The following is a 72,089-nucleotide window of genomic DNA, read 5'->3' on the forward strand; positions in this document are numbered from 1 at the left end:
ATATGAGTTTTGTCTATATTTCAGAAACGAAAACAATTTTGGTCACAACGTTAGCATTCAATAAATATTTGTTGAATAATTTAATGATTCTAAATGTGGGCAATGAGTAAGATGGTACAAAACAGGGATGAAAAATGTGACCTCTGCCCATAGGATGCATGTGAGCTCATACAGTAGAGAACATGTATCATAATGTACATAACAGCCTTGTTCACAAATGAAGTCCTGGATATAACCCAATGCCCACCAACTAAAGAGTGAATCAATAAAATGTAGTATAATCACAAAATTGTTTATTATAAACTGACTGAAGTACAGCAATATAGATCAAACTCAGAAATGATATGTCTCAAAACATTACATACGTCACGAAAGCTCTTTTAAAGTGAAAAGCATCCAAATAAAAATATATACATTCTAGGAATACACGATAGAAATAAGACTATAAAAAGAAAAGTGGATCCAGAATGATGGTTGCTGTGGGAAAATAAGGGAGAGAAAATAAAATGGATGGTTCACATTTTTAGGTTTATTGTCAAGTTCTGTGTGTTTGGGGTGTTATTTTGGGGTATTTATAACATTAAAAATAACATTATCTCTGCGTAACACTGTTGAGATTCATAAAACAAACACTAAACGAACTCCCATAACTACAATATGAAGAAGCAAGAACAGAGCAGAAAGGAGCACCTGTGAACTTGCTCTCCCCTGGGAGTGGCTGGAGGCGGGGGATTTGAGGGAAGGACAATGAATACTCTGTGCTCTGGAGTCTGGTCATTTGGGTTCAAACTCCTGATACACAATTACCTATCTATGTGACTTAACACATTCCTTAAAAAGGTTTTGTGCCTCAGTTTCCTCAACTGTAAATGGGAGCGAAAATAAACTTCATTTTAGAGTTGTTTTGAAATTGCGTGAAACCTAAGTAAATCATGTGCCTGGAATACAGCGCTAATAGATGCAATGATGAATCCTAAGAATAAATAAATATTGACTGCTAGTAACATAAAACTAGAAATTAGAAGACCTTGTATATTATGCTCAACAGTTTCCATTTTAACTGCAAAGGCTTTAGGAATCCCAGAAAATATTCAGGTCAGGAAACACCATGATTAGATTTTCATTTGTAAAAGGTTTTGAAGAGCTTCAGTACTGTCAGGAAGGTAGTCAATTGATATATCAATTGATATATTATTGCAATGGTTATGAAGAAATGTTATGAAAGCCAAAATTAAGGCAATAAAAGTAGAGAAGGAACAATGTGGACAGAAATGATGAAACAGTAAGGAAACAATTTTCATAAACACTTCTATATGGAATAAGAAGCTTGGAATGACTCCCAGGATTTAGGATACTGAGTGAGTCAATGTTGGCATTTTCCCAGGTCTGGAAATACACGATGAGCAGAGGTTTCTGTCTCAACACTATAGACATGGTGGCAATGATAAGCCCTGTAAATAGAGGGAAAGCATATTTATGGGGAAGCATAATGAGTTGAGTGTTGAATTTGATGGCTTAGAGATGCCTATGAGGTATACAGTACATGCTGTCTAGTAAAGAATTAGATAAGAATGTGCAATTCAGGAGAAAAATCAGAATTTCCAGTGTAGATTTAAGTTCATGATGTATATACTGTAAGCCATAAGAGGTAATGCATCCACCTAGGTAGGATTTTATCCAATTCTTTATTAGCTCTAACTGTGTGCCCCATAGGTATCTCAAAGCCAACATGTCCAACATTCATGATCTTCCCCTACTCATGTTGTTTCCCTGGGTGAAGAACATCAAGGAAGAAGGTAAAAGCCTTGAGGATATAAGGCTGGAAAACACACCAATCAAGGATGAGCAGATGAGGATAAATAAGTGAACTTTTATTTTTTATCTTATTGCATTCTCTAGGACCTCCACAAGGGTGTTCTATGGGACTTGTGGTAACATGTGTCAGTGTGTTTCCAAATACAGTACAATGGGAATACTTCTCAAATTTTCACCATCCAAGATGATATTTCTGGGGAATTTTTATAGATACCGAGGGAGAAACTGTTAAATAGTTTATTTCCAATGAAATAAAAATTCAAAAATCTAGAAATAATGTGGACTTATGGATATATACAATATACCAAAAATTAATCATGAAGACATAAATATTTCAATAATCAAGATGGACGGTGAATCAGTGAAAAAGACCCTCCAACAAAAGCCTAGAACCAAATATCTCCATTACCAATTTATAACAAACATTTAGAGAAAATTTAATTATTTTCAAATAATTCAAAACAACTGAAAGGGAGGGAACCCTATCATTTTTTTGAAGATTTGTTTATTTGACAGGCAGTTACAGAAAAAGGGAGGGAGAGACAGGGAGAGTGGTCTGCCATTCACTGAGTCACTCCCCAAATGGCTGCAATGGCCAGAGCTAGGCTGATCTGAAGCCAGGAGGTGGAGCTTCTTCCTGGTCTCCTTTATGGGTGCAGGGGCCATCTCCCACTGCTTCTCCAGGCCATTAACAGGGACCTGGACCCAAAGTGGAACAGCCAGGACTTGAACCAGTGCCAATATGGTACGAAGGCACTGAAGATGGAGGCTTAACATACTATGCCATAGTACTGATCCCCCTCTTTCTATGAAGCCAGCATTATCTTAATGCCAAAACCAGGAAAAGATGCAGCAAAGAAAGAACTACAGACCAATACCCTGATGAACATTGAAGCAAAAATCCTCAACAAAATACTAGCTAACTGAATCCAACAACACATCAGAAAGATCATTCATGTAGACCAAGTGGGATTTATCCCAGGGAAGTACTGATTGTTCAATACACATAAGTCAATAAACATGATGTATTAACAAACTGAAGAATAAATACAATTGTTTCAATATATGAAGAGAAACAATTTGATAAAATCCAACACCCTTTCATGTTAAAAACTCTAAGCAAATTAGATATAAGAGGAACATTCCTTAACACAATCAAAGCAATGGAAAACACACAACCAGGATCTTAATGAATGGGGAAAAGCTGGAAGCATTTCCACTAAGATCGGGAATGAGAAAAGCATACCTACTTTCACCACTGCTATTCAATATAGTTTTGGAAGCTTTAGCCAGAGCTCTTAGGCAAGAAAAAGCAATCAAAGGGATACAAATTGGAAAGCAGGAAGTCAAATTATCCTGTTTTCAGATGACATGATCCTATATATATATGGAAACCAAAAAGACTCCAGATGATTGAAAACTCAAGAAAGTTTGGTAAATCAGGAAATAAAATCAATACACAAAAATAAATAGCCTTTTTATATACACAGATAGTGCCACAGCTGAGAAAGAATTTGTAAGATCAGTCCCATTCACAATAGCTACAAGAAAAATGTAAATATCTTGGAATAAATTTAAGCATGAAGTCAAAGATGTCTACAATGAAATTACAAAACATTAAAGAAATAAAGGACATAAAAATGGAAAAATTTTCCATGTTCATGGATTGGAAGACTTAATATCATCAAAATGTCCACATTATCCAAAGCAGTTTATTTATTCAATGTGATCCCAACCAAAATACCAATGATATTGTTCTCATATTTGGAAAAAATGCTAAAATTCATATGGAAATGCAAGAGACCCCAAATAGCTACAGCAATCTTGAAGAAAAAGAAAGCCAGAGGCATCACCAATACCAAATTTCAAGACACATTCCAATCGAAACAGTTATAATCAAAACAGCATAGTTGGCACAAAAATAGACATGCAGACCAATGGAACAGAATAGAAACCCCAGAAATCAATCCACACATCTACAGCCAGTTAATCTTCAACAAAGGCTCTAAAATCAATCCCTAGAGAAAAGACAATCTCTTCAACAATGGTGCTGGGAAAACTATCTCCATGTGCAGAAGTATGGAACAAGACCCATACCTTACACCTTATACAAAAATCAACCCTAAATGTATCAAGGTTCTAAATCTATGAGCTGATACCTCACATTACTAAACATTGGGGAAACTCAGCAAGGCATTGGCATTCAAAGGCTTCTTGCAAAAGACATCTGAAGCACAGTCAGTAAAAGCAAAAACAGACAAATGGAAATTATATCAAGCTAAGAAGTTTATGCATTGCAAAGGAAACACTCAGCAAAGAGGTAACCAACAGAACGGGAGAAAATATTTGTAATGTATGCAACTTATTATAAAGGATTAATATGCAGGATCTATAAATTATTCAAGCTCAACATCAATCAGTTAAGAAATGAGCAAGAAGGGACATCATTGTGGCAAAGTAGGTTAAGCCACTGTCTGCGAACCAGCATCCCATATGGGCACCAGTTCATGTCCTGGCCACTTTGCTGCTGATCTAGCTCCCTGATAAATTACCTGGGAAACCAGTAGAGGATAGCCCAGGCGCTTGGGCTCCTGTCACCTGCAGGGATATTAGGCACACAAGGCAATTCAAAGATGGCACCCAAAGGAAGTAAGGTGGGTGGTACCCAAGGTTGTTTACCACCAAAGCAGATTGGCTGTGCAGCATGAGGAGAGGTGATGACAACTGATGAAAAATGTGCAGACATATAGCTGGTCCTGTAAAAAATCGCCCCCTAAAATGACCTTTTAAGTAATTGGTTGGTCCTTATGCCCTGCCCCAATAATCCTGCGGTTTTGTGCTTTAAAAGGCTTTGCTACGCGCGCAATAAATGAGTTCCTGCTTGACTTGACTCCCCTTCCCCGCTGTGTCTGATTGTCTCCAGGATCGAGGGAGGCTGGGGAACGGGCCAGCGGCACACTTCCCTTTCCTCAGACCCAGTCCAACCTCATTTGGGTGGACTAAGACCCTGCAGTCACCCATGTGGGAGACCTGGAAGAGGCTCCTGGCTTCAGCCTGGCCCTGCCTTGGCCATTGCAACAATTTGGGAAATGAACCAACAGATGGAAGATATCTCTCTCTCTCATTCTCTCTCACTAGTCTGCAAATAAATAAATCTTAAAATAATGGGCAAAGGACATGAACAGGAATTTCTTCTTTAGAAAAATGCAAAAGGCCAAAAGACACATGAAAAAATTGCTCAGGATCACTAGCCATCAGAGAAGTGCAAATCAAAATCACAATGAGGTTTCACCTCACCCCAGTTAGAATGGCTCTCATAGAGAAATCAACAAAAAATAAATGCTAGCAAGGATAGGGGGGAAAGGTAGCCTAATCCACAGTTGGTAGGAATGTAAACTAGTATAATCATTATGGAATACAGTATATAGATCCCTTAAAAATCTACACACAGATCTACTGTATGAACCAGGCATCCCACTCCTGGGAATTTACCCAAAGGAAATGAAATCACTATATTAGTTATCTGTACCCACACATCTATTGCAGTTCATTCACCATAGCTAAGATATGGAATCCACCCAGATGTCTATCAGCTGATGACTGGATAAAGAAAATGTGGAATATACACACTATGGAATACTACTCAGCTAGAAGAAAAATGAAATTCTGTCTTTTGCAACAAAATGGATGCAACTGATACCATTATGCTTAGAGAAATAAGCCAGTCTCAAAAAGACAAAGATTGTATGTTTTCCCCAATTTGTGTAGGCTAACAGAGTACAAAAAGCTAATGTATGAGTGAAATTGCTATTTTGAAGTTTGATTCTCATTTTCAACCCTTGTCTATATTCTTGAGGCACAGTGGTTTTTTTCTACTTACTACTTGTTAAATTATTTAGTTGAGGGTTAGCTTGCAATTATAAAATAGACTGAACATAAGTCATTGTAAAAATTTTAAAAAATATGTAAGGAAGGAGGATGGAGGGTGGGATCATGGGAGGCAGGGAGGGGGGTAGGGTGTTTAGTATCACTCTCAAATCTTAATATTTGTTCACCTTATATAAATAAAAATAAAAAAAAATTAAATAAATCTAACAATCACTAGTCAGTAAATGCAAGAATGAAAAGGAATTCCAAAAATTCAAAACCAGAACATTGCCTGTCAAATAGCAAAAATTACAAATATTTCTGAAATGAATAATGAAAGTAACAAAGAAAACAGTCTGACTTTAATGATATCATGGCACTGCTGTACCAGCCATGAACTTCCAATTTCAGATTTCTTATTAATTAATGAAAACAGTTCCTATTTCATGTATTTAAAAAATTGCAGCCAGGGCCGGTACTGTTGCCCAGCAGGTTAAGCTGCTACCTTCAGCAGCATCATCCCATATGAGTACCAGTTCAAGCCCTGGTTGCTCCACTTCTGATCCAGCTGCCCTTTTTTTTTTTTTTTTTAAGGCAGAGTGGACAGTGAGAGAGAGACAGACAGAAAGGTCTTCCTTTTGCCATTGGTTCACCCTCCAATGGCCGCTGCGGCCGGCACACCGCGCTGATCCAATGGCAGGAGCCAGGATCCAGGTGCTTTTCCTGGTCTCCCATGGGGTGCAGGGCCCAAGCACCTGGGCCATCCTCCACTGCACTCCCTGGCCACAGCAGAGAGCTGGCCTGGAAGAGGGGCAACCGGGACAGAATCCGGTGCCCCGACTGGGACTAGAACCCGGTGTGCCGGCGCCGCAAGGCGGAGGCTTAGCCTAGTGAGCTGCAGCGCTGGCCCCAGCTGCCTTCTAATATGCCTGGGAAAGCAGTGGAAGATGGCCCAAGTCCTTGGGCCCCTGGACCCATATGTGAGACCCAGATGAAGCCCCTGGTTCTGGCTTCAGCTTGGCCCAGCCCTGGCCATTGCAGCCATTTGGAAAGTGAACCAGTAGATGCAAAAATCTCTGTCTCTGCTTTTCTCTCTCTGTAACTCTGCCTTTCAAATAAAATTTTTTTTAAAGTAGACCTGACCAAGGACATAACGAGAGGGATAAGTTTGATCAAAGGAACGTGAAAGGAGATATACCTCCTGCTTCAAGAATGGGGAAATAGAAGAGAATGTGTTTTGGCTTTTTCTGCCCCCAAGCAATTACTTCCCTTTCTCACATAAAATATATGAACTTGGGCTAACTCTCCCAACCATTCTCCCAGTAATATCGGACCATTATTTTGACCTATAAGTTTATGAGTTCAGGGAATTTAGAAAAGCTTATGCCTAGTAGTTAAGGTTTTTGCTTTAAGTATTTGGATATCTGATTTACATATATATCTTCTAATGTATTCTAAGTACACCTCAAGGACTTGAAACCAATACTCTAAGCATTTATCTGCTAGAGTTGAACAGGGCTGATTCCATTTACAGAAAATGGCTCATAAGTATGCTGCTTCTCCATGTTTAAGTTAAATTCCGTTATTGTTAAACAGAAAAAAAGCATTCAAAGATTCCTATAGATTGAGATTAAACAATCTTTGAAAATAAATAGGATGATCAAATATACAATCTAGAATGGAATAGGTTGGAGTAAACTATAACTCACAAACCAAATTATCCTCTTCTTCTAGAGTCCATGTGTACCACTTGAACCAGCTGACACTAAGAGGCATGCGGAGGCCAAGCTGTGCATTTACCATGTGTCCCAGCTCCACTCTTAGCACCTGCCTCACCAGCCAGAAGCTAGATCTTGTGGCTGCCTGAACCAGCCCTCATTGCCACTTGAATTTTGAGCGCTTAACAGTTAGCATCAAGTAGTAGACTTTCAGTCCAGGCATCACCTCTCCAGCCAGCCCTATCTTGAGCCTGTTGCTCTTCCTCCAAAGAATGTCTCCAGCAAACCATAACTGAGTGGGAAGCCCACCCATCTTGGGGACCCCTAAATCTAGACATAAAGCAGCAACAGTTTTCTCTTACAATTATATTCTAACTTTTCCTCTTAGCTCCCCAAAGTCTAAAATATTTGCTGACATATACAAAAGTTGCTGATCTCTAATAGAGATTTTTCTTTGAAATTGAATAAGGGAAGGAAGCAAGAATAAAATTTGCTCAAAAAAATGCATGTTTTTAGCTACAGAAAATCTATCTTACTTCTTTGATAAAATAGATTAAATGAAAACAGCAGAACTTTGTCATGGTAAAGGTAATTCAGGTTTTCTCATCTGAAGTACAATGCACAATATGGGCTTGAAATGTCCTGTGCATTAAAGGATGTTTAGGGATACCCCTGGTCTCTGACTTGTGCATGTAGCCAAACTGTTTATCTTCAATGAAGTGGCAACAACTGCAAATACCTCTAGATATTACTGTATGTCTCCCAAAGAGAGGGGCAAAACCGTTCCCAATTGAGAACTACTGGAGTAATTACAAAGTAATGAACTCCTCTAGATTTGCCCCCTTTTATTCTATCAGGATTTTAACTTTGTAAAAAAAAATTACTTTATCACTTCTGGGAAATTATTATAGCAATATTCTTTCCTCAATCAGTATGTGAACTTTAATCACCGGGACATTTGTCCCAGAATCCTCCCTTGGTGATGGGTATGGGGTAAGACATGGGTGTGGGTGTAGGGGGAACGACAGTGAGAGCAGGAGTGCAGGGAGGAAAATCGAGGAGGTGCAGTGTGAAGGCAGAGAGAAGGCAAGCAATCCAGGCAAGAACCACGTGCTGGAAACATGAAAAACAAGAAACTGGGAAGAGTCAGGAACTGATCAGCTGGTTGTGGAAGACCCTAAGGGAACCAGAAGTTAAGTCAAAAGGCCAGAAGGAGAGATTAAAGTAGAAACACAGAGCCAGGAAGACGACAGCACACACAGGACCTCAGATACTTGAGGAAACCTCCAAGACAATTTCTTTGAAAGACTTCATTGCCTATGGCTTCAATTTGTCAGCTGCCATATGGCATTTGAACCATCTCAGAAATGTTAAAGAGCCAGGTAGTGATACAGTGGTCTGATTACATTGGCACACGTGGTAGCAGAAGGAAGCAAAATTCTTCAGTTATCACTTTGTAAGACGAAAGACATAGTGACACACCTGTGCTTAAATGAAAGCAGTCTTTGTTTCATAAAGCTTCAAGTTTTCTGACATTCAAGAAATGGGGCTTCCTTTCTCAAAATGTCCATAACAATCTATGATAGGACATGTGTAGCAAAGGACTCTGACCCCAAAGGGGCTGGAGCAAGAAAAGCCCAGAGTGGTAAGGTTTTCCTGTAGCTTTGCTCCCTTGTGGTTCCAGCCTGCTGAACATCGTTGTTCAGCCTGTTTTCTTCTAGATGCAAATTTGTCTTGGTATTCAAGGACTGCCTCCCCCTTGTGGCCTTGCCAGACAATCCTCACAGTTTCCAGTGGCTTCTGTCACTGTAGCAACGTCCTGAGCACTGGGGTAGCAATGTAGGGGATTACACATGGAGTCTGAGTCTGTTTTTGTGTGTGTATTTTCGGTGCTTTTTGTTCTGTCCCTCTTGTTTTTATTAGAGTGCCTTGTTCCCACATAATTCCCCACTGTGACTAGGACAGTTGTATGCACGCGGCAGGTACTCAGTAAATGCTGCCCACCTGCCTGGCCACTCAGACAAGGACGCCCATCCCCGGCATATTAATGGCAGGACTTCTTTTGAGATGACAGAATTGTTGTGTTATTTCTATGCTGGAGATTCTTTGAGTCTCCGTTGGTCTCTGCCTCATTATCTCTTTTTCTAAAGGCTTTATCAGTCATACACACAAGAATTCTAGCCATGTCTTTCCCCTAGGAATAAGAACATGGGCAAGAATAGCAAAATGAGATTCAACTTAGAAAAGTGCACAGAATTTTTCCTAAGAGTCTAAGAATAAGAGAAAAATTTCAATGAATTGGAGAGGAGTAACTTTAAAAGAACTGAGAGGGAGACAAATAATGGAACAATAGCCACACTTTCAATGGTATGCCCTTCAACGCCCCAGACAATTTGTACTTGTCTTAATGAGAGGCCATCGTCTCCCTGTCTCACTGAGTGCAATTGCTATTGTTTTATGATGGGATGTGTGTATATGTTGTAAATATAGCACCTGTATATGTTTATACAATAAACAATGATCACATCACTATTTAACCCTTAACATTCCCCCTAGAATAACAGTCTTGAGAGATTCTCCAGAGTACCTTGTTAGATCAGATAGTTTTGGAAATATCTATTCCTGTAGATAGATACCACATATTAGCATTGCTTCACTTTGTTTTATACTATATGCCCCACTTCCCTGCCCCCACTCAAAAACCCTTCATAATATTTCTATTTCCAGCCCATTGCCAAGCTAGGAACACTGCTTTGCATTGCAGGGAGGCGATTAGAAGAAGGAAGTACAGCAACAACCAGAAACTGCTGTCCAAAATTTGTTTCTCTATTCCTGTAATCTTACCAGGGAGCAAGAATGCACCAGATGGGGCAGACCGCCCTCACCCAATGCAGAAAGCTTTCATTAGCAGACCCAGCTAGGAACAGAGAGAACAAAGGGCACTTGCTTGCTCCCCTATGACCTTCTAGAAAGCCTTCCAGATGACTCCAGAAGGCAGCCTGGGGCCTGCAGCAGGGCTATGTCCAGTACTGACCTAGGCAGGTGCCTGTTGGGACCCGGATGGGTCCTGACAGCCCGAAGTCTGTCAAAAGACAATCTTAAAAGAGAAGGGAGCAGAGAGGGACATGAGGTCGCTGTCCTTTCTGGTAAAAACAATGCCTGCAACAAACCAGCATGACCTCCCAGGCAGGGCAGCTCGCTGGGCTTCCTTTTGGCTCTTTTCATTCTGTTTAGAACCCTGTGAATGACAGTTGCAGGATGAAAAAGAAAGATAAGTCATGACACCTGTTCCTTCTTTTTTTCCTTCTGTAATGTAAGCTTCAAATCCTGCAGAAAGGCCAGAAGTTACACTAGGACTCTCTGTACTGTGTGCTGTTAATGAGGCCTCCAGTGACATTTCCCCGCTAGACAGTGAAACAGGTAATGATACTTGTTCTGAAAAAGGAGAGGTGGGTCACACCTGGGGCAGCCCTTATTATTTCTAGCAGCTGACCCCTACCTTGGAGGGGGGGCCACTCTGGCCCTGCAAGGTACACTCACATCATGGTAGAATGGCTAGAATAAAAGACCCCAGATTATTGGGGTGGTGGTCATACCACCCCTACCCTGAGCTTTTTGCAAATACTTGACTCACCTGAGGGATGCTATAAGTTAGCTGTCCGCGCAATGTGAGGTGCTAGCTCCGAACACCTCTGCTACCCTTTGCAACTTGTCCATCACTCAGACAAGAAAGCACCTCTAACGATGGACCCAGGCATTTGTTGCTACTTGGTCATGCCACAGGTGAACCATGCTGGCTTCATCTGGAATCTAAGCTATATGCAAGACAAAGCAACACTGGTAGCAAGACAAATTTGATTCCCCAAGGCTCACTGGCTAACAGCGTCTGAGAAGACACTCAGAAAATGTTTCCTAAGATGGGAGTGCTTGTGTCTGCTCCTGGAGCATGTTGATGGGTTTGTGTAGATGTCATGAACTTTACCCTTCTCACCATTCTCTCTCTATAGCTTAACACAGGTAGCTCCGTCTTGGCACAAAAGTTGCCATTTGTGTTACACATGAACTGGGTTTTTCATGCACTCCATTTGACACTCTCACTTTTTTCCCTTTTACTCAGTGTATCATTACATTCAGAGCAATTGCTACTTTTCTGACTATGATTGATCCCCACTTATTTCATCCTGCATGCAAAGTATTTGATTTCAAGTGTGGTTCATTCTGCTCGGTGAACTCATTATAAAGTCAAGCTGAACATCTCACAGATGTGAAGCACCTTGCCTTTGAGGTTCAGCAATCTAATTTGGAATCTCATTACAGACCTTCTAGTGGTGGTAGACACAGGGGCAACTTCCTGGCTGGCGTTTGCATGCCCATCTCCCATCCCATAAAGAAACTGTCATTTCAATACAGGCATACCAGAATATGCCCCATTTTGGAAAATAGCTTTATTTATCTCTCTACAAATGCCTCTTGGCACTGATGAGAGTGTAATACTTTGTAGGCTGTTTTATTAACCATCTCAGGAGGTCAGCTGCTGAAAGAGACAGCTCACAGCTGCTTGCCTCCTATCTATTTAGTAGGCTTCTCTGAATTCTTACATTACATTTTCTAACGTTCACAATGTGGTTGTAATTTCGCCAAGAATCTATATACCAGAATCTTTCCTTGGCACTGTTATGTAGTGGAACTCAGGGAGGACTGATTTCTGGTGCGTCTATGGTAGATGAAGAGAAAATGGGGTTGAAATGGAAAGTTAGCTTTATTTGCAAAGAGATGCATTGATTCTGAAAGATTGATGCATTCATTTTTTCCCCACCTATTTAGTGCTTTCAAAATCAATGAGCATCCAAAGCTCAGTTCTGTCTGCTAATGAAGTTTTTATTCCTCCACTTTCTATTTTAAAACTTCGGTAAGAGAGAATACTTGCTTTTCCAATTGCAATTGCTTTCATTCCCTACAGAGCAGGCTGAGCCTTGAAGAGAACCAGAATTTTCTTTGCTGGGGATGAATAGACTTCTGCAACCACATGGAGGGAAAAGTAGGACAACAGTATTTGCATTTACTAATAGTGATAGGTTAATATAGCCATGTCTGGTAATATACATAGATCTTTTCCTTGAATTTAAATTCAGCATTAATATTTTCCCAGTATCACACCCTGCTGCTAGACTTTTCAGTTTAATCTGGACAAGAAGCCAACAAACCACAGCCTGTAAGCCAAATATATCCCATCGTCTGTATTTGTAAACAAACTTATTTGGAACAGAGTCACTTCTATTCATTTACGTTCACTGCTGCTTTTGACCTATCAAGGCAGACATGAATAGTGGAGACAGAGATCACATAGCTTTCAAACCTGAAGTATTGGAACACTGTCAAAAGTTTGTGTAAAATGGAATTTAAATTATTTTGGTGTAAAAAAATCTTGCACCAAAAAAAACCTCATATGCACTAGGAGTCTTCAGGAAGTTCAAGAAAATATGTATTATGAAAAAAAAACTAAATTTCACAATTGTGTTCTACAAAATTAAATTTGGAAAGACTATTTTCCATAGACTGTGATTTCTCCTATTTAATGTATGACCCTTTACATGAGAAGTTTAGTGATCTCTAATCTAGGACAGAAATTTCACTGTCCTACTTAATTCATATTTAACAAAGCATGTGTTTTGAAAATAATTATTTAGTGCCATAACCTTGATGAAGATCAGAATGAGCACAGAATAAGAATCTGACCCCTTGAACTTTCAGATGGTTTATGAAACTGAAACCTCTGCTGTTTCTACTCAAGGGTGTATTCATGTGTAATAGTTATTAAATAGCAAATATGGGTTTTTTTAATTGTCAATGGTTTTTCATTGTGGAAATCTCCATTGACATTTGATTTCTCTATATAGACTGGAAAACTATTGCATTGCCTTACATTTGTGTCAGACTTACTGCTTAGAAAAAGTAGTATGAGGAATATATGACAGTAAAGTTTTATAGAACATCTACCCCATGAAATTGTCTCATTGCCCATAGTTCTCCCCATTTAGTCCTTTCTTCTGATTGTTTCTTTGGTTGTTACAAACCTTTAGCAAGTGCTGGCAGCTTCCATGCCAATGGATCATTGGGGCTGGCTCCCATCAAACGTCATTATGTGGTTGGAAGGATGTCAGCCACTCAGAACTATCATCTCCTGGATTCCACTCACAGAAAGTAAGTTATATGCAATCATTCGAAGGGGTACAGTGAAATGATGAGATTAGACATGGGGATGGATCAAGATATAGACAGGTAGACAATTACAGCCTGATAGAGGAGACAGAACAAAGCGCAAGACTAGAAATTAAAAGACCCAGATTGGGGTGCACATTGTGCCTAGTGGTAAAGACAGCAGTTAAGATGTCTGTATCCTTTATCTGAGTACCTGGGTTCGATTTCTGGCTCTGGTGCCTCAGGTCAGCTTCCTGCTAAGGTGTACATTGGGAGGCAGTGGTATAGCTCAAGTAATCACGCTCTTGCTACCCATGTAGGAGATTTGGATTATGTTTTCGTTCAACGGTTTCATGCAGGCCCAGTGAACTCATTATAAAAACTTACAGGGGGCTGACATTGTGGTGCAATGGGTTAAGCCACTGCTTGTAATGCTGGCATCCCATATCTAAGTGCTGGTCCAAGACCCAGCTGCTCTGTTCTGATCCAGCAGCATGCTAATATGCCCGAGAAGGCAGAGAAGATGGCCCAACTACTTGAATCCCTGCCAGCCACATTGGAAACCTAGATAGAAATCCTGGCTCTGGACTTTAGTCTGGCCCAGCCCCATCTGGGTGGCAGGCACCCAAGGCCTTGCTGTTGTTTGGCCCATAGCTGTATAATTCTGAAACCTCTGCCCTCATCTTCATGTGGCCTCTGTCTTTTTTTTTTTTTTTGGGGGGGTGGCTCTTATAAGGATATTTAACCCAAGTCCAAAATGATCCCAACTCAAAGTCTTTAACTTAATTATATTTGCAATGACAATTTCCAAGTAAGGTCACATTTATAGGTGATAATCCAAACTAGACTTATCTTTGTAAGGACACAATTCAACTTGCTACATCTGCAAAAGTTTTGTGACTCAGGAGGGGATTAAGCCCACAAGATCTGGCCCTCAGCACATCATGTATCAATCCTAAGCAAAAAGGGGGTTGTTGTTACCCTCACCTCAAAGTCAAGCATATGTGTGCTTCCAGTGGAGTTTTCCATAGATTCCATAACCCAAAATTGACCATAGTGAAAATGCAAATAGGTTCCTAGACATAGATGACTTTCCCAAGCAAATTAGTAGAGAGCTGGATTAGAAGCAGAGCAGACAGGACTCCAACCAGCACTCGCATATGGGATGCCATCATTGCAAGCAGTGGCTTAACCCACCACACCACCACAATGTTAGGCCCTATTATGTTAAGGATTGATATTATTGCCACAGTGTTTGAGAACTGTGTGTGTATGTGTATGTGTGTGTGTGAGAGAGACAGAGACAGAGACAGCGAGAGAGACAGAGACAGCGAGAGAGACAGACAGCAATAGAGAGAGACAGACAGAGAGAGACAGAGATCAATCCTTGGCACACTCTAAAATATTTGTGTTCTATATTTTTATTGAAATGATTATATGTAGGTGTGTATAGGAAAGCAGAAGTGACATTAACAGTTAATATATGAAATCAAATGTCTTCTAAAGTAGGATATATATCTAAATATTTCGCTATACTCATGACTCACAATATGGCTTATTCTAATAGCAGATAAACAAGAAAAAAAGAGGAGAAAGAGAGGGAAAAGTTAAATGTCTTTGGCAAATATCATGTAAACTTGTCCTTTGAAAACATTTCCATGATAATTTAAAAGGAAATGAATAATATAATTCAAAAATATAAATAGATGATCATATTGGACTGTAATGAGAGCAGATGTTTTAAGTTATGTAAAATCTTTACCCCATCTGGTAAACAGTAAAAATGTCTCAACAACAACCCACAGATGAAATGTTGCCAATAAAGTGAGTGTAGTGGGGATTGAGTAGAAGTCAACTTTGTTAGAATATTTCCTAAAATACTTAAAAGCTATTAATATGCATGTACTAATTTCACCTTTCACAGAGATTGTCACTTCAAAAATTGTTTAACACTTTGGCAACTTCACCTGATCAATTTCATGATAAACTTCCTCATTAGTCACATTTCTTACATTAATCAGCCAACTTTCTTGCAGAGAACCCTGAACCTAGAAATCCATCTTGGAGTGATTATGTTTAAATTAATTGAAACATTTACTCCATCTCTGATCAGGATGAGTCCAATAAGACAGAATAAAATTAGATATGGACTAGACTCCCACTGTTGCAGATCCCATTCTGTTAGTATAGAGTAGGTGGATCTATCGTGAACATTTGGTTTGTGTCAGTTTGCCTTATAGCTGGGTTTCATTGTGTGAACTATTTCCAGTCTTTTCAGCTACAAATAGGTGGCGACCAATATAAACTTGCTGCATTATTCCCACTTGAATTATTACCAGAAAACTTTTCTAAAGGCAATAGAATTGCATCTCTTCAAGCATAAAGTCTGTTCTTTACACTCTTCCTTTTAGATCTGAAAGTTGTTACCCCATCACATTTCTTGTCCCCTCTTTTTAACTCTATGAAAACCCAGTACCAATTCACTTGTTCACTGTAACTGAAAAGCCAGCAAAGGTGTTCCACATTACAAAGAAATTCAGAAACTTTAAATTACTCAGAGGTATGAGCAGCCTCCTGCTTAGAACAATAATCTCTTGCATTGATGAGAGCTAACCCTGGATGGGTTAGAGAGAAGGGAGGAGATTTTAATTACAAAGACAAGTTATTGTGCTAATACTTTAAAAAGTGTTATGTGAGTTCAATAAAAAGGGGTAGGAAGTTCAAACAAACACATACACATTCCCCATTGTTCTATTTATACTAGAAGAGTTTTAGCAAAACCATGTTCCTAAATTAGTAGAAATGAGACAATTAAAACTAACCAGCTAATAATGAACACGAAAAATTTGAATTAAGTATTCTTTTATTTTTAATGGTTTCCTGGTTTTAGTCATTTAGCCCGCTAAGATTCTGCAAATGCTTCAGGTGATAAAATAAAGACAATTAATATTCAATTAAAGCAGCCCTAGTCTTATGAAGGGATAACCTAACTGGACAGATATCTATATTACCTTTCAAACATATAAATCAAACAGTATTATAATCCTGCCATCCCATAAATTCCCACTGCATTTAAAATATGGTCCTGAGGGCAGGTTTTAATATACTTGTTGGCATGATGCACGAAGACACCTGTATCCCATACAAGAGTGCCTGGATTTGAGTCATGGCTCCACTTCTATTTCCAGTTTCTTCCTAAGGCACACCCTTGAAAGCAGAAGGTGATGGCTCAAGTAGTTGAGTCCCGGCCACCTCTGTGGGAGATCTGGAGTGAGTTCTGGGCTCCAGGTTTCAGCCTTGCTCAGCCCTGGCTGTTACTGGCATTTGCGAAACGAACCAGCAAATGGAAGCGTTTCTCCTTCTCTGCGTTATAAATAAAATACATTTTTAAAAAGTAAATAAAATACAGTCAAAACTCCTTCTCTTTAATGATCTCGCACCTATACACCTGTCTCACGTTATCTCTTACACACACTTCCCTCAAAATGACTTCTGACCATTCCTCACATGTCCCAGGCTTTTCTTTTGCCTTGGGATTTTGTTGATTCTACTGTTCAAAAAACTGATGGCCTTTCCCACTGCCACTTCTCATCTGCCAGCCACTGTGGAAAAAAAAAAAAAAAAAACTCTTATAACCTATCTAATGGAAAATCCCCACTCCAGAGATTCCACTATCATCACCCTGTTTGTTTGCTTCTAACATGGATGACAGCTTGTAATCATTTTCTTCATTTGTGTTTAATTCTTCTACCACTGGAATATAGACAGTATAGAAAACACAAACTATATATGTCTTCTGTTTCTCTTGTTCCTGTTAAAATATGCTCAATAAATGCTCTTTAAATACTCTGGTCTCAAACAGATATAGTGATAAAATTTTTCTCAAGGAACTTACAGTCCAAAGGGAAGACAGGGTAGAAATACAACCAGAGCAGAGAGAGAAACATGAAAGTGTTCCAACTACAGAATGGGAGCCAAACACTATTAGAACAGAAATATAGGTGGTGATGAGCTGAACAGGGTTATGAAGATTAAATGAAAGGCCAAATTTGAATTAGGTCATTAAACATAATAACATTGGCAATAAAGGCACGGAAGGAACTAAAAACAAGAGGGAGCGTTCAGGATGGAGGTGGGAACAAGGCTGGGGAAATGGATTCAACGTTGAGGGCAGAGAACATGAATGCGTTGACCAGGTGTCCAGATCTGACCTTTAGGGCACACAGGGAACTGTCACCAGGGCATTGAAGATGATGGGTGGTCCATGCCGAAGAAGGCCTAGCACAGGAAGACAGCAGAAAGCCTCCACGGCGTAGTGGGCACCGATGTTTTGATGAAACCTTTCCCTCATCTTCTCCTCTCTGCTTGCTTCAGCATCTCAGGCTCTTGATTGAATTTTCCAGAGATAATGCTTCTATCAACTGTGTCTCACAAACGACATCTAACGTTTCTCCCTCTTCAAGTGCGTTTCCTTACCAGTAATTATCTTCCCCGCCCCTCCCGCCAACTACAGCTTCTCCAAGGCTCTGGCAAATGATAAAGGAAAAGAAGTAGGGACTCAGGTATTTGAGGTTTATGTTGCTAAGTAATGTTTTTAAACCCATTTCCAGTTTTATCAAGGGAGGAAGTCAGGCAATTTTTCACAGGGCAAAGATAATGGCTTATGCCTGTGGCAGCTCAAGTGTCTCTAGCACACCCTCTCTTTCTGGCTTTAATGCCAACTACAGCAACTCCAAACGTCACCCGCACAAAGGGTGAGACAGTCAGCAGACTGCTTCACCAAGATAAGAATAAAGGTGAAAATAAGTCTTTATGCCCTAGGCACCTATGTTTTTACTCTATGATAGCAGGAAGCCCATCCATTAGCTTTTTATAAAGTGGGTTTCTAGTGACTCAAGAGGTTGTTAGTCATCAAAAATGACACCAGACGTCCCCTCAAGTAAAACCTGTGCTCCTCCTAGTTTCCTATTTGAAATCTGTGATCAATTTCACTCTTTAACGCCACACAACTCAATAGTTTTAATATGTAGAGTCTGAATTCCCTCTATCTTCTTACTACCTATAATGACATTATTGCTGTGATACTATTTCTCAACTTCATCAGTGTTATTAGGAATGCATAAGCTCTCATAATTTGATTCAAGCAGTAAGGGCCAGGGCTAGTCTTTAATGCAGTTATCTCAACTGTGTTACTCTGAACAAGCCTGCCTTTATTCATATACATACACCTATAGCTTCTGTATTATTTAAATGGAGTTTTTGTAGCCATGCATGGAAAGCACTTAAGTATTAAAACTTATTGACTGATCTATGAGGGCACTTCAAAAATGTCACAGAAAATGTAATTACAAGGTAAGTTTGAAATCCATGGATGCTTGGGGTCTTCAAGAAGTTCATAGAAAACATGTATTCATAAAAATAAGAATGGGAATAGGAGAGCAAGGAGGAAGAAGGGTGGGAGTGCAGGCGGGAGAAAAGATAGGGTAGGAAGAATCACGATGTTCTTAACTTTGTATATATGAAAAGCATGAAGTTTGTATACCTTAAAGAAAAGCTTTCTGGTTTAAAAAAAATGTACTTAACTTCAGTATGCCAAAAGTGAGCTTTGTACAATGTTTCTTCAGGCAAAAATAATATTATTTATGGGTTTCTTCTTTGCGTCAAAATAAACTTACTTTTTAATTTGATTTTCCACTAACTTTTTGAATTGCCTTAGTAGAATCCTAGAAAGGGGATGGAGGAAATCAGGGCAAAACCCCTTAAGGAAATTCTCACAACTTCCAAGTTCAAGGATTTGCTTATCATTGAACTCCTGAAGTCTCTGAACTTCAGGTTGAGGTTAAAATTAAATAGATGCCCAACAGCTAGAACTCTACCATGTCTTCCTGAAGTATTGTAAATCACAATTATTTCGAAGCATCTTCCAACCCGCACTTTCCAGACTATTCTTGGAGCAATGAGTGATTAACATCTCTAGCAAGAGGGTCAAGTGACTGGCTACTTGGATGATTGAGCCATTTAAGTACAATCCATTTGTAAGTACAATTTTGTGTCATTTTGGTGAGTATAAAATTGCATACTTAAGGAGAGCACTCCCTTTTGGAAATCTGGCTCGTTAATAACACTGAGGAGTAATGGAGTGTGATCACAGTGGCAGTGCTTTTCTCCAAGGCAGTGGTGCCGGGGGCAGTGGGGGCGGCAGAGGCTGTCGAATAACTAATCTCACGTGCTAGCACTAGAACTCCCCACCCACCCATCTCCTCCAGGTCCTGGGAAACCCTGCCATAGGACAACAGCCATCCACCTTGCCCCTGACCTGCCTGGTTTCACAGAATGACAGATCCTTCTTCCAGCTCTGAAGCACAGTGTTGCTGATTTGTATAATAAAGAGCAACCCAAGTCTCAACCACATAGAATGATGTATGCCAGATGTATGCTCTCAGCTGTCAAAGCAGCACAAAAAAAGGCTACCTGTATTATTGACAGGTCTCCTCCCTGCCCCCACCTTATACATTCAGGTCTCAGTTTTGTGTAAGTTGATAAATTTGGTTAGGGTTCATTTTTACTTCCCGACAGTTGCTTTGCCTGTTTAAAATTCTCAGAAGCACATACCGTATGGTGATGAAATGCACAAAGTCCCTTGGAAATTTCCCTGGGAAGCCAATGGCTATGGCTCTGTCAGTTTTTATCAGAAACCTCAGTTCTGTTCTAAGCTCCACATGTCTTGCTTTGAGAAGTGCACGAAAGGTCAGCTGGAATTCAAGTCTCATCAAGCTACACCTAATCGTAAAGAAAGCACACTTTAGATTTTGAACAACTAACAAGTGTTTTTGGCACTTCTCAGGTTGCTCGCAATGCAGGTCATGTTTGTTGACGGTGTAATAACCACATAAAGATACTTCAGCTGTCCGGTTGCGACTCCACTGAATTGATGTGTTTTTGAGCGCACTCAGTACCCTCCGAAAAGTTTGACATGACTAAAAACAAAGTGTGAGTATAATTGCAGCCTTGAAAAGGCAGCCACACAGGTTTTACAACAGTAAAACCATCAACAGTAAATATTTAACAACTACAAAGATTGAATACCCCAAAGGGAAAGGCATATACAGTTAATGGGAAAAGAGAATATGAGGTTTGAGCTCTTGGGTAAGTGAAAGTATTTCCCTTACCAGTCTTTAAACTTTGCAAGGGTATTCATCTAGGAAAACAAAAGTTCACTAGCAGAGCCTATTCAATCCCAAATGATTATTCAACACTACTTCTCCATCCTCTTGTTCTTTTCTTTCCTCAACTCCTCCATGCCACATTTTTTTTCTGCCCCTGGGCCTTTGCACTGGCTCTTCTCTTTCTTGAAGTTTATTATTCCAGGTGGGTGAAAACATCTTGACTCACAGGATATCTACTTTTCTCAGCACACCTACCCAATTATTTCCTTTACAGTGTTTAGCATAATATAAAACTAGTTTACTTACATGCTGAGTTGTTTATTATTTGTCCCTCCACCATAGAATTCCATGAAGACAGGGATTTTGTATCTTACTTTCTTCCATATATAATCCTTCCTCAGTATTAGTGTGTGATTGGATCTAGGATCCCAGGAGATATTGAAATCTGTGGATGTTCAAGTCCCTTAGATAAAATGGTATGTTCCAATAAAACCTCTGCACAATCTCCTGAACACATTAAGTCGTCTCTAGGTTATTTATAATACACACTACAATGTAAATGCTAGGTAAATAGTTGTTACACTGTATTATTTAAGTATCAGTGACAAGAACAGAAAGACTGTTCAGTACAGATGCAGCTCTTATTAATAGAGTTTTTGATCTGTAATTGGTTGACTCAGGATGCACAGGCTATCAATATGGAGGCCAACTGTATACAAAACCTACATCTGTCACTTAAGTGTTTACTAGATCTCTGTTCAATGAATAAAGCATAACAGTAGCAAATACATTAAGACCAGTAATGTTATGGAACATATAAAATGGGTGAACAGCTATCAGCAACAGAATGATTCAGGGAAGAAATAAACCCTACTGAATGCACCCAGAGGCAAAGCAGTCCTAGGCAGGTGAACTATAAAGAAAGGCTGAGTTTGAATTTGAGAATAGAAGACGACTTGAAAACTGAGGATTTGCCGAAACAAACATGAGAGAAGAAGCAATGCATATGGCAGGTTGGGGGGCATTATCAAGCAACCAGAAGTTCCAGGAGAGGATTCAAGTGGGGAAATGAATGGGAATAAGAGCAGAGTCTCTGCTACAGATGGCTGTGAATGCTAGGTTGAAACTAAGTAAATGAGAGCATTATGGAGGATTCAAACACAAACAAAAATACAGGTAAGTAAAATATTGGATGCCACATTTATTGGAAAGTGTTGTCTGTAGGTAAGGAGGTGAGGAGGTGGTATCAAAAAGGAGCATGTTCCTAGCAGGCTGCACAAGAAGCTTCTAGAATACTGGCTACCTTCTCTTTGTTAATGGTCCTGGTGCACATGCAAATGTCTGCCTTATAAATATTCTTTAAATCACACACATGTTTCAAATACTCTTCTGTGTGGTCTTTCAGAAGAAGCTATCTATATTTTTTTAAAGGCCATGAAACCTAGAGGTTGGGAGAGAAGGCACTGCTGGGAGACAGCCAGGGCCAATGTCACCTCTGTCACTTTCAAGTTGTATGTTCCAAAGCACATCACTTACTCAACCTCAGTTCTCTCTGTGGTAGAAATGGGGGTTACATGCTGCCAACTCCAGGGTTGTCATGAGAGTTAAATGAAATACCATGGGTAAACCATTCAACAAAGCATCTGACTGATAGTAAACTCTCACTGGCATCTGTTCATATTACTTCAGTGAGATTTTCTGTCTATCTGCATTTATTTCAATCACATCTTCACTATGTTGTTCAACAATAGATCAAATGAAGTACCATGAACTTGCTAAAAGTACCTGATCCTGAAGGAGTCTCGGCAGATGAGGCTCCATATCCCAGTAATTGCCATCACAGGTTCTCTCCGTGTCCTAACAATGTTTAGGAAGCTCCAGGGACCTAAGGTTTGAAGACTCATGAGCACACATGGGCCTCCAAAGTGAAATAGCTTCTTAAGAAGAATTACAACTGAACTACCAGTCTTAGTCTCCATCTAAACCTGAGAAACTGTAGGGTTGATAGGCCAATTATGTCAATAATTTGCTTTCATATTCATGCCATCTAACATCAAGTCATACAGCACCTGCACTGTGGAACAGCAGGTAAAGCCACTGCCTGCAGTGCCAGCATCCCATGTGGATGCAGATTCAAGTCCCAGCTGCTGCACTTCCTATCCCGCTCCCTGCAAATGCACCTAGGAAGGCAAAAGATGCTCGAGTCCTTGGGCCCCAGCACCCATGTGGGAAAGCTGAAGAAGCTCCTGTCTCCTGGCTTTGGCCTGGCCCAACCCTGGCTGATGTGGCCACTGGGGAGTGAACCAGTGCATAAAGATCTGTCTGTCCCCCTCCCTCTGTAACTCTCACCAAATAAAATTATACACATAACAATACGGCTTTCAGCAATAGGATTTTTTTTAACTTAATATGTATATAGCACTATGTACCAAGTCTTGTTTTAGGTATTTTACAAATATTAATTCATTTAGTATTCTTGGTTACCCTTTGATGTATCGAAGCTTGAAATGTAGGAGAGTGACTGGAGTTCAATTCAAATACCATGTCAACATGCCAGAGTCACCCAGGAGACTAGATTCCTAGGGCTCCTGTAACACAGAACCATATAGGTGATGGCTCAAAATGATACAAGCTTATGGCCTCATAGTTCTGGAGGCTTAAAGTCCAAGACCACATTGTTGACAGCGCTGATTCCTTCCGTGAGCTGTGAGGAATAATCTGTTCCCAGCCTCTACTATGCCTTCTGATGACTTCCTTGGCTTATAGGAGTATTATCTCTGCCTCTACTTAGTGTTCTCCCTGTATATGTGTCTGTGCCCATGCTGTACCACCACTTACATTCAGAGGGGCCTACCCAACTCCGGTACGAATTCATCTAACTTACATCAGCAGTGATCCTATTTCCAAATAGGATCATGTTCTGAGGTACTATGGGTTAGGAGTCATCATGTGAATCCGGAGTAGTGAACAACTCAAACTGTAACACCCGGAGAGTCTGATGAGAAAGGTTCCATCAATCTCCAGGGAGGGGCGCCTGTTTTATAAAGAACTTCCTGGGTACTTATGGTCATCCTTGACCAGTCCATGGACTTATACCAGGAAACAATGTAGCCAAGGGGATAGGATGCAAGGTTTCAACTATCAAAGGATTGGTTGAAGTGCCCTGACTATGATTATTCAGTCATGAGAAAATAAGACTCATGAAAATCTTTACAATGAAAATGGAGACATGACTGAAGATTCATGGATCAGACAATATGAATTTTTTAAAATATTTATTCACCCATTTGAAAGTCAGATTTACACAGAGAGGAGGAGAGGCAGAGAGGCAGAGAGAGGGGGCCCTCCATCTGCTGGTCCACTCCCCAACCGGCCACAATAGCCGGAGCTGCAACAACCGAAAGCCAGGAGTCAGGAGCCTCCTCTGGGTCCCCAACGTGAGTGCAGGGGCCCAGGGGCCCAGGCCATACTCCACTGCCCTGCCAGGCCACAGCAGAGAACTGGATCAGAAGTGGGGCAAACCGGCACCCATGTGGGAAGCCAGCACTGCAGGCGGTGGCTTCACCCACTACACCACAGTGCCAGCCCCTTGAATATTTGAGTGTATAGAGAAGCAGACGAAGGAGTCAAGTATGGCTTTAGGATTATAGTCTGAGAAGCTTAGTAGAATAGTGGAAATGTTGAATCATTTCAGAGTAAGCAAATAATTTCCCCCTAAAAAGGGGTCAAAAATCAGCAAAAATGAACTGTTCATTGAGTGAATGCCCCACAGAAGATACCAGGAACACTGAGATGAACGAACGAGTTGCCACGTCTTACCCTGAGGATTTCAGAATCTACTGGGGATAGAAACAACACAATGCGATTTGATAAGGGCTGCCATTCAAGCTCTGATGGGAGGGAGCTAAGAGTTTGGTGGGTTTCTGTGAAAGAGCGCAGAAGTGACTTAGAATCAGGAGAGAACTCCTCTATTGCTATCTTGTCTAACATAATAAAGGTGCATCAAAATGGTACCCTTTAGTCTTGGTGCAAAAGACTCAGACACAGGACAGGACTGCACTTGTTCTTGCTATTGTATATGTCTGTGCCCAAGACATGGCAAATATCCACAGCCAAGTGGTTGCCTTCTGATGATTAGAGGTTTTTGATTTGGTATTTGTTTGCTTTTCCTCAATTTCTCCTTTAATTTCTAATACCTAATCTGTCCACTAAGATTCTGGCATGTTATAAAAGATTTTTGCAAAGAAATAGGTATTATAGGGCTTAAAGAAATCCACTGAACTTCAGGAATTACCTGGTCCAAATCATTATGCCTTGTCCTCCAGGCTGGTGTGCTGAACACAGAGACAGGTCATGTGAAAATCAGAATTGAGCATCTCATTAAAATTCAGCTGAGCCTTTTCCAGGATTATTTGTGCATCACTGCAGGCCTGTCCACAAATTGTCAAAAGACCACAGCATTCATCTCCTGTAGTTTTCCAATCTATTTAGAAAATGCAGATCTGAAGGTGAAAATCGGGTGGCTGCAGAAAACAGGCAGAGAAGTCCCTTCGCATATTTTCCCCTTGTTACCTGGTTCCATGGACATAACCCTACCAGAGCTGAGGAAGAACATAGATTCTTGCTGCATCAGTTCTTTTAGACTTAGGCTTACTCTCCAGTAATTATATATGAAATCCTGATTGTATTCGTATTAGTTTCACAGAAATAACAGAGGTATTGGCTTATAATAAACAGATTTTATAGTGTTCTGGGTGATACACATAAGGATCACATTGGGCTGAAATCAGCTGTCAGCAAGGCTGCATTGACTTCTGGAATCTCTTGGAGAAAATCCATTTCCTTGCTTTATCCAACTTCTAGCAGCCACCTGCATTCCTTGGTTTGTGGGCTCTTCCTTCACTCCTCACAGTGTCATTACTCAACTCTCTGCTTCCACAGATGTGGATTTTCTGATTCCAATTCCCATGCTTTCTTAATGAAATCTGTAGGGTTACATTAAGCCCACCCAGATAACATAGGCATCTTGATTTAGGCACATCTGTAAAGTCCTTTTGTCCTGTTAGACAATTGTTTAAGATTCAGATGTGGGAATCTGAGGGAGAATGGGAAGTAGTCACCTAGCTGACTATGGAGCTGCTTCTAAGTTTGGAGCAGCTGTTTTAATTCTGAGCCCCACTCTTCCACAGGGCGAACACATCTTCTTGTACAGGAAAGAATGAGCAGTCATCCCTGGCATGCTGTTGCACTCCAGCTTGCACAGACCCCAGAAAACCAGACTTCCAGCAATTACTATGGTATTTCAACTAAGATATACATTTCTTTAAAGGAGGGTACAAAAGGGCTTGTGTGGAATATACATTGGAAATATATATTATAGGAATATATTATGAAAAAACTATGTATAGATTTCAAAAAATTTTTGCACCAAAAGAAACTCTCAATTCCATTTCCGATCAACTCCTTGAAGCCTCCTTCAAAGTGATTAAAATCTTACTGAAATTAAGCATACCTTTCCATCACTAACTTCAATGTAAACTTCTTACATCTCAGAGTCTAGCATGTTATCTTGAACATAGTAGGTATAAAATAACTGCAATTAATACTAATTGAAAGAGGGAGCTATGCTTTATAAATAGGTATGATCTTCACGCCAATGTTTTTCATGAAAGAATTCAAGTTATTTTTTAAAAAGAATCTTAGCAGGGACATAAACACTCATCTGGATCTGGTATTCTAGTGTAGCAGGTGACGTTGTCTGACATGCCAACATCCTGTATGGGTTCTGGTTCCTATATGGTGGCCCAGATGCTCTACTTCCTACCCAGCTCTCTACTAAAAGCAGCAGAAAATGGCGCAAGTGTTTGGGCCCCTGCCATCCACGTGGGAGACCTGGCTAAAGCTCCAGGCTTCCATCTGGCTCAGTCCTGGCCATTGAGGCCAACTAGTGCTGGAATCAGTGGATGAAGATCCCTCTCCCCTCTGTTTCTTTCTAACTCTGCCTTTCAAATAAAAAAAAAAAAAAAAAAACCACTTATTTACAGTTATAACTGAAAAAGTCAGAGTTTTAAACTGGTCATCCAAAATTCTAAGACAAAACAAAAGCATGTATTTATAAAAGTCCTTAATCTTCAGAGGACTTGATAGAAGTTTTTTGTCCCATCTATGTACTTGAATATACAATTGAATATACTTAAGTTCCACCTTTTCAATTCTGCAAATATTTCAATGAAATTCACACAAGTGCAAAGTTGACCATAAGTGATACCTGCATTTCTGAATGTAAGTTTCTATAAGTGTCCTGTACATAAACAACGGGACATAATGAGTTAAATTGTTCACTTTCCTGGCACAGTAAAGTATAATCTGTGAAAACAGATGTATTAACACAATCTTACAGATGAACACATTATATCTCACTTGCCATCTTCTCCCTCTCTTCTCCAGAATCTGTGGCTACTGAAACATGTTCATTTTGCTTCAAATCAAATTCCATTCATCTCTCTACATCCTATGAATTAGCTGTAAATCTAGATATAATAGAAAACCCATTTTCAACCATATACATTAAATATTTCTTCCCTCACAACTCAACAATGAGAACATAAAAGCTAAGTCTTCCCCATCCCATCCCTTCCATTGTATGCCAGATGAGAAATCAGTAGCCATTCTCAAACATTTCCAGATCTAATGACCTCTTAGCTGTGTAATCAAGGATAAAGACTTCTTTCTTACACACTTTTAAAAATTAATAGTCTGTAATAATTTGAGTGTAGGAAAATGGAATACAAAACAAATGCTTATTGGTTCTCACTGCTAAAAACGTCTGATGTTAGAAGAAACTTTGGTTTCCACAGAAAATATTGGCTTTCCCATTAGCCATCTGTTAGATGGTGGGACTGTTCTGTGAGGCTTTCTCAGCTGGAACATTTGGAATATGAATACATTGTTGCAAAAACTCACATTGTTGGCCATAATGTTTGTGATAATGTTGTTGACTTACCAGATGTCCTGGAAATTCCTGGGGTGTAAGTATTTCCAGTCGTTCCAAACCCTTCTGTCATGTTTCAGAATGGTGTTTGGTGTTTATGACTATCTATTTCTTATAGTTTTCTATGGAATTTCTTTCAGTCAAGTATTCTGTAGACCAAAAGACAGAAATACCTACCATTTAACTGTTCATGCTACCCTGAACTGTACAGATAGTCCATACATAAAAGGTCTATTTGCTATTTTTCAAAAAGAATTCCTTCGCCAAGGCCAACTATATACATCCATCCTGTGTAAGATGAAAAAGCATGACCTTCAGTGTACTTGTCTCCAGCTGGTAAAGAAGCAACAAAATCTAACAGTTGAATGTTTTGCTCACTCATTATGCGGAAGGAGTTTGTTTGAAATGTGAATAACCTCTGTCTTCAGTCTAGGCCTTGCCTTTTGAAAGTAGATTAATGGAGTGATGAATAAAGTGAAAAGTACTCCACACTTTCGCATGCAAATAGATGAGACTCCGCTTGCAAAGGGAATTATCTCTTGCCAGTCTGCTTCTTCACCTGTTTTCATTTAAAGCAACAGGCTCCTCTGAGCAGAATGAGGACTTGTTGTAAATGGGAATCCATTTCAGTCCTCCCTAAAACTCTGACTGCTGCACCAATCATACATGACTGTATGTACTTGTCCAACTGCACTTCCTGACTCATTTTTATCCTTTAGGCCCATGAGAGGGATACAGCATAAGGGCTTTAAAGTGTGATTTCGTTTATATTCAAGACTCCTTCACCACCACACAGCTCTAGTTTATTTGCTTCTTGGAGTTTACATCATGTCACAGCAAAGAAGCATACTGTTCAGACTTAGTCACCCATCTTCTTGAGGTTCTGCTCATCTGTCTACCCCCTGACCAGCTGCCCTGCCATGTATAACAGCCACAGAGTTAACCCATCCCCATGATTCCTTTGGGTTTAGTGGTTCTTGCTTTTGCTTAAAGACACAGGAGTATGTGATGACCGTTCCATGGCATGACTTTTAGATAAACCCCACAACCACATACCCCCCTCAACCGGACTTTTTCCGTTGGACTCTCTGATGTGGGGCAGCTTAGATAATTTTAAGTTCATGAGCTGGAGCCACACCTCCTTCATTCACTCTGTTGCCACGCTCACCTACCTGTCAATCAGGTGACCTCTCCCCAGGAAGTACTTCCTCTTACCCAGGACATAGGTGTAGTACCAAGTAAACACTTCTGTTTCTCTAAGCAGAGTAGGGTATGATAATTCCTTTTCTTTGGCCCACTCTCCCTTAACAAAACCCTAATGAGCCTGTGTATTTTTCTCACTTTGTAAATTAAGTTTATCACACTGCATGCCATGTTTGGGTCTATACTTAGAATTCTTCTCTAAGTAAAAGACAAGTGTCTGGAAAAAAAAAAATTTAGACCCAACCCAGCCAATAACATCTCCAATCTGGGAAGCAGGTTTAATCACCATTTGGTCTCACATACCCTCTGAGGTTGCACTGCCTCCTCCCCACACATGCAGGTAAAGCCCAGGCCCACCTCCCCACCCCCCACTCCCATCTCCTGGGCCCCCAAGGTCTCCATTCTCACTTCCCTTCATTCCACTTCATTCCACCCTGGGGAATCGGCCAGACTCAAGTCTATTCTCTAGCAGGATGGTCTTCTAAAGCAGACTAGACCTGAAGAACCTAAACTTGTAGATTTTTTTCCCTCCTCATCCTTCCTTTATGGAGAAAATTACAAAACTCAGAACAGAGGTGCAGACAGGAACATTGGAGAAATTTTAAAGTCATCTGTTAATATCTCACAGGAGGTATGCTACAACCTAAGTGACGAGAACAGTGGGAAAAGAAAGAAGGCCAAAAATGGGACCTGGAGAACTGATAATCTTCTCAGCAATTTGCTGATGTTCAAAGAATTATGCTCCAACCACCGCCAACAGAGGAATCCTTATCTCCAGATTCACATTCTGCATGAACTATGTCCTAGTAAGCAAAGGTCTCCTATTTCTAACTTTGAATTTAATAGCAGTTGTCAAGTTACGTAATCTATGATTAAAGGAACGAGTACAAACTGGTGACAAGAGAAATACTGACCCCTCTACCTTTGTCCTTCAAGTGCCTACGTTGTTCTGAAGCAAACTTTCTTACTAATAAAGATTCTCTACTTTGGGAAAACCTCCAAAAGGAAGGAAGAAATGGAAATGTAGAGCTGAATAACCATTAAAATGATCGAAGTCAGTAGTTTTACATCTTGACCATACATATCCATCACGTGGGGAGACTTTGCAGTTATACATGCTACTGAGCAATGACTCACTACTCGGTGTGCGTAGACGCCAATACCACAGCACCATCTTTTGAGAAAAAAAGGTTCTATTGCTATCAGCAAGGAGACAGGAGGAAAGGCTCAATTTTTTTTTTTAGATTGGAAGAATTTTATTTTTTATTTAGTAAATGTAAATTTTCAAAGTACAGTTAATGGATTACAATGGCTTCCACCCCCAATAATTTCCCTCCCACTCACACCCCTCCCATCTCCCGCTCCCTCTCCCATTCCATTCACATCAAGATTCATTTTCAATTCTCTTTATACACAGAAGATTGATTCAGCATATATTAAGTAAAGATTTCAACAGTTTGCACCCACACAGAAACACAAAGTGTAAAATACTGTTTCAGTACTAGTTATAGCATTACTTCACATTGGACAACACACTAAGGACAGATCCCACATGAGAAGTAAGTACACAGTGACTCCTGTTGTTGACTTAACAATTTGACACTCTTGTTTATGGCGTCAGTAATCTCCCTAGGCTCTAGTCATGAGTTGCCTAGGCTATGGAAGCCTTTTGAGTTCGCCGACTTCGATCTTATTCCGACAGGGTCATAGTCAAAGTGGAAGTTCTCTCCTCCCTTCAGAGAAAGGTACCTCCTTCTTTGATGGCCCCATTCGGAAAGGCTCAATTCTGTCTCTTCAATCTGGAGTAGGTTTTAGAGGTTAGGAGGGACAAGTTGGCAGGCAGAAGCACTGTTGGGACACTTTCTGCTTGGTGGACATTAGCGCTGGATCTTGCTAGTCAATGGACCTTTCACTTCTGAAAGGACTCCAGCATTCAGGTTCTGATCCGTTTCATTCCTTGATGAGGAAACACTGATTTCAGGTGTTACTTCAGATGAAAGCCTATCTTTTCTGCATGCTCAAGCCACTTGCGACTATTATCTCTGTTCTAAGAGCTAATCACATTTGTTGGGATCTTTGCCAACATTTAAATATGCATCAGGCACTGGTCCCCTGCTCTTAGTCATTTCCAGTCCACAGTGACTGAGGTTCTCAGGATCCAGTTAGAAACACAAATAAGTCACCCTGCAATGAATACCTTTCAAAATTTTATGCTAAATCTTGGCTTGGGGATCCTCCAACAGCCTAGAGAACATTCCAGACTTTCAGATCTATCCAAGTAGCTTGGTAGCTTGGTGCCCTCTTATCCCAGGCAGACTCTCATGAATCCAGAGCACCTTGAGGGCTCAGTCCAAGTTAGTCTTCGTTGCCTCCGAAAGCCCCCAGTCCACCTGGTATTTACAGAGCAGGGCCAGTTTGAGCCAGTTCTTGCAATTATGCACATAGGCCCTGCCCCATCCCAGACTAATTAGATCACCATCTCCACAGGTGATAACCAATTAGTAGTATGTTGTTTTAAAGCTCCCAGGTGATTCTCACACGAAAGCTGGGGCTCATCAGTCCTACCTGCCTTCACATTTAAGCAGGTAGCTTGTAATTTCTCCAAGGTAAATCATCATAAGTAAAAGAGCACTGACTTGAGACTGCTCCTGAATCTTAGTTTCCCCCATAACTCACTCAATCTCACCACATAAGCAACATTTTAGAGTGCCCAAAACAGGTTCTGCTCCAGTTTTATTTCAATATGGAAGAGAACACATTAGAATACTATGTATTTTATTCATGTTTCTCCCATTCTGAAAGCTGTAACTTTTGTTCTTATTTCCCCAAAGAATGACTCTACAGCCCTCCCCACCCATTCACAAGTTTGATAAATGTTAAACAACACATTTATGAGATAGCATTCCATTCTAGTATGACATTTAAAAGCTCTGAAGTTTAATTGCTGTGGATAACCATCGATCATTGCAGGGATACCCCTGGGACGGTGGACTCTGAGGTATGTCATCCATCTCGTGGCGATACTGTGGCTGGCTGCCTTCTCCCCTTCATCACTGGGTAAGGGGCTGATGGAGATCGGCTGCTGCACTTTCAAAGTGCCTCCTGTTCTCTCACCCGCTCTGCATGACTACTGAACTGAGCCATGTTGTGACAGTCTGCCTGCTCTTCCCTGTTCAGATTAATGAATACAGCTTTAGCTGTTAATTCAAAGCTAGTCAAGCTTATATCCAACAATTAGAGGCCAATTTTCATATTCAGCTCTAGTGTATGTGTGGAAGGGTACAGGAGAGGGCTGCAAGTTGGCATGATTCTTTAGCAGGGACAAGGAAGGAGGAGGAGGCATCCAGGATCCTGAAGACTGATACCTGAAACTCTCATTGGGTCAGGCTACAATAAAATGCTTCAAGCCTCAACATTTTTGCAAGCTACAACAATGCGACCTTGGGGGGTTGTGCTTCCTGCCCTGAAGCTAGACTGCAATCCATCAAAAATAACAAGCACAGAGCAGGCCCCTGTGCACTTCCGCCTTGGAGGAGGGTCAGCAGCTAAGCCAGTATTAGAATACGCTCTAGAGTCAGAAGCTGACTCTCCTACTTCTCCTTGCTCCCTTCCACAATAAGAAATGCTGTGTTTCCTTGTACTTAGAATTATGAAAGTGACCTCATATGCCCCATTTCAGGATCACCTAGGACAACAGACACTCAGTACTTAATTCTCAATCCTGCCATGGCCTGCCTGATAAAACAAGGTTCTGAATGCCCTGTCTTGCTCAGGAAAACTGTTCATGGACCCCGGGTGCCAAACACTGCCAAAATGCATTCCTACCAGAATTTCTAACCTACGCAAGTGGGAAAACAAAGCCCATCCTGGGTATTCCTGCCCCTGGATACTGAGGTAGAGGTGGTTCAGAGGAGCACATGTCTGAGAGAGTCAGGCATTTGCCCTGGAGTGAGAAGTCTCCTTAGTCCTTTTGAATGGTCTTTTTCAAAAAGCACGTGATCCATGGTTGGACTACGGTACACAGCAGCTGGACATAGCTTCCATGGTGCTGATGATTGGTCACTTTTCTGATTGAATTTTATTTCTGTTCCACCTCAGTATTTAGCAACTTCTTTAGTATCTCTACTAGTTTTTCATTACAATTAAGCTACCTGCAAGAAGCTAACTTACGAAGGAAAAGGGATGTTTTCACTCACAGTTTTGGTGGTTCACTACCCAAGAGCCAGTAGAACCCGCTGGTTCAGCGGTCTTGTGAGGCCAAAGGATGATGGAGTGTGGAGAGCCAGGAAGCTGAGAGTGAAAGATGCTCAGCTTACATGGGCTTTTATAATCAATTATCTAAAAAAAAAAAAAAAAAAAAAAAAAAAAAAACTACCACATGATGGCACATCCCTAATCAACACAATTGAATTAAGCCTCCACCCTCTTGAACTTATGACTTTGGATTGTAAACATCTGTGAGATGGGGAGTCAAATCATGTTCCAACAGCTCAACTGTGCAAGGAAGCGTCCAGGAACGGGGTGTGTCTCCGCCTGGTGGTGACCGTGGAGACTGGAGTGATCGTTTGGTTTTAGTATCCCCAGTAAGAAAGTAAACTAACAAACGAGTAGCAGGCACTTATCCTAGCAGCTAAGACACTGCATCCAAGACCAGAGTGCCTCGGTTCAACTGCCAACTCCAGCTCATGCCTTTGTGAGAGGCAGCAGATATAGCTCAAGTAATTGCGCTCCTACCACTCACCTGCGAGACCCGGCGTGAGTTCCTAGACCCTAGCTTTTGCCCAGCAGAGCCCAGCTCCATTTCTTGTGGACATATGGGGAGTGAAAAAGCAAATGGGAGGGTTCTCTCCTTACCTTTCTGTCTACCTCTCAAATAATTAATTAAAAGGCAAAAGTTTGAGGTAGCACAAGTAAAAACCATTTTTGACAGACCTCTAGTCTAATCAAACACTTGAAGTCTCTGTTTTCAAACAGTATCTATTATCTTGCCTGTGTCTAGCACATAGGTTGTACTAGTACAGAGTCTAGTACACAGTTTGAATTTAATCAGTTGTGGAGTAGAAAAATATATCAATGGGGCCAGCACCACCTGCAGTACCGGCACCCTATATGGGCACCTGTTCGAGTCCCCACTGCTCCACTTCCTATTTAGCTTTCTCCTTGGCCTGGGAAAGCAGTAGAAGATGGCCCAAATCCTTAGACCCCTGTACCCATGTGGGAGACCCAGAAGAACCTCCGGGCTTCGGATGGCTCAGCTCCGGACCAGGCGGCCATTTGGGTAGTGAACCAGAGGATGGAAGACCTCTCTCTCTCCATCTCTCCATCTCTCCCCCCCACCACCTCTGCCTCTCTGATAACTCTGCCTTTCAAATAAATAAATAAATGGAAAATATGTCATTATTTCTTGTTTTCCTGGAAGTGTGTATGAGGGTCCTTCAAGTGTTCATGAAAAATGAAATTAAAAAATAATGTGCATTTTCCTTGAATGTTTTAGAACCCCTGATATCTAATTTGAAACTTACACACTAAGCCATGAAATAAGAAGTTTAATGTTTATAGGTTAATGGCTATCTATGACGGAAGCTGGAAGCCACAGGCATGTTAATAAGGAAGGATCCAGAATGAGAATACTGCTGTGAATAGGGTGGTAAGAGGAATCCACTTTGAGGAGGTGACATTGAAGCTGAGACTAGAAAAGGAGGAGCTAACAGAGCTGGGCAAGCAGCACTGCACATGCTACAAACCAACATCACAAAGTCTGGGGGCCCCATGGAGATGAGAGCCATTGGGCATGTAACAGTGAGAAACGGGTGAGGTGAGGCTGCATATTTTAGGTTGTACCCGAAGTTCCTGCACTCAAAGGGAGGTCCAGGCATTACCTGGGAACTTAATGGAAATGTAGACTCTCAATCCCCCATCAAAGGCACCAAATCAGAACCTGCACTTTAATAGGATCCCCAGGTCATCCTTTTGCATTTTTGATATTAGTAAACACTGGTGTAGGAATCCACTGAAAAGCTTACACAGCACAGTGTGGATATCTGCTTTATATTTTCAAAAGGATCATTCCAGCGCTGTGATGAGCATGGGTTAGTGTTTTCATGGCTATTTTCTTATTATTCCTAAAATTTGGATCATTTGACTAGATTACTGCTCCTTCTCCTTCCAAGGCTAAGTCCTGCTGTACTTTGGCCATCTTCCATCTGAAGTCCAGCCCAGTGGCTCCTGCCTCACTTTTCTGCTTATGCATTGCCCTGTGCCATTGCCCACCTGCCTTGCATTTTCAAGTGTCATCTGCTCTGTGTTCTCCAGAGCCAAGCTGTGCCCACACATCAGGAATCTCCAGCTTCTCCTATCCTGATGGACTCCTCGGAGGCTGGTGACAGCACCTGCCTTTCATATTGCACCCCACACCTTCGGCTGCTTCTTCCAGACCCAGCCTCTGCCTCCCAGGTGCTTCCGTGCTACATCCATCTGTTCCCACGGCATGCCCCTTCCAGGCCCCAGGAATTCAAGGACCAAGTAACAGATGAGCATTCCAAGTGACTATAATTCACTTCCAAATATGAGAAAGGAGTTCATATGTAAATTCCAGCCATCTTCATATAAAAAATAAAACTTTTATAACCGATTGTTGGGGGAGCTGTTAATGAGCTAACCACTTTTAATTCAATATTTGACAGTAATTGCAACAGAATTACATTTAACAAGATGGGAAGCTCTCTGGGTTTTTAGTAGGCAAATGAGATAACAGAGCAGTTCCTGTTAAGGGATTGAAAGATAATCAAAGGAGCCTTCATGCCTGTGGCTGACTCTGAGTGACAAGACTGCCAACAGTAACCCCTAAAGATGGGTGACTCTGGTTGTCTGGAATAAGAAATAAAACATAGAATCCCTCGTGCTTAGCAAAGAACAGTCCAAATGCCAGGCCTGATGGAACATGTGGGTTGCTGGGGATGGTTGGAGATCTTGCTTAGCTATAGCTGTCAAGGAGGCTGAGAGCCCAGGCAACAAAGGCATTACTTAATGAGTTCTAATAGAAGTTAACAGGAGTTTGGGCAGTCGTACCACAATGAGATATAATCCCTCCCCATTAAGTGGCTATGGTAACAAATGATTTTTTTTTTCTCATTCTATGTTGTGCTCTGGGGAGAAAAGCAGCTCCATTGCTTCTCAGTATCCTGTCGGAACGGCATCATAAAACTCAGTCCTTATATTAGCAGGTTCAACCAGACCCCTGAAATGAGGGCAGCATAGAAGAGAGGTGTTTGTCTGCGGGATGGAGGAGGGATACAGGAGCATTGTAAGAAGGTAATCAGGTCACACCACATTTCACCCTTGGGCTGCTGTGGGAGGTCTGAGTTAGGGAGCTGGGAGTCCCACAGAGGCATGACTCCAAAATTGTCCTCATTATACACTTTCTTGAAACTCTCTGAAGAAGCTCACCTTTCTCCCCTCCAATGGCTATGTCATCACCTTTATTTCTGCTCTAACTCTGGCTTTAATGGATTTTCTGGGCTTCCAGCTTTGAAACCTTATAGAAAGAGCAACCTCAACTGTTACTCAGATCAAATGTCATCAGTCCTCGGGGACAGCTTTAACTTCAATACGATGCTCAAATTTGGGCAGTTTGAAGCCAAGCAAATAGATTCTATATATTTTCCGTAGTCTCTAAAATGGGATTCAGGAAGAAGACTCTTATTTGCTCCCAGTTTAACACTGAATCTGCAAATGAAACAAACAAGTCAAAATGCCATTTTATACAATTTTGGGAGGGAAGAATATGAGAAGAAAGAAAAATAGCGAACAAAATATTCACATTGCTATACAAGGAAAAAGAACCTTTGGAGACAAAGTTCATATTTGACAGGTAATGTGACAATAAAAGGGGAAAAACATGAATTAAAATGCAATGAAAAGTTCATACTTTCCGTGCACAGAGAAACAAGTGAATGTCCTTAAATTGATCAGCTCTCCAGCTGGGAGAAGGGCTTCCAATGATTGATGGAGGCATGATGCTTTTTCTTTTAGATAGATACATGTTGAAGCACAGTGAAGAGACTAATTTGAGTCACTTTTTAAAGAGATTGTATAAATGCATTTACAGAGTACTGTGCTATGCACACAGTAGGAAATTTAAAGAACTAAGCTTAATTCAAAATCAAGAAATAGGTTGATGGTAGAAAACAAAGGATTCTACTTATTTAGTAGGGAGAAAAAATACTTTAAATAGTGGAATTCATTTGAGAGTTAAACCAAAAGTTAGTGTCAGACTGGAATAACAGAGGAAGGGCCAGAAACAGGCCATTAAAGACACGAACACCAGAAAACTCCACAAGTTCTCATCAATTAAGAACTTTTAGAGCCACCAATTATGCACAGAAAGGTTATATGTTTTTAAAATGCAGAAACAGAATCAGGTCCATGCAAAATGTAATTATCCAAATTAACCAGTTATAAGAACACATAGGAAGCTTCTGAGAGGAGACTACGATCCACTCCACACTCACGGCTTCAGAATCACAGAGTACACTCTGACTGCTTCCTAGAGGTCAGGGCCCTTGCTTCTGCTTCTGGCTGAATCCATACATTATTTTGAACAAGGATCATGCAGGAGGTTAGCTTTTTGGCACCAAAAAATTTGGAAGAGCACCCTGTTTATAGTCAGACTATGTAACTATCTGCCACAGTTGCCAAATGAGAAAGCTAGCAAGCATTCAAGTAGATGGACTAGTCCTTACTAATGGGAATCCATGATAAAGAAAACAGACTTCATGGAAACAGGAACTATCTTCTCCACCATTGTTTTACAAGACCCTTACAAGTTGCCTGATACATAATGGTTGATTACAAAACATTCACTGAACTAATGAGGGCACTGGGAGGCCTCCAATTATCTACTTACACTCTACCTATCAAGCTGCCTATCTACCGATTGATATATAAATAGAGAGATAGAAAAAGATCATAAAATTTGAAGTTTAGGAAAATCACATCCAGTGGAGATACAAAGGAGATCAGAGTAGAAAGTACTTCAGTACATTTGTACCGAGGAACCTTGCCCACACTGACCCCTGAAACCTGTTACTATTCAGCTTTGTATCTTCCTTTGTGCTTGGGACAATCACAGGCTCACAGGAGATGCACAGTAAATAGCATTCACTGAACAAATTAATGCACTGTCCTTCACAGTCATTAGGAAAATTCAGACTCAATAGTCCTAGGGACAAATTTGGTGGTGGGCTCTTCTAATTTTTTTTTTTTTTTCAAAATAAATGGACACTAAAAAGAATCTATGAACTATATCTAAAGCTAGATGAGTGTCACATTAATTCACATGGCCCATAGATGGAGAGAAAGCTGTTTTAAGCTTCTTAAATGGCTTAGATTTTAGAAAAGTTATAATCCTTTATCAAACTTACAGAAATGAAGGCAGATAAACAGTTCAAAGAGTTTCTCCATAATACTTAGCATGCTTTACCCATTTCTGTGGATTTTCCAGCCAGTTACACTAAGAAGCGGGATTGTTATCTTGCAACTTCTGGCAGCCTTCACTACCCATGGCACCCTTCTATCCATGTGACAGAGTTCAGACCAATGGGATGTGAGCGCCAGTGCTCTAGCCAATCTCTGTATCATCATCTCAAACACGAAGCTGCCTGTTCTTGCCTCCCTCTCTTTGACCTTTCCACTAGACGGCATCTGGACTTGGCAGTGACCTGGCTTCCACTTGGAAGCTCTGGAGGATGATGCAGCCACACATTGGAGGAACCTGGGTCCCCAAATGTCTGCCTGGAGCAGCGCCTCCCCCACAACCCTGAACTGCTCACATTTGGAATGCTATGTGAGAAAGAATCTTCTGTTGTGATTGAATCTCTGTATTTGTGGAGTTTTTGTTTCAATAGCTTATGTCTAAATATTAGACTTCCTATCCTAAGGTTCTATGGTTCCATTTAAATCCAATAGGCCAAACATGTTACATTTTATTTGCTTGGAGTTTACCAGTTGTCAGTTTTCCCCATAGGGGATAGTATTCGTTAAAATAAGTGATCTACTTTTTTATCCTACACTGTTGACAACCACCAACATAACATGTTCTTGGGACAATTGTGACAGTGAAAAAAGTTGAGACCAGGAAGCTAAAAATATTATGATACACAGTATTTTTTGACCTGGATACAGCCTCTGAAGGTACATTTTGGTTGGCATAGTGTAAAAACATGCTCAGTGACAAGGAACAATATTTGTGAGTCTATTTCTGGGCATGTGCATGAGTTAATTAGCAAACTCCCAACTTACTGTGCATGCAAATTTCAAAGTTCAAAAAGTGGCAATTTGCCCACATAAACCTTATACAGCTTTTATTGTTTTGTCAGATCTGCTTACTTAAATGCATAAATTAAGTACTATGTATTGCACCAACTAAAAACTATGGCAGAATTCGTTGGGTGAAGTGAGAATTAAAATGTCAAAAAGAAAAAAAGCTTTGCCATCTCACCCTCAAAGCTGTGCATGTGATGAAAGGCAGTTTTGGAGATATGGTGACTGCCAGACCAAATGTGCCAACAAGGTCTGATGCTTTCCCTACCCCCACGTCACTGAAACACCACACACACACACACACACACACACACACACATGCAGGCATATAAACATACTTGGCACAAAAGAAGTATATATATATATATATATATATATATATATGCTGGGTACTGAGAATGCATGAATTTCAGGGATGCAATCAAGGATAGAGTTCCCCTCTCCTTTCCCAAATATTTTACTTAACACTTCAGGATCAAACACTGATCTAAGATTTTCCTGTACATACAGCAGGACTCTCCACTGTTATCTTTGTCTGCACTGTCCATGAATTCACAATTTTCTTGCCTGCTTCCTTTGCTGGGTCAGAATGAAAAAAGATGAAGATTCCCCCACGATACCATGTGAAATTGCCTTGTACTGTAATCATTCCTTCACTATTTTTAAGTGCTTTGCTTGGGACTACTTTTAAAAATATGATTTGTTCTTAATATATGATTTGTTCTTAACATGAGATTGCTAATGGTTTCCAGCAGGGGTTTTAAGTCACTCAGACATCCTTGAAGGGACACAGAGGCTCCTCTGATTTTATTTGGCATTTCAAACATGTACATTTACAAACATTTACTCTTGATAAGGCTGCACAGGTTAGCAGGCATAAATGTTTTTGCTCTAGGCAGCAATCATTTTAATTCAGCATGAAGACCTAGCTTTCTTGTTAAAAGCTGGTCAGAATCTCTGATCAATAAGTATGTATATAGATGGGAAAATATGAAAGAATGAATTCTTCTTTAATGTAATTTTGGGGATTTATTTTTCAAAACAACAGGCCTACTGGAGAGGGGGAAATAAAGTTTCATGGTGCTTAAAACTTAAGATAAATCTATTGTTTTTTCTGGTGGTTCTAAAATTCTCTCCCTAGGTAATTTAAACTATTTCTTCATAGTACTGTCAATCTATCAGATAGGATAATCATGGAAAATTTCACTTGTCTTCCACCCATCCCTACTTAATTTTGCTGTTAGAGCAGGTGACACTACCTTATCATCAACCACTGACGGGAAAAGAAACCCCTCCTATTTTCCAATCATTTACTACTCAGAAAAATATCAAAATAGAACTTGTGTTGATTTCATTTTCCTGACATTTTTCAAAGTCAAAAAAAAAATTCTCATTACTTCCTATTCCACCCTCCATTTTTCCCTTTTTTAATTTTAAAAAATGCAAAGTACATCTTTGCCCCATCCACATTTCCAGAGGCAGTTTAAGAGAACATAAAAGAGAAAGGATGTCTCATCATATTCCATTGTCACTGTGGCTCTCTGCACCAAGCTCAGCCATCTGAAAGATATCCACCTCTCTGGGTCTCACGTCGAGTGTTTACTTTTTATCATTTCAAAGTGTTCCTCTGTGATAGCACTTCTGTCAAATTTATGAATAAGTCTGGAAATTTTCAAGATAAGCTGAAATCGGTCTTATTTGTTGGCTTCTGACTCAAATTCCCTCTACCTCTTCAGGGAGGAAGCTTCTGATTTTAAATTCCACCTGCTGTATGTTTCTTTGCCCCAACTCTAGCTGTAAATCACACTTGGTTCCACAGATTTGATAAAGCCTGTGAGCTTATAATGTCCCTGCCAGAACTAGCCAAGAGTTACTTCCTGGGGAATGAAGCCAGTCAACAGCCCTTCCAGCAACATAAACATGACCCTGTTAGCTAAAGTCAGTGGGCCTCCAACAGTGGGGTTGTGCCCAGACAACTCTACCAAATAGTATGATCAAAGTAACAAGAGAAATTTCCTAAAACGATAAGGAAACACAGTCCGATTTTTGACTTTGTCCTCTGCCCTTCCATGCTGCTTGGATTCCACAGCAAGAAGGATTTCCTACCAGTACACGACCTGTTTCTACATAGAACCACAAGCTTATTCACTAATACAGACTATCTCTCTCTCACACCTCCAATCCCAAATAACATTAAAGCCACTGTTTCGAAAAGCAAAGTACAGAAACTTGTAAAGGTTCAGCATTGACAGGAGAGGGGCTGGAAGTTATCTGAATGCGGATACCAAGCTCACACAATTCACGATTTCCAGTTTTAAAATATACCCAGTTCCCTTTGACAATGCTGGTGAAGAGCAATGGTTGGCAGAGAATAATCATGCTGTCAAGCTAATACTTACTTTATCTGTGAATAGAAAGGGTATGTATGATAGAGCTGATAATGCTTTATTAGCGCAAGAACTGCGTTACTCTCTTGACTCCTACTTGACTCTATCAAAGACCATCTGCTAATATGAAAATAGTCTCGGGGCTGGTGCTGCGGCATAGAGAGTAGGGCTGCCGTCTGCAGTGCCAGCAACCCATGTGGGTGCCGGTTCAAGTCCCGGCTGCTCCACTTCCGATCCAGCTCTCTGCTATGGCCTGGGAAAGCAGTGAAAGATGACCCAAGTCCTTGGGCCCCTGCATCCACATGGGGGACCCAGAGGAAGCTCCTGGATCCTGACTTCGGATCAGTCCAGCTCCGGCCATTGCGGCCAGTTGGGGAGTGAACCAGTGGATGGAAGACCTCTCTCTCTCTCTGCCTGTCCTTCTCTGTGTGTGTAACCTTGACTTTCAAATAAATAAGTAAATATTTAAAATCATTTAACTCGGTATATACTGAGCATCTACCATGTACACACGCTATCGGCCTCTCTCCCTGATATCATTCACACAGAGCATGTGCACATCTGGTTGGGAGAGAATAAGGAGAGCTCAGACGCAGCAGTCAAAATCTAACAACCAGAAGGGAAGTTCCGGTTTTCCCCCTCAATATAGATGCACATTATTCAAGTTTGCTCCCACATAGGAGAGATTGTGTTTTGCTCTATGCATGAGTTAGGGTTTGCAGTTTTACAACAATAGATTTTGAGAGCAAAGAAACTTTACACTTTAAATATTAACTTAAGATATTAATGTCAGAAGAGCTAGACTGAATAAATGATAAAGATATCATTTTTATTACCTAATATTGACTTTAATAAAATAAAATTTTAAAAAATGAGGAGTTTAAAAATCTTAAAGGAAGTTTCAACATCATATAATGCAGAATTATTATTTAGAGATGGATAGACTGAGACCCACAGGAGCTGAGTTGCTTCATGTTGCACAAAGAATTGTTTTAGGATACAGAGATTACCAATTGTATAAAGGGGTTGAGATTACATTCAGTATGGCTTAGTGGAAACTGAAATAAGAATTATTGTTCAGACTTATGTCTGTGTTATGGGTCTCTCTTTTCCAGTGCCTAGAGAAAAGTGATTATGTGATTAAGATGGATTTTTTTTTTCCTTTGAGAGTTTGAAAGGGTTTTCCTGGCAGGGAGTACTTGCTTTCAACTTTCTCTCTCAACATGGTCTTGACAAATTAATGGATGAAAACTCAGATTAAACTATCTCAAACAAGACACTAAATTCTGTGAATTGTTTTTACTATGTAATTAGAATAACAATCAAATTTGGGAAGCCGCCAATTCCCAGAGCTTCTCAGGTCTTTAAACTGGGAGAAGCATTGCTGGCCTGGATAGACAGTAATGGGCTGAATTTCATCATGCACGGGTCCTCTACAAAGAGTCCCATCATCTGGCACGGTAAGGATACACTTGAAAAAAATATATTAAGGTCCCCCATCTCAGGCTCAGCAAGCTGATCAATGCAATTGTGTCACTTGACAGCCAGCTTTGTGCCAAGTTGCTGGACAAAGAAAAGAACACCCAGAAGCTGCCATTCCAGGTGCATCTGTGCTGACAGAATCTCACACAAGGCGTCTCCTTCCCGTAACCACCCCTCTGGTAGATAATGTAAACCTGTAGCAAATGAAAATAACCACATCATTCTAAAGAATAAGTGCAAACAGTGCTAAAATGCATTCCTGCTTTCTTCCTATAACCCAAGCCTGGTAAGCAGTACGACAATGGAACCACGACGCTCAGGGAGGGACTTTCCTGGAGATCATTTTAGTGAACTCAGGCAATCAACCCAAGACAGGTGTTTGGCCGGAGCTCCTGTGGAGACTCCCATTGCCCAGGAGCGGTGTTTGAACCAGGTCAGCATGTCCCAAAATGCCTCATTTTATGTCCATTCTGAATCCCACTGCAAATATTTATCCTTTTGACTCCTTTGAAGATTATGGTGACACTTCTCCAGCTGCTTCCCACTGAATAACTGGTAAAGGTAGAACATTATTTCAGTCATACAAAATATGTTACAAAAAGCCACCAACTACTGAGATTTTCCCTACTGTCTCATATTCAGAGACCTCTGAGAGCATGAAATAAAATTCTGAACTGGCAAGTTTGACAAGCTACCATTTTCAGACCTTGTGATTTTAACTTTATGGTATCCTAAGAGATTACAGAAATATTTTCTCCTGATTAATCATTATTTTTACATTTTTATTTTACTTTACAATTTCTCTATGTCTACATCTGGCTCTTAAGCTCCACAACTCATGAACTAACAATGTTAAGGGAGAGAATGAACAAGGCTCAGGAAATTTAAGTGGTTTCCCACAGGTCACACAAATGGGAAACAAGGGACATGCTTGAACCCTTGTCCAGTGGTCTCTGGTCATGTACTATTGCATGTCCCTTGGTAAAAGTCATTGATTTCTTAACGTTGTGCCACATGATGGAGTCAGTAGACATTTCATGTGTATCACTGCAATATAAATCAAAATTCCCTGTGAAGGGTTAAGAAGAATTCCAATCAGCCATTACCCCTCAGTATTACCGTCTTTCTCCTGCTCTCTCTGTCTCATCAGAACATGTCCATTGTTCTTTCAGTAAATGTCTTAGTGACAGACATCAAACCAATAGGAAGGGGTGATCGCCCTCTCCCAGCATTCTGGCAATTAGGATGCCAGCCCATGGTGCAGAATTACCAGTCAGAAACTCCTCTGTTTCTGACCAAAAAAAGGGGGCAAAAAACAAAGAACAACAGGATGAAACTCACGTAGTCCTCCATGCAGTAGGACATGCCCAGCACAGTGGTCATCCCTATTTAGGAGAACAGATCCTGGGTAGTCCAGGGAGCTTAGTTTCTGTTTGCTACCCTTGTGTTGAGTATTGCTATCCATCCTCTGAACCAGAGTAAACCACCTAGAATTTGCTTTTCTGTAGAGTTAGCCTGAGTCAGTTTCTGTTGTTCATGGTCAAAAATCCTGTGTGGCACATGCAATTGTCCAACTTTATTATCATTGGTTTTTCCAATAAACTCAGTTTCACAATAACTAAATTTGAAATTTTAAATCTATATTTTATCTATTAGTTGAAAGGCAGAGTGGCAAATAGAGAGAGAGAGACAGAGACAGAGACAGAGACAGAGGGAGAGCTTTCATTAGCTGGCTGATTACAGATGGCCACATCAGCCAAGTGTGGGCCAGGCTGAAGCCAGGAACCCAGAACTCCACCTGCATCTCCCACGTGGGTGCCCGGGACGTAAGTACTTGGGGGCCATCTTCTGCTGCCTTCCCTGGCACATTATCAGGGAGCTGCATCAGATGCCGACCAGGCAAGACTTGAACCAGCACTTCAATATTGGATGCTGGCAATGCAGGCTGCTGCATCACAACGCTGGCCCCTTTAGTTTGATTTTTGATAAGGTTTGGTTTTGATAAGATTTAGTTTGATTTTTGATAAGGTACTCTTTCCTGAAAATCAGAAAAACTATAATGTCAAATTCAGAATGCTAACTTTGAGTGTGCTCACATTTGGCTTTATATAATACGCTATTAATCTAAGTTTAGGCTTAGACCAATTATTCTTTTACTGAAAATGTTTTAGGCCACTCCAGTATGTAATAAATGCTTCCTGTATGGACCCATAATTTTTAACATATTACAAATAAATAATTTCCATAGAGTATTTTGTCAAACTTTATTCTAAATCCTTGTCAAACAAATTGTTAAGAAAGATATACTATTCTAATTTTAATAACAGGTGTTTTTTTTAATTTATTTATTTACTTGAAAGTCAGAGTTACACAGAGAGAGAAGGAAAGGCAGAGAGAGAGAGAGGTCTTCCATCCACTGGTTCACTCCCCAAATGGCCACAACAGCCAGAGCTGTGCTGTTCTGAAGCCAAGAGCCAGGAGCTTCTTCCGAGTCTCCGACATGGCTGCAGGGGCCCAAGGACTTGGGTCATCTTCCACTGCTTTCCCAGGCCACAGCAGAGAGCTGGATTGGAAGTGGAACAGCCGGGACATGAACCGGCACCCATATGGGATGCTGGCACTGTAAGTGATGGCCTAACCCACTACGCCACAGTGCTGGTCCCAACAGGTAGTAATTTTAAAATTTACTATATATAAGTGAAATAGACATCCTTTCAGGTGAGTCTTGTTTATATAGCCCTTGCCTGTATTCCTGCTGAACTATCGTCCTTCTACTTCTTATTTGTTGAGATCTTGATTTAGTGAGCATTAAGCCTTTGACTATTAGATAAGTTTAAAATATGTTAACTCAAAAATTAAAAAAATTAAATTCTTACATTAGCGCTATAACTTAAATATTTCCTTAATCTGGCTCTTAAATTGTTCGTATGCTATCATCCAATTTTATCAAGCAGAATTCTGGTAACCTAGAAATCAAGGATGCACACTCAATTTCACTGTATTTCCTACCAACTACACATAGATATCAAATTCTTGTGCCTATAAAAGGTAACCACTAATAACTAATCAGTTATTCTATGTTTATATACCTTATGACTCCCCATTTTACATTTCCAATCTGCTAATACAGTAATTCACACATCTTAGATGGCTAATAAATATTTGAACATCAAGGTTGGTTGATGTTCAGAAAAAGATCACTAACATCTATGACTGCCCGTATTATATAAGCTGCTGCTTGCGTGAGATGATCAGAGAAAAGAAATGTATGAAAAGGGTGGCAATGATTATACACTGGAAATGGGATTCTTACAATTAGTCTGTGCTAATATAAATACACCTCACACAGAGTACATTTATCCAAAATATTCAGTATCTTCATATTCTCCATAAAGAGCTCCCCTCCCTCCTTGTCTCGTTGCCCTTGCCTAAAAGAACGAATTTCATACAAAAAGGAGTTGTCAGTAATTGTCATTTTTTGCCACAGACCCACTCTTCTCTAGTCATAATTATCTTTAACAAAACAAAACAAAAATCTGGACAGTGAAAGATAGGGAACACGGCTAGTGGGAAATTGGTAGCAGTACATGCATATTTTAAAAACACTTCTTTCAGCTGCCAGTCGCCTTGTCTAATCAGGGCACCTCTATTCTGAAGCAGCAAATATCAAAGTCAAGATGGAATGTAAATGCAGCATTATAATATATGGCATGTAGAATGAAGATATGGCAAAGGTTGACATTGATGATGATTAAACCGTTTGGGATTTGGCCTTAGAGACATGAGGATGGAATCCATAATCACCAGCCCTCCTCTCATCTTTATACAGTACCTGCTAATATACACCAGCTTCATAATTACCTACTAAAAGATAGGTGGGGAGTTCATTAACCATGCTAATTACAAGAACAATTTATGCTAAATCATCAGCAGGAATGTTAAAAACACTCCTTGAAAGCCAAAACAATGTAAAATCGACCTTAGTGGATGCAAAACATCTGTTCTCTGGGGCAGGATAAAAGAAAAATAAAAAAAAAAAAACAGAGTAGATGAGAAGAGAAAAATATTTTCTTTGTCATTCCCAACCGAATGACAGGTGCAAGTTTATTATGTGAAGAAACTTGAGCGTAATAGAGATGATGACCTCACAGGTAAAGGACATCGTTGGCAGCTGCTGGCTCCTCCAGGCTTCACCACTTGTCACCTACTTGTCCAATTTGTTGTTCAGAAGGGATTCCATCTTCAGCTTCTTCCACTCTGCAGTGTGAGTCAAATGGAAAGAGAATTATTCCAAAAGTATTTTGAGACATGCTTTAAATGTCATGTCCATTTTTACATCACTCAACAAGATATTCAAAAGTCAAAGAACAAAAGGTGGTAGCTGACTAATGACTTGATAGTGCATGGTAGAGAAGCTTAATTGTTAAATTAACAAAAAATTATAGCAAGATATATTTTGAGATATCATCTAGTACATACTAAATTTTACTGAACCTAGAGTGTTAAGGCTATTATTATTGTATGATTATGAAATAATTCCTTGTGATTAGGCAGTGTCAACTAAAGGGCTTTTTTTTTTTTCATAAAAGCTAACCATATCTAAACGCATATAATTACCTTTTTCCCTGCAGGAATAGAATTTTAAAGGGGGAGCTGAAACAGGTAATGTTTTTAAAAATCTCTTTAAAGTGGAAATGCTCCTTTGGAAAATTTCCACACATTTGGCATCAGAAGTCTCCTCCATCCAAGTGGAACTAATTAGAGGCATGCACATGGAGGTTGCCATGTAAGGTGAAAGGAGAGGCACGTTAATGACCCAAGCTGTGATATCATTTGTGAGAACTTCTTTCCACTGATCTGACACCAATTGAAGTTCAGCTTTCAATTCTGTCTTTGAAGCCCAGATCAAGCAGTGTCATGGACACATATCTTTTGTAGTACAGTCATGTTTTTTGCTAAATTGTTATGGACTACCTCTGAGAGTTTTCACCCCAATCCTAGCAATGGACATTGTTTCAAACTAATTTTTCACTTGACATAGAGTCTACTGTGGAAACTTTTGTAGCTTTTTAGTAGGTCAGGACAGTGTCTTATCACAAGGGGAAAATACTGAAGTGGGAATTTTGTGTAGTAATTAAGACACCACTTGGAACACTGACATCACATATTATTGTGCCTGTGTTTGAGTTTCATCTCTGATTCCAATTCCATCTTCCTGCTAATGCACACCCTGGGAGGCAGCAGGCAATGCCTCAAATACTTGGTTCCCAGCCACCCACATAAAAGGCCCAGATTGAGTTCCCAGCTCCCAGCATTCACCTTGCCCAGCCCTGACTATTACAGGTATTTGGGTAGTGAAATAGCAGGTGGAAGATCTGTGTGTGTATGTGTGTCTGTATGTGCATGTGCTTTCAAATCAAATTGAGAAGCTTCTGTACTGCAAAAGAAACACTTAGGAAAGTGAAGAAGAAACCAACAGAATGAGGGGAATTATTTGCAAATTATACAACTGATAAAGGATTAATAACCAGAATAGATAAAGAGATCAAGAAACTCTACAATACAAACAACCCAGTTAAAACATGGGCAAGGGACTTAAATATACTTTTTTCAAAAGAGGAAATTCAAATGGCCAGCAGACACAGGAAAAAATGCTCAGGATCACTAGCCATCAGGGAAATGCTAAAATCAAAATGAGGTTTTACCTCACCCCAGTTAAAATAGATTTCATACAGAAATCAACAAACAACAAATACTGGAGATGATGTGGGGAAAAAGATATCCTAATTCACTGTTGGTGGGAATGTAAACTGGTAAAGCCATGATGGAAGACAGTATGGAGATACCTCAGAAATCTGGATATAAACCTATTATATAACCCAGCCAACCTACTCCTGGGTATATACCCAAGGTAAACGCAATCAGCATATGACAGGGTTATCTGCACCCCCATGTTTCTTGCAGCTCAATTCACAATAGCTAAGACATGGAATCAACTCAAGTGTCCATCAGCTGAAGACTGGATAAAGAAATTATGGGATATATACACCATGGAATACTACACAGTGATTAAAAAAAACCAACAACAAAATGGATGAAGCTAGAAAACACCATACTTAGTGAAATATGCCAGTTACAAAGCGACAAATACCATATGTTCTCCCTGACCTGTGATAACTAATAGAGCACCTAAAAGGCAATATGTAGAAGTGAAATTGACACTTTGAGAAGCAATGACTTGAACAGCCCTTGTGTTGACTGTTGAGGAACAACTTTTATATATTACTTATTGAACTCTTTATTTAACAGAGTTAAACATATGTGTATAAAGTCAATTGAAAATAGATCTCAGTAAAAAATAAGAGTGGGAATGAGAGGAAGGAGGAAGAGATGTAGGAGTATGGGTAGGAGGTCAGGCATGGTGGAAAGAATCTCCATGTTCCTAAAGTTGTAATTATGAAGTTTATGATGTTTGTAACTAAAGCTGTATATAGTTCTACATATATTCCTATGGACTAACTTCTAAGGGTACAATTTAAAAAACTTGCCATGGGACCCTAAATCCCCTGAAGCTGGGTGGTAAAAATACCATCTTAAGTGTTAAAGTGATCATATGGATAGGATTAAGCACCTAGTAATAATAAAAATAGATAGAATTAAAAAGGAGTGAATGCTCCAACATGGGAAGCAGTCCACACAGCAGACCCATAGAATGACAATCACTTTCAGTAGCACTCTGACTTCAGAATTGGCCCTTAAAGTGTTCTGGTCTGGCTGAAAAAAACACAAAAGCATTTCAGGCATGGGAAGCCAAGACACTGTGGCAGATGTCCTACATGAAGGACCTCGGTGGGTGAGACCCCAGTGGAAAGAAGTGGTCATCAAAGAAGGAGGTACTTTTCTCTGAAGGGAGGAGAGAACTTCCACTTTGCTTATGACCTCGTCTAAATACTAGAGGAGTTTGTGGATATAAAAGGCTTCCATAGCCTAGGCAGCTCAGGTCAAGAGCCTCAGTGATTGCTGATGTCATACATAACAATGTTAATTGTTAAATTAACAACAGGAGTCACTGTGCACTAACTTCCCATGCAGGACTTCTGTCCTCAAAGAATTGTATTATGAGAGTTAATAGTACAACTTGTTCTCAAAGATTTATTTCATTTTAGTGTATTAAGTGAAGGATATTCTTATGTCTCATGTTATAGTTATGTCTAAGTGCTCTCAAAAGATGTATCATTCTTGGGTGCTTCTTTCAAGTTAATTAAGTTTCTAAAAAAAAAAGTGAAATTAACTTAGAGATGCAATGACTTTGAACAGCCCTTGTCTCTACTGTTGAGGAACACTTTTTTTGTGTGTGCAAATCATTGAACTCTTTACTTGGTATACAGCTGGTCTTCTGTGTATAAAATTAATTGAAAGTGGATCTTAGTGGAGAATGGGACTGGGAATGGGAGGGGGAGGAGAAGGGGGGGGGAGTGTGGGTGGGAGGGCTGGTATGGTGGGAAGAATCACTATATTCCTAAAGTTGTACTTACGAGATTCATGGAGTTTGTATTCCTTAAATAAAAGGTTTATTTAGGGGAAAATAAATGAACAAATATTTTTTAAATAAGAAAGTATTGCTTTAGGAATGAAAAAAATAACGTGTAAATTTATTTATACCACACTTTCCTTTCTTTCTCTAGTTCATTTTCTTCTTGTGGAACTGGCTCATAGCTGGGCCCAAGATTGGTGTCCTCAGCTAAGCAGTCTACATGACATCAATGACAGCAGATCATTAAAAAATTTCTTTGGGGGCATCAAGTTACTTCTACTGCAAATAAAAACCAATCAGTCTTAGAAAACAAAATTGTTGGTCATTGGCAATATTTTGCCTTCTTAGTTGGCAACACTTCTCTCCATATTAACAACCAGCTGATGCCTAGGCCCTTTCTACAGCCCTCTCCACCTGTCTGCTTATTTTAGTAAATGACCTTTAATGGAGAGCAGATGTTCCCAAACCCCTCCAATGAGAGCTACTTAAAAATATCATGGGCTCTATCAACCCTTTTTTTAAGATGTCTAGAGGGGATTGTAACGCCTGAAGAAAATTTAAGACCCACACTGAAATCTTGCTACTCAGAGTGCAGCCTTTGGACCAACCACAGTGACACCTCCTGAGAGCTTGTTAGAAATGCAGAATCTCAGGCAACTCACACACCTATGGAATCTGAATTTTCATTTTAGCAAGAAGGACTGCTCTAGAGCAAAAATCTTATTAAACTTAGTTACCTGCAAGACTTCAAAGAAACTTGTGATCAGAATATTGTGTTTGTGTTCTTACATTTTTTTCTGTGGAAGTGTCCAGTAGTTTCATTATATTCTTCAAAGGCTTTGTGACTTGAATATGGTGAAAAGCCAGTACTTGAGACTAGACCAGGTCTTAAATACTTAAGGAGACAGTCAAATTAAGTAAATGAATGATATGGGTAAGGGACTGCCAAATAACTGTATAAAACATTCTGCACAAAGCAAGGCTATTCCTGGTTGTTTGAAATATATTTCACTCTTTGTTAATCTTTAATTTTAACTCTTTTGATACAAGTATGGTTTCAAAACAATAACTCTCTACTGGAAGGAAAGAAAGTACCTGTATGGTACTATATGACAACTGACAAAACCCTGGGACACAATAGTAGAAGGACTAGGGGTGGTGGCTGAGATCTGGTTCCAGTCTATTGCTGATATGTGAGAATACAAGATCAGAGTGGTCAGATCATCTGATTTCCAAAGACAGTCCAGAACCCTAGATTTTTACATAAAATCAAATCTTTAAATGTTGCACCATTATTTTTTGATACCTAGGCTGCTAGTACGTCAACCTCTAAACACACAAAAGCATATCTAAACAATTAATATCTTATGGTAAAATCCTATCTCATATTTTTATTTCCAAGGAAACATCTTTCTATAATAGATTCTGGCTAGAATCAAAATTCTATCTAAAAAACATTGTTCAACTCCATCTTACTGTTTTAAGAATGAGAAACCAAAATGTTGAAGTTCTTGACAAAAGTCATGGTGAATTGATCTTGGTTAATGTCAGTATAACCACAAGCATTTGATCAGCAAAGACAAAAGATTTTTTTTCAAGCAAGAAGAGATTTAATACAGGGAACTGAGTGCTGAAAGGGTGAACAGAGAGCCTGGAAGAGCTGCTTCCGGTTATCAGGTGTTGTCAACCTTCAGAATGAGGAAATGGTGAGGATCTGTGAGAAACAGTTATCCAGTAAGAATAACAGCTGCCTGCAATAGTAGGTAAGTTATTCATAGGGAAATGTCCAGAGACCTTTTCTGAATCCTGCCTGCCAACCCTCTATTACTGGAGCAGAAATCACCTATTTTCTGCCTCTTTACTACTTTTTAAAATCTTGTACTGATGCCTCTTATTGGCAGAATCTAACCTAGAAATTCCATCATCAAGGGACTCAGAGAAAATGTAGTTCACAGATTCAACCCCTGCAATACAGCAGAGGAGCAGGGATAGTGTTGGGTTAATAACTGACAATCTGGCATAGCCCATTAATCTACTATTTATACTTTACTAGCATCTAATTTGGCCTAATCTGTAGAAAAAACATTGTAACATAGACCATATTGAGATAAAATCTTCAAGTTCACATTCATGGAAGGACTAACAAAAATGTATTGGCAAGAATAAACTTTATTCTGTTGGAATGATTTAGGAAACAAAGAAAAACTGATTTATTGGAAGTTTATCCAGAGTAAATAGGATTTCATGCCTTAATTAAAAAATAAATGACAGTAATATTCATCTATGTGAAAAAGTTTGAGCATGCATATCCATTTCCACCTTAATTTGACCTTGTTACTAAGCTGTGCCTTATTGACAGTATGTAGTTTATATCAAAGGAATAAATAAAAACATATGCATATTCAATATCAAGGAAAGCCAAGGAAGAGCACAGGTGTTTGAATCCATGGTATGTACAAATCAAGCTCAAAACAGTCAAAACACAGAAGCAGAATTTGAACTTCTTAATGAGTTGTCTTTTTCTTTATAACTTACATCCATTACTTTCCCTTATTACATTCCTCACAAAAATGAAAATATAGTACATGACAGACAGATTGACTGATTTAGAGGATATATTACTCAGTCACCTAAAAGGTGTTTAACTTGATTGGTTTGAAAGACACCAAAATAAAAGAGGAAGGAAAAAAGATAGGCATTCCTTGAGGGTCAACATGCTAAACTCTGGGTTAAAATTCTTTTCTCAATTGTGGAGCTTATTCACTTTGTATTGATGAACTTTAGTTCCCCATAGATAAGAACATACCATAGCTTGGTTATAACACATGACTGGGTAATGAAGAGACCATTGGAATAAAGACATTCATAAGAGTCCAACTGTACATGAGTCTACAGTAATCAAACAGTGCTATCAAGAGTTGCATTTTGTTTTGTGCCAAATAGGGGCTTTGCAGGGTTGTGAACAAATGGGAGATGATAAAAACAGTGACTACTTCAGAAAGGCCATGTGCTGTATACATGGCTTCCCCATTCTTTTTGGTTCAACCCTTTTCTACTGAATCAGGGTTGAGAAAGTGAACAAAGACAAAGGGTATAGCATATTTGGTCCAACAAATAATAATAGCTAAAATTTTCTGGGGCTCATGTTGTTCCATACATTATTCAAACTGTGTCAATGCATGTATTAATTCATTTAAACCTCACAACAACCTTGTGAAGAGGAGTCCATTATGACCATCATTTTACAGGTAAGCAGACAGAAGCTGCTAAAGGTTAAGTAAACTGTCCAAGTCACAGAGCAAGACAACAGAACCAGATTTTGTACCAAGCCTCTCCATGTTCTTAACCACTCAACCATTCTGCAATGAATACAGTTTTGAATAAAGTCAGACCAGTATGGCCATTTGTGGAATCTTATCCAAGGTTTGGCAAATGTTAGTATGAGTTATTGAAGATTTCACCTTTCCAAAAGTCTGTGTAGTTATCTTAATGAAAATTTTGGAGAAACTACTAACAGGAAACCATGTTTAAACTTCATGCCTTATATTCTAAGTCAGTGCTACTTCCCTTCACTGAGTTATAGCCACAAGTATCGTAAAAGAATAATAACTACAGACTCAATCAGATATGGAAAGAAATACATTGAAAATATGTCCTAGGATTCTACTGGGCCTCAACTCTCCAGATGCAATTGTCCCTTTGTTTTCAGAAACAAATAATTAGTTGTCATACAAATCCCAACCAATACACATAATGAACAATTTGGGAACAAGGGTTCCATTGTCAGTAGAGAAGACAAAAGAATGCACAGAAACAAAAATATGCATGGGATTGGGATCATGAGGAACATCAGTTCTAGCTACTCAGATCAGATTACCCACAGCACCTCCAAAGTGGGAAGACAAGGACTTCTGACTATTTTCAACTCTAGTTAGACTAAAGTCACGCTGACTTTCAGGTTGTGTAACATGAAAACACTTTAAACCAAAGCTGTTCAGAAGAGATATTCAATAAACTCCTCATTCAAAATTAATTTTTAAAATAGCAAGACTATATGTTAGTATGTACATATTTTATGTATGTTTAGCATGTATTTTAAAGGGAGTACATTTATCCACGTATATAAAAAATCCTGAGGCTGTCTAGTTCTCAAAGTTCAGCAAGCTGTTTCTTTCAACCAGCGCTTTCAAACATTGAACATGTGTCTCAAAGCTTTAGCTGAAGTTTTCAACAATCTCTGGCCATTCACTGAAAACTGCTCCTTTGGTCTACAAAGTGGAAATCTTTTAAATCAGGAGTAAATCACAAGATAAGAGGTGAAATTTTTATCCGCATGACATGTATTTTCCAGAAAACTTTTTACAAGGCCAACGGTTATCTGCATGATCCCTTTCATCATCACTAAATTCACATTCAGAGGAGAAAAGAAAGTGATTTGTGTTTGGAAGACTCTCCGCCCCAAACCACGCAAGTAAAAGCCACTTCAATCTTTTTACTTGCTTTGAAAACCTTCAGCTAAAAATCATTAGGGAAGGCTGAGAGATAGCATATAGAACACCAACTTTTCCAGTTGAAAGAACTCCACTCTTAAGGACATTTTTCTCTCTCAGCATCCGAAATCAGTAATCCAAAGAACACAAAAATTGGTCTTGGATAAAAAAAGATTGGATATAAATTATGAAGTTCAAAATTTACTAAACTCTATAGATACCATCCCTAAAATGCTGAGAGCAAATTTATAAAGCAGTTATATAAAGACATTTTGGTAATATAATTGTCAAAAAACGTCATTGTTTTTATCTGTTTTTAACTTTTATTTAATGAATATAAATTTCCAAAGTACAGCTTATGGATTACAATGGCTTCCCCCCCATAACGTCCCTCCCACCCGCAACCCTCCCCTTTCCCACTCCCTCTCCCCTTCCATTCACATCAAGATTCATTTTCAATTCTCTTTATATACTGAAGATCAGTTTAGCATACATTAAGTAAAGATTTCAACAGCTTGCTCCCACACAGAAACATAAAGTGAAAAATACTGTTTGAGTACTAGTTATAACATTAAATCACAATGTACAGCACACTAAGGACAGAGATCCTACATGAGGGGTAAGTGCACAGTGACTCCTGTTGTTGACTTAATAAATTGACACTCTTGGTTATGGCATCAGTAATCACCCTAGGCTCTTGTCATGAGCTGCCAAGGCTATAGAAGCCACCTGAGTTCACTGACTCTGATCATATTTAGACAAGGCCATGGTCAAAGTGGAAGTTCTCTCCTCCCTTCAGAGAAAGGTACCTCCTTCTTTGATGACCTGTTCTTTCCACTGGGATCTCACTCGCGGAGATCTTTCATTTGTTTTTTTTTGTGTGTTTGTTTTTTTCCCCAGAGTGTCTTGGCTTTCCATGCCTGAAATAGTCTCATGGGCTTTTCAGCTGGATCCACATGCCTTAAGGGCTGATTCTGAGGCCAGAGTGCTGTTTAGGACATCTGCCATAGTTTTTATCTTAAATAAAAATATGTATAGTACCCTTCAAACTTGAATAACTAACAAAATAGCCCAAAAATATAATTTCAAACAAAAATTTTTCTGAATGTTAGGATTCAGATGTGGTTTTCTACTCAAAGATTGATATGTTGTAGGTTTGATTCTTGGTATACTGATGTCAAGAAACAGCATGGAACCTTTAAGAAGTAAGTCTAGTACAAAATAATTATGTCACTAAAGTCACTGCCCCCAGAAGGAATTGATATAGTTCTCTTGGGACCCTGGTTAGTTCTTACAAGACCAAGGTTTTTTTTTTAAAAAAAAAAAAAAAAAAAAAAACCAAGATGGATCCCTCCCTGCTCTCTGGCTTCCTATCTAGCTCTGTGATCCCCATCTGGCACACATTCCTACCTATTGCCATCGCCATGAGGTCCTCACCAGAGGCCAAACAAATAAGACCACCTGATCTTGGATTTCAGGCTCCCAAACTACCATCTAAATAAATCTCCTTTCTTTATACATTACATAGCCTCAGGTATTTCATTATGTAACGGAAAGCAAACTCATGCACTGAGAGACATGTTTTTAAAAACTAACAATCACACATTAAATAATCTTGAAATAGGAATAAATATTTTTAGAATGTGAGGGTCCCCTAGCATCTTCATTTTTAAATGATAATCTGGAAAGATATTTTGTTGAATTCAACACATATTTTTAACCCCCCACACACTGGCATAATCTAGATAGTTCTTTCATTTTAATTAATTAAATATATACTTTCCTTTAGGTTATCTGAAGAAAAGATAAGAAAAGCAAGAATCATCGTCATCATCATCATCATCATCATGTTTGAGAGCCCGAACCATTGTTATGTTAGGTACATCACGTCAATGTAGAAAACAAAATGAAAGTCTGTTAGCTCCCTGATTTTTTTCTCTGTCAACAACCAAACCAAATGTTTCAACCACAAAATTTAAAACCTCCTGAAATTTTTTGGACCAAACTTTGTTAACTCTTTAGATCTCTCAAATAAAAAATATGACTAAAATACATCATCACATGCTATTTGTAAGACATGCTAGAAGATAGGAATTAATTGAAAAAACCTGAGAAACTATGTTTGACACACAACAAAAACTCTACCTGTATGCATGTACAAGTATGGAAATACAAGTCTCATACTTTTCAAGAGAAACCAGAGCCAACTCTATTTCTACAAATTGAATCCTCAAAAAGTCCACTGTTGAGGGTCATGCCAACAATACAATGTTGTTTTGCATATCCAATTTTTAGGAAGATGATTTTTGATTCATTTTTCTGAGTAAGTGTCTCAAGTTTCCATTCTGGTTTGCCTTTATAGACCCCAAACATTGGGGCAGGGAGAATTACTGTGAAGAGCCTTAAAATAAATGTATATGACCTACTCTACTGAAATACATTATTTTTGAAGGCTGACAAACTTACTGGCAGTGGGATTTATTCTTCTGGAGAGTTAAAAAATGTTTGTTTTGCTTTGTTTTTATGTTTCAGCTCTAGTTTAAAAGATAGAAAAAATAGCTTATTGATCAGTTGTTAATGAATATTCATCATAGACTGCACACACCAAGCAGAATGATTAAAACCCTACTCTCCTCTATTGACTCTGATTCCTTTGTTTAGCTATAATGGCTTTCTTCCTGAAAGCAGAGTTATTTTGAGAAAATTTTCCTAGGTTTGGAAGTAAGAGGGGGGTAAATTTACATACTGGTCTTTTCCATTACTCAAAGAATGATGTCTGCAATGCAGTAAATATTACCAAAGCATCCATTTATTTCCAAACTGTAGCCACTCATCAACACACAATCCCAAGCCTGGTTGCCTCATAACATTATTTGAATGATTTCTACTGCTTCCAAGCAAATACAAAATTAATTTTGGCAAAACAAAGTTTTCACAAATTATGAAAGAAATGTCTTCTCAACCCTAAGGGGGATGCTTGTCTAAGACACAGGAAAAACTCACGGGCTCTCCCAAGAAAACTCAAGGAAACTTCCCTTACACCCTTTATCTGGGAATACCTTTGTCTCTTTCCAGGTTTCCAGGGAGACAGACTTTATATAAGCTCTCTGCCCCTATTGGGAGACATGATTACTACATCTGGGAAAAGTGATAGTTTTGCTCTGCTTGGTTCCACCAATATTCTTCCTCTTGGGAGCTTGAGACTTAGAGAATTCACTATGATTGGGTTCTGAGTCTGACTAATTCTACTGTTAATTCATTTGGCTAATCAGCCTAAAACCACATCCTTCAGCCTCTAACAGTAATGAAGTGATATTTTGGTGCCTACTTGTCATTTTTTTAGATTCACATCTATGTTCATTCAGGGGAAGATGACAATTCCTTTTAAAGCACTCTCCCTAACATTGCCTGCCACCAGCAATTGTTTCCCCATTTCTCCTGTGGGTCTCCCTGAGTTCTGTACCACATAAAAAGAGGCAGAGTCACTAGGGATGTGCTCATAAAGAGAAAAGAGCATTAGAAGGCACAATGAGAATCCAGCCAAGAAGAGAGGATTCAGGAGACACCAAATCTATTGGGATTTTATCTTGGACTTCCAATACTCAGAAAAGTGAGAAGTAAATTTCTGTTGTGTTACCTACTTTGTCTATGGTATCTTGTCATAGCAGTCTCCACAGACTTATATAACATTGTTTCCATTGAATTTATCATAAATCTTCATTTACTATCAGAATAACTAGGCAATATGCAATTAAACTAATTCTCTCAATCAAATCAAATCACCAATGGTTGCTTTTGTGAACAAGGTCAATACATCAAATGGTGTGAAGACAGACTTGCCAGAGGAACTTGACACAATAATTTCAGTATCCTTTAAGTGGTCAACATAATTCTACTAACTTCTATCTTTTAGTTCATTTATGAAGCCATTATAATTATGATTGATAAAAATGCACAGTTTAAAAATGGATAGGTTCCAATATTGTATTTTCTGATTCATTGTAATAGAACCACCTTATTTAGTTAGACACATGGCCACCTACAATCAAACTTGTATTTCTTGCAATGTTTAATAATGATAGGTAGCCATGTAACTGAGTTCCAACTAGTATAATATAGGTAGAATCATTCTGTTGCATTTGCAGAATACCTCCTTAATTGGGAAGGTCAGTCTTCCTTGTCCCTTTCTAAGTTCTACCACCTGTGATATGGATATGATTACCAGAAGTTTGGCAGCCATTTTGGATTTTGAAGCTGAACCCAAATCTAGAGATAGCAAAACAGTGGGCTCAGAAGAATTTGGGCAACGAATGATTTTAAAGACTTTAAAATTAGTTCCAAATTGTCTACCCCTTAATTTCTTTTGTGTGAAAAATAATAGCGCTCTCTTGTTTTTGAGTTTATTACTTGCAGCAGATATTTTTGATTCCCTTCCTCATATTTTTCAGTTCTTTTCTGAGTTCACCTCCAGCTTTGTTAGATATTTTCTAAACCAAATAGCTTATGTATTCCTGTGCCTCTCTCTGAGGCCTTTCTCTAGCCCCATGGAGACTTGTTTAGCAGACCTCAGGTACAATTCAGTACTATAGGGCAGATAGCACAATTAGGAGCAATATCCCAGTAAAAGAAAGAGTTTCTGTCCCCATTTATGATAATGTGGTTATTCTGATTGTTTCATTTTAAGTCCTCAATGGACTTGAGACCTAGTTACTCAAAGAAGTAACTCACTTTTTCTTGATTTTTCAAAAATTTTATTTGAAAGGAATTGAGTCAAAGAGTGATAAAGATGGGTAGACAAATCTTCCAACAACTGGTTCACTCCCCAGATGCTCACAGCACAGTCTGGGATTAGGCTGAACCCAGAATCCTAAAACTCCATCTGAGTCTCCCTCATGGGTGGCAGGGATTCAGTCACTTGAGCATCACACATTACCTTCAAGGATGAGCACTAGCAGGAAACAGGAATCAGAAGAACATGTGGGACTCAAAATTCTGGCACTCTGATGTGGGATATGGGCACCCCAAGCAGTGCCCTAATTACTGTTCTAAATTCCTGCTCCCACCCCTACTGTTTTCTCCTTTCCCTGTCTCACTCTCCTCCTCAAGGTCCTGGTTTCAGATTCTCCTCCTGGAAGAACCCAACCAAAACACTACAAGTTGCAGTATTACTAAATTCTAACTATCATTCTTGGCTAAAAATACCTCATACATGATTGTACCTAACCCAGAGTTTACTTTGCTGAATACAAGAATTCTATATAAGGAACAGTTGGATATTATATGTACAGGAAACTACCACCACCCTTGGTTAAGTCTTTTGTCAGTTCCCGACTAGTTCTTGACAATATTTACATAAGACAGAATAGAACAAAGTCTAAATGGCCTTTCTTTCCTCTTCAGCAGGAACTATCATACACTCTCAAGTGAATTTGATTAATTCTCACCCAGGTCCTATGGGCAACAATAGTATTTTTCACTTGCCTATCAAGCAAAAAAGTAGCTTGGTAGCTTCCTGTACCTTCCATGTACCTTCAAAATGTCTTAAAGGTACATGCTATGCAATGGTAATATTAGGATGGAAGCTGGCTACTCTATCCAAATTTTCCAAACAAAATAAATTTCAATTCAATTGTTTTATGGTGAAACATTGTAAAGAATTTCAATAATCAAACTCTCTTTCTTAATCATAAATTTCCCTTAACATTAAGACTTACTTTTTTTATATCTTGGTTGATAGTTTTGATATAGGCAGAGGTTTTCAATGAAAAAAACATTTTTTGTGAATCTAGTGATTCATTGAAACATCATCAAGAATGAATTCTTTCAGAATTGGGTATTTCAAGGAAATGCATGTTTTCCAAAATAATTGTCCTTGTGTCACAAAATCTGGGTATGTAATATTCTCTCTCCCACAAGGCTGGGAAGGTTTTAATGTTGTAGAAGAAACTGGTGACAGTGGTAAAGTGAAGAGGGTTCTACTTAAGAAATAAATGGACATTTCTCCTGTTTTATGAGGTAATAATTTTACTCCCTAGTGAATAAAAACCAGAAAAAACTGAATCACTGCCAAATACATACCCTGTAGTATATCAAATAGTGTCATTAAATTTCTCATAACTGCCTCCTGGAGGTCATATGGCTACATATAAGGGAAGCTTGCCTGATAATTTTTTCTTGAAAAAATCACTTTAAATAAATACCAGCCGAACAATGCAAAGATGTGGTGCCTGGTCTCTGGGGATGACTTATGTAACTGGCTTTTCAGTTTCCAAAATGCATTGCCCTCATTATAACCACACTCTATCATTGCCTCTTATGTAAATGGTACAGGAAACCTAGGAGTCATTTATAACATTTTTTGTAAACACCTACATAGAAAGTCTTAGGAGTGTTCTTGATTCTTGGCCTGAGAAAAAGGAAAGCTTTCCTTAAAAAAAAAAAAAAAAAAAAAAAAGAGAGAGAGAGAGAGAGAGAACTATTGTACATAGTTCTACATTGCTCAAAGTAAATGAACTTCCAAAAGAAAAATTTTTAAAGGTAATCAAATATATTAACAAACACCTACCCAAATACCAGTCCCAGAAGAATTCGTCTTGAAAATCATCAATTGGTATGCCTACACTGCAGCTCAACAGGCTAATCCTCCGCCTTGCGGCACTGGCACATCGGGTTCTAGTCCCAGTCGGGGCGCCGGATTCTGTCCCGGTTGCTCCTCTTCCAGGCCAGCTCTCTGCTATGGCCAGGGAGTGCAGTGGAGGATGGCCCAAGTGCTTGGGCCCTGCACCCCATGGGAGACCAGGATAAGTACCTGGCTCCTGCCTTTGGATAGGCTCAGTGCACCGGCCACAGAGCGCCGGCCGCGGCGGCCATTGGAGGGTGAACCAATGGCAAAAAGGAAGACCTGTCTCACTGTCCATTCTGCCTGTCAAAAAAAAAAAAAAAGAAAAAGAAAATTATCAATTGGGTACCTTTTTGCTTATCTTACTTAAAGCAGTTAAGCTGACCACATAAATAATATATTTGTAAAACACGCATATCTTACAAAAAGATAAAGTGAGAGATGGTCTACTAAAATGAGTAGCCAAGTCAATTCTTTAGAAGTTCCCCATTAACAAGTTGCACCTTGGAGATCTCCCACAGTCACTGATTTCAGTTGCTGACCATGACTTATGACAGACTGACACCAAATCTCTGAAATGGCAGGAAATTCCACCCCTAAAAGAAGTCTACCCGTAGCCTTCTAGGCTCAGAATAAAAGAAATCAACTCATTTGAACCAGGCTATATCTGAGATTAAAGTAAGTGCTAAATTTTTTTTTTAATATGTGTTAATTTTACCCACAAGGATATTCTACAGGTAACCATGAACTTCTAATTATAGTGATGTGCTTTGAATTTGCTGATTGACATATATTTAAATCTTATCACAGTTTTAACTCATTTGCCCTGTTAAATAGGTTGGGGTTGACATTATCATCCTCCTACATGTCTAAATACTCAATGTAACTGAAAGGTTAAGCAACTTCATCACCAACACATGATGAACTCTTTTGCTTCATTCAAGCTCATTCTCCTGGAGAATCTCACTAACACTCATTCTCAATCTGGACTCAAGGAGAACACTGGCGTGGGGTCTATAGCACCATATTGGAGAAGGATCTGGGTGTTTCTTAAGACTCATTGAGGATGTGCCCAGAGAATCACAAAATCCTTTACCTCACTCAGTTCATAACACCTGTTCTTGTGTAATAGCTAAGTCCCCAGTCATTGCACATAGAGGGAGCCCACTCCTTCTCTGATCCCCCTCCAACCACCACTATCATTACTACTGAGAAATCATAGAGTTGGCAAAATCAATTCAAGCCAGGGAGTTGGTGGCATTATCTTTGGGGTGTTTTCACTTCTCCCTCTGCTGTCCTTACCTGCCAAACTAGCAAGAAGAAACTCCTTCTTTTCTTCAAAAGTGTAATGTATTCTGTTCTCAAAGATTCTTATTTGTTTACTAAATGGATTCATTGAGTTCATAGAACTATAGTAGGAAATGAACCTGTTTTCCTGATAGAACCCTATTCCCTTTGACATAAGGTAAAAGAGTCTAAAAGGAAGGTATGATGGCTAATTTTATGTCAGTTTGGTTGTGCTATGGTACCCAGTCATTTGGACCAACACTAGGCTACATGTTGCTGTGAATGTATTTTGTAGATGTTAATAACAAAGCAGTTGACTGTCAACTTTCAGTTGACTTTAAGTAAAGCAGTTAACCCTTTATATGGAGGATGGGCATCATCTAATGGGTTAGTTCAGACTCAAGACTGCAACATGAACTCAGCTGAATTTCTAGTCTGCTGGCGCACACTACAAATTTCAAATATATCATTTGAGTTAATTCCAACACAATCATTTGAGTCAATTCCCAGTTCCTAAAAATATGTTTCTTGTGCATATGCAGGTGTAAATAAAATCCTATTGGTTCTACTTCTCTAGAAAGCTCTCATTGATACAGAAGGTCTCATCTTGGTTATACATCAGCTACGAATCAGGAACATATACATGCTAATACATATACACTCATTGGTGGAAGTAAAACTTTCCATAACCAACCATGCAAAAGGGTCTAGTACATTTTTTTTCAGTTGTCACTCATGACAGACTATTCCAAATATCCCAGTCATCTCCCATCCTTCCTGTCTAAAAGTGGCATGATAGGATGGTGACCAAATATGAATGCCACTTCTGCCCCAGGGGAAGTGTCAAACCAAGCAGCAGGCAAATGAATGAACACAGTTCACCAGAGTTTGAGATTTACAAAAAAATGAAAAAGAAAACTCCTTGATAGTCTTCTATAAAACATAATATTCAAGAATGAAATATAAAAAGTAAACACTATGTACTGCTAAATATTTAAAAAGATAAAAAACTGCTACATAGATTTCATTTTACGATGTAATTTCACACTTTCTAGAGGGAAAAAATAGCAGTAATGTAAAATGTTATATAAAACAGGAGGCACTTTGCAATTTATGCATTCTCTCAGGTCAATTCCTATAATTTCCAAGAAAATAAAGAATCCCAGTGTCTAGCTAGAGAGGAAACTAAAGAGATAGAATGGTTGACATGCCATTATACACTCACCTGAAGCATAAACCACATTTTACCTTATGCCAGGGAGAACAGAAATGTGGCTAAAGGATGCAGATTAAAGATTTTTAAATCACCAGGAAACTGGGACGTGCTTTGGTGCATTTTTGCAAAAGAAATGTAGATACAGTTCACCTGTGATCAACTGACATAGGCTAGTGGACCCTTTGTAGTTTCTTCTTAAGTATGAGAGTGCACCTAGCAGCAGACACAATGATACCAACAACCACGACAAAACAGTGACAATATCAATAATAATCAAAACAACCACCACTTACTTAGAGGTTGTTTTCTGGGCTCAATATCATCTTTTTAAAAGCTCTGCAAATCAATAAAATGAAATCTGCAATTAAAATGTAACCTGCAATGAAAATGTGGGAAGACATTAAATGCATTAAAAAGGAAGTGAGCTTTTAGTTTAGTGGCTAAGATACCTTCCTCCCATATTGAGGTACCTGGGCTCAATTCCCAGCTCTAACTCCTGACTCCAGTTTTCTGCTAATTCAGACTCTATGAAGAAGCAGGGATGGTTCAAGTAATTAGATTTTTGCCACCTATGAGAAAGACCTGGATTGTATTCCAGGTTCCTGAAATATGGCTCCAGCCCTTGGCATGCATCTGGGGAGTGAACAAAAAATGAGAGTTTCTAAATAAATAATCAAGTAAAATTTAAATGCATAAATAATATAATTGAGTGGCAGCACTGTGGCACAGCAGGTTAAGTCCACTGTCTCCAGCGCCTGCATCCCATATGGGTGCCAGCTGCTCTACTTCTGATCCAGCTCCCTGCTAATGTGCTTGAAAAAGGAATGGAGGATGGGCCACATGCTTGGGCCCCTGCACCCGTGTGGGAGACTAAGATGTAGCTCCTGGCTCCTGGCTTTGGCTTGGCCAAGAAATAGAAGATCTTTGTCCTCTTTCTTTCTTTTCTTTCTCTCTCTCTCTCTCTCTCTTCACTGTAACTCTTTCAAATAAATAAATAAATCTTTTTTACAAAAATATAATTGACAGAGGCCTGCTGTGGTGCAGCAGGTTAAAGCCCTGGCCTATAGCAGAGGCATCCCATATGGGTGCCGGTTCGAGTCCTGGCTGCTCCTCTTCCAATCCAGCTCTCTATGTGGCCTGGGAAGGCAGTAGAAGATGGCCCAGGTCTTTGGGCCCCTGAGCTGTGTCGGAGACCTGGAAGAGGCTCCTGGCTTCTGATCAGCGCAGCCCCAGCCGTTGCAGCCATCTGGGGAGTGGACCAGCAGATGGAAGACCTCTCTCTCTGTCTCTACCTCTCTCAGTAATTCTTTCAAATGAATAAAATAAATCTTTAAAAAAATATATAATTGACAACAAAATTAGGGGGAAAATTCAATCTTGCTGATAAATAGTATAATTCAAATTAAAATAAGACCAGCTCTGTCATGTTTAGTTAATGAAAATATTTGGGGGGGAGAGGAAATAGGTGTGATAATTCAATACTAAGTACTGGAAACTGGTAAAACCCACCCTGTGTTGTACTTTGGAAAACTTGAAGAGATAAAAGGGGAATATGCATGTTAACAACAGCATAAAAAGACCATCATGTGAAAAGGTGGAAACTGGAGGAGGGGAATGCGAGACAGCCTAATGGAATTTTCTTTGGTGGTTAGAATAATAACCATCCATTCCCAAGAATCATCTCGTACTGTCTTGGCCTGTCCACTGAGAGTTTCCAGTGCCCGCCCTTGGCTAAAGATTGACCCCATGCACACAAAAATCCAGAGTTCCTTTCAAAATAAACTTACTAGACTCATAAGACAATTTTCTTATATGCCTTTAGATTTCAAGCTCAGGAAAATAGCCAGCTGAGTTTTGAATCCCACATACTGATTAGTAATACGTTCTTTCACACAGCTTCAAAATTAAATGATTTTAGTATATTACTGGACCATCAGCAAACTCATTCTCTTCCTCTATATTCAGCAATCAGACAGTAAAACTCTTCCATTCATCTAACCAGCCTTTCAAAACCATTGATTGAATGCCTACTATTTAACAAGACAGTGAAAAACTTCAATTCTTGGAATTAATCCTGAATTTTCCCCCTTAGCTATCTCCATATATAATCAGATATTCTATTCACTACCAAAGCAATTGATTATTGATTATCATAAATTTAACTTCTAACTTCCCCATTCTAAATCCTCCTCCTTTCTGTATCAAGAAACTCTTCAAAGAGATTGTTTCAAAATTTTCACTGCCCTGCCCATAAACTTTCCACCTAAATTGAACCATGAAGACATAGAAAACCTAAACAGACCCATAACTGAGACAGAAATTGAATCAGTAATAGAGACCCTCCCAGTTCAAAATTTTCTATAAATAAAATGTACACTCTTAATCAAGGAATGTAAAGCACTCTTTATCTAGACCTACTTCTCATTTTGCCATTTAATGCTCACTCTAACTTGAATAAATGCTGAGACTAACTACCTAGATGCCTTTGCTCAAGCTGTATCCTACCAACCTTTATCCAGTAAGCTATATCTCATAAACAAGTCAGCCATTTTTCAATGATGGGGAAGAAACCCAACTAAAACTACCCTAAACAAAAAAAACAAAAATTATTGGCTCATATACTTGAAAATTCCAGAAGTACAAAATAGCCTCAGACCTCAGCTTTAGACCTGAACATAGGTTCTCAAGGTATTATAAGAATTCATTCTCCGTTTCTCACCTCTGATTCTTTAGGTGAGCTTAACTTTCAGGTAGATTTCATGTATGTAGTGACTGATTAGTAAAAATACTATATAAGGAGACAGAGAAGGGAGATCCATGTAGACTAAATGGACAAACATGTATAAGTAGAGCCTTTTCTTTGCTCATGTCTGCGTCCACTTTTAGGAGCTCGACGTCATTTCCCACCCTCTTTGTATTACCAATACTCAGCATTTGTCTGTAGTTTTCAGCCTTCACCATGTAGACCTGCGCATTTGTTCTAGCTTTTCCTTACTTTGCTAAATCCACATTCACTATTGGTGAACCACTGTGTTTATTTTAGGAAACCATAATTTGAGAAGGATGAATCTAGTTAAAATGAAGGTCAGAACAATAAGAATGGTCTGAATTCTTAGAAACGTGTCTTACCAAGACAATTGCTGTCACTTATTTCTGTGGGTTTTCTAATTCAACTGCTAGGAAGTTATTTAGCTTTCAAAAATCTCTTATTGAAGCTTGCTTACTTTGCCACTTAGTGAAAGGAATTTGTACTAATCATGATTATACTGTGCAAACCATAAAACATAAGCCCTAGGTACACTTCTTCAACATCTCAAAAAGAGATTTACTCTAGAATTTTGAAGTTAAGCCATTAAAATCTTTCCTTGGTGGTAGAGGGTAGGAATACGTCTCTGTGTGTGTATAAATCACCTCAAGTAATCACTACATGACCAATAAATTAAAACTTAAAATCGGAGGATCCCTGATTTGATATTTATTCCCTATTTCTTACCTGCTTTTGAATTCATGGATTGGAGCCTAAGAGTGACTACAGTAGTTTATCCTCAATATCTACTCTGGCTCAGCACCAATGTGCTGCTTATCTCTCTCTGCTAGATTATGTCTCCCCAGCCATATATAGCCTATGTCACCTGCCTGGTCAGTGCAAGATAATCAAAGAAGAAGGATTTACTTTGCTTTCTCATAAAGTCACAAAATTTTTCATTTGGCAAGCCTGTTAAACTTCTCCTAATCCAACTACTTATTTTATGGTTGATAAAATTAGACCTCAAGAGGGCAGGGAATTCATCTGTCAACATTCAACAAGCTAGAGGCAGGACAGAGACTAAGACAATTCATGAAGAGGAACAAAGTCGCATGCAGCTCAATCTAAGTAGTAGTTAGCTGATGGGAAGGGAAACTGCAGCCAGTAAAGAAGAAATTAACTTTTGACTGATAAAAGGAAACTAACCCCACTGCCACTGTGCTTGTCATTCAACTGCTCAATTACATCCATTCCATCTCTTTCCAGGCTCTTGTTAGGACTGTATTTCTTGTTTTCCTCATGGTTGGGTGAGGCCATGTGAGTGGTTCTCCTCATTGAGTTGGAAGTGGAAGTGCTAAGTATCCCACCATCTTGTTCTGCCATCTTGTTCAATAACCCAGCACTATGGACTATGGTATCTGTTCTTCCTATTGTGTTCCCATTGCATGGGAAGGGTTATGTCATTCAACAGCCTGAGTCCTGAGAAAGACAAAGACATGGAATCAAAGTCTCAGCTGACCGTGTTGTATTTATAGGGTAAAAAGAAATAAAGGCCTTTATTTTTTTCCAAAGAAACCTTTTATTTAATGAGTACAAATTTCACATGTACAACTTTAGGAATATAGTGATTCTTCCCACCATATCCACCCTCCCACCCCCATTCAATGCTTTGTTTTAAATATGCAAGGGAATGTCTATTAGTTGCATTAAAAATTAGCTGGCCTGGACAGATTCAATGACCACACTGAAACATAGTCTTTATATACCATTTCTCATCTAGCATCAGCAAAGGAAAGAAGGAAGGAAGTGGAACAATAAGAGTACAGAGCTTAGTCAATGTATATGAAATACATGAAATTTGTTCACATTATATAAATTTTAATAGTTGAATAATAAACCTTTTTAAAAATTTTGGAAAAACATAGGGAGTGTGATCAATGCATCATTTTGGATCTGGATTACCAGTTCATCACTTACTCTCTCCATGCTCTTAAGACAGCAGTCTACTCTCTCTGAGCTTTGGTTTCCTATAAATTAGGGACAACAACACCATTTGAAAGGGTCATTATGAGGATTAAATGAGCAGAGGTATAAAACAAACATGCCCTATTTCCCTGAAATATTTGAGGCACTCAGTTTACTCCTGTTCCTTACTATTGCCATTAGAAATGTGTTCTTCACATACTCATGCCACTGCTGCCTCCATGACACCAATCTTACTTCACACTCCCTATCTTTATAGCTCCTGCTTCTCTTCTGAATGAGCAAGAGACAGGGCAGGAATAGCCTCACATTTCTAAAACTGTTAATCTGACACCAACACCTCTGTCTTTCCCTGGACAAATTTTCCATTACCAGTAAACTAAACTCTTCACTTTTCCTTTCCACTCAGCTAATTAAATTTTAGAGCTGGAATATGTAATTCCTATTGCGTATAAAATTATTTAGGTCAGCAACTAGTAAATGCTATTATTACTGGCTTGATGTAGGCCAGTAGGGTAACAAGGATATTTTTATAGACAGACTACAATTTAGGCAGGATTTTACTAAAAATTTAAACAGAGACAAGCTGATAAAAAAATATCAAAGAAAATTTCCTCAACTAGAAAAATAATGATAGAAGATTCCTAGTCAATAAATGTTGCCACCCAGGAAAGGAGAGTGGGTTCAAAGTGATTAACTTGATGAAATAAGAATCATAATCTTGACATTCTTGAAATGTTAAGACTTTATGCTCCTGGGTGGTTATCAAAACTATTTCAGGGACTGAAGTTGTGGTGCAGTGGTTTAAGCAACTGCCGGTGAAGCTGACATGCCCTTTGAGCACTGGTTCAAATCTAGGTGCTCTGCTTCCAATCCAGCTCTCTGCTTATGAGCCTGATAGGCAAAGTACCCGGGCCCCTGCTACCCATGTGGGAGGTGCAGATCAAGTTTCAGGTCCTGGCTTCAGCCTGGCCCAGTCCCAGACATTGCCCGCATTTAGAGAGCAAATCAACAGATGGAAACTCACTCACTTTCTCACTCTCTCTCGCTTTCTTTCTCTCTCTCTCTCTCCCTCTCTTTCTGTAATACTGCCTTTCAAATAAAAGAAATCTTAAAAAATACTATTTCATCTCACTCACTTCTTTGGACCATCAAATTTTCTTTGACTAGTCTTGCTCATATTAATATGACACCTACACAACAATATAAAGTATGTCACCTCCACACATTAGCGGCATGGAACAGTCTTAAATATTGATTCTCTTCCATGCGCAGTTTCTAGTGGACAAACTCTATTGGATGTTTTCATCTGAAGCCTGTCTCATGTTAAGTCCACTCTGAATGACTTAGGTGCTGGATTTAATGCTTATCTTTATGGATAATTTTGATTAAAACCTCACATGGTTAGTGTTTTCAAAACTGAATTGCATTAAATTGGTTTCTTCCCACTTCTGTTAAACTTTCATTCATTCAAAGGGTAACACTTCACATGATTTAAAGTGGACTGTGAGTTGGAATAACTAAATGGCTAAATTGCCAATTAATAGGATGTCACATAAAACATTCCCTTCAACAAAGCAGAATTTCCCTAAAGCGAAACTATTTCTCCCAGTTCCTCCTAGAGATACAGGCAAGAAAAGTGAGGTACTTCAGACATATGAAACACTTCATACATTCACTCTGACGAAGACTGGCAGCAGATACAAAATACAAAACCCTTTTGCAGTATCTCTTATGGGATACAGCAAAATCTCTTATGGGATACAGCAAAAGGAATGTTAAGAGGGAAGTTTATAACAATTAGTGTCTACATGAAGAAATTGGAAAGGAACCAAACAAATGAGCTATCAATGCATCTAAAGAATTAGATATTTATTTATTTATTAGAAAACTTTTATTTAATAGACATAAATTTTGAAAGTACAACTTTTGGATTATAGCGGTTTTTCCTCCCATAACCACCCTCTCACCTGAAAACCATTCCATCTCCTACTTCCTCTCCCATCCCATTCTTCATTAAGATTCATTTTCAATTATCTTTATATACGGAAGATCAACTTAGTATATACTAAGTAAAGATTTCAACAGATTGCACCCACATAGGCACACATAGTATAATGCACTGTTTGAATAATACTTTTACCATTAGTTCCCATAGTACAACACATTAAGGACAGAGATCCTACATGGGGAGCAAGTGTACAGTGACTCCTGTTGTTGATTTAACAATTGACACTCTTATTTATGGCATCAGAAATAACCTGAGGCTCTTGTCATGAGCTGCCAAGGCTATGGAAGCCTCTTGAGTTCCCCAACTCCTATCTAATTTAGAAAAGGTCATAATCAAAGTGGAAGTTCTCTCCTCCCTTCAGAGAAAGGTACCTCCTTCTTGATGGCCTGTTGTTTCCACTGGGGTCTCACTCACAGAGAACTTTCATTTAGGTCATTTTTTGCCACAATGTCTTGGCTGGTTTTTTTTAAAACATAGGATTAAAATTTTTTTAAATGCTCTTATTCCCAATCTTTTCAGAATCTTTAAATCATCACCTGCACTGTGAAATTCTTAAAGAGGATACAAAACATATAATTCCATATATTCTATGATCATAGTTCTCTCTCTCAACTTATTTACTGTCATAGAATCATTGTATACAAAAAGCAGAATACTAAATTCAGCAGCAACTAATTCAAAATTACTAAATAACACTCCCTGAGGTAGCCCCATAAGTGATGTACATGAAAATATTTTGGGTACAATTATCATGTTTATTCCTACTATTCCTTACTGCAAAAGAGATTTATTGTAACTACAAAATTACTTAAAATACTATAAACTGAAAAGAGAGAGATTAGAGTGAAAAAATATATAGGAAGAATGCCAAAATCAAGCCAAAATAAAACAAAAAAGGGGGGATATAATAACATATACTAGAAAAATCCAATATTGGACAAAATTTGACAAAATTGTCTCTGTTACTAGCAGTCACATCAAAAAGAAAAAAAATAGTAGTTATAAGGTACATAATGCCTACAATATGAAAATGCAGCACATACTGTGGGGAAACAT

At 39.2% G+C, this 72,089-nt stretch overlaps 1 long non-coding RNA gene across 1 annotated transcript; it reads right to left on the reverse strand.

Annotated features, from left to right (window-relative positions):
* Nucleotides 1-25,062: 25,062 nt before the first annotated feature.
* LOC149124569 (uncharacterized) lies at nucleotides 25,063-33,268 on the reverse strand. The gene is made up of 3 exons (XR_016213741.1): nucleotides 33,155-33,268; nucleotides 27,768-27,904; nucleotides 25,063-25,247 (listed from the first exon to the last, which is right to left on the reverse strand). It is a non-coding gene; the product is annotated as an uncharacterized LOC149124569 (long non-coding RNA).
* Nucleotides 33,269-72,089: the final 38,821 nt, after the last annotated feature.

This window comes from Oryctolagus cuniculus, chromosome 9 (genome assembly GCF_051225735.1).
Source record: "Oryctolagus cuniculus isolate XC-2025 breed Fujian yellow rabbit chromosome 9, ASM5122573v1, whole genome shotgun sequence".
Classification (NCBI taxonomy): Eukaryota; Metazoa; Chordata; class Mammalia; order Lagomorpha; family Leporidae; genus Oryctolagus; species Oryctolagus cuniculus.